This window comes from Eumetopias jubatus, unplaced genomic scaffold (genome assembly GCF_037043125.1).
Source record: "Eumetopias jubatus isolate StellerSeaLion01/CBP00866 unplaced genomic scaffold, mEumJub1_p1.0 scaffold_4, whole genome shotgun sequence".
Classification (NCBI taxonomy): domain Eukaryota; kingdom Metazoa; phylum Chordata; class Mammalia; order Carnivora; family Otariidae; genus Eumetopias; species Eumetopias jubatus.
The window spans coordinates 143,889,468-143,958,383 of NW_028274810.1; the positions used below are offsets into that span (position 1 = coordinate 143,889,468).

Below are 68,916 nucleotides of genomic sequence, written 5' to 3' on the forward strand. Positions count from 1 at the left end.
ATCCCAGAGCCTACCTGATAAACCTCTACCCCAGGGGACACTCAGGGATACCCCTTGTCTTGGTGTAGGGCAGCCTTCCAGTTCAGAGATGGCCCACTGGCAGAGGAAAAACCCTAAGGCCCATCTACCCTGGACTGAAAATTCCAGAGTACAGGTTTTTGTTTTTGTTTGTTTTTTTAAATTTGACAGAGCGCGCACAAGCAGAGGGAGAGGGAGAAGCAGGTTCCCCTGCTGAGCAGAGAGCCAGATGCAGGGCTCCATCCCAGGACCCCTGGATCATGAGATTTTAACCGACTGAGCCACCAAGGCGCCCCCTGGAACACAGGTATTAACATGATTTCATAAAGGAAGAAAATGCAATGTAAGAGTCCACTAACTTGCTCAAGGCCCCGCAACTAAAAGCCACTGGAATAGGAATTCCCCTTGCCATTCTTAGTCTCTACACTATGCCGCCTCCCTAACTTAATGGTCCTAAGTCTTCATTTCCTTTTCCGTAAGACCAGAACCATCAATGGTTCCTAGCTCACAATACCTGGGGAAATTAAGTGGTAGAACGAACACGAGAGCCTAGCACGCAGTAGGCATGCAGGAAATAATGGGTGTTCGGCAAATATTGGTTCTCCTTCCCTAGTTCCAGATCGCCCTTCAGGCATTCAGCTCTCACCGGGCGAGGGCTTGCATTTCAGAACCAACTGAGGGATGATGGAGGGAGGTGGGCAGGGGAGGGGCTAGGTGGGTGATGGGCATGAAGGAGGGCACTTGCTGGGAGGAGCACTGGGCGTTATACGTAAGTGATGAATCACAAAATTCTACACCTGAAACCGATTTTACCATATACGTTAACTAGAATTTAAATAAACACTTTAAAAAAAAAATAAACGACTTTCAGTGTTATCACTGAATCCTAGAGTAAACCACTCAGACCAATGGGGCGGGGAGGGAAATCACTTGTGACCTTAGAAAAGTTCCTCCACTCCGGGCCTGTTCGGTCAGTGGCAGGATGTTGCCCTTGATGTTTACCCGTAAGAGTTAGGAGATTAAGGAACAGGAGGAAGTATGGAGGCAGCCCAGCACCTGCCCAGTGACAGGTGTGTAGGTAACTGCAGCATCCCCTTACCCCAGTGGCCATGGCCAGAGGGGCAGGAATTCTACTTTGATTTCACTAGAATAAGGGAATTAGGAGGATTACTTTACACAGCTAAAGATCAAAGACTGTTGAAAGAACTTGGGCTGGTTAGTCCAGAGAACACAGGGTTTATACAAACCCAGCTAACTGGAGGCCGGCACCTATTTAAAACCGGGGCTTCCTGGGGATCAAGAGAGGCCCAACCCATTTTCATCTGATAAGGTTTCTGGTATATGAAGGGAAAAAATTGTTGAGGTTTCCGCTGTATATTATTGGGAAAGTTTCTAAAGGAAAAATATTTAGTATTAAAAAATACTAAATCGGGGTTATAAATATTATGGCATACCTTCAGTGTTAGATTTAACAAATGTTACCACACAAAACTAAAGCTAATATAATTGCGCTAATCCTAGGACAACTACTAGATTTGTGCATTTCTTGAAAATCTTAATTCGCGGTGCGCTGCATGCGGGCTTTGTCGACAGGTAACGGGACACAAATTTTTTCAACCCTGTCGGGGCACCTACCTGGAGAAAAGGTCAACTTTTTGAGCTTGAGGGCGCATCTGCATGGGATCGATCTCTCGCTCCGTCTCGGTCTCCCCCTCACGCTACAGGCGCGTTGGAATGGGGGCCAGACATTCCACAAGCCGCGGAGTCAGAATGAAGCCCTGGAGTGGACGCTCGGAGAAAGCGGGTTTCTCTTGGGCGGCATTCCCCCCCACACACCCCCGAGCACGTAGCCCCACCCTGAAATGTTGGGGCAGGGTGGGAAGTAGCTCCCTGGTTGGCACGTGGGCAGGACATTTATGTGGCTGGAGCAACCATTTTAAACTTTTGTGGGTTCTGATGAAAATCCGGAGAAAACCTAGGACCTTCTCCCCAGAATTCTCTCTCCCCCCGCACCCACGCACGCATGTACGATTTTCCCGCCATGGAGTTGGGAGAGGTCCACACCCAGGGTGAAACCCCCAGCTGGCGTGTATTCCGTCCCAGGCCCCGCCTGGCCCCGGGGAGCCCGGCTCCCCGCAGGCCCCGGCACCCAGCCGCTCGGCCAGAGCTGGGCGGGGCTGGGGGCGGCGTGCCCAGCTCCCCCCCCCCAACCCCCACCCCCTGCCGCCACCACCCGGGCCACCGCCCCGGGGCTCCGAGACTAGGCCCGCGCTGCTGCTGAGCTGCTGCGCAATTGCTCCGGGAGCCCGGACTCGCGGACGAACGCGCCGCCGCCGCCGCGGCTCGGCTTGCCAAGCGCTGTTCCCGGGCCGCTGCCGGAGCCATGAAGATGCACTTCTGTATCCCGGTGTCCCAGCAGCAGCTGGACCCGCTGGGGGGCCGCTACGTGGTGCGCCGGGGGCCAGGGCCGACTGGGCTGGGGAAGGTTGGCGACCTGGCGGGGCGGGGGCTCACCTGCTCGCTCAGCTAATCCAGACGGTCTGTCTTTGTGTTGCAGCTGTACTCCGTGTACCTGGACGGCTACCTCTTCTGCAGGGTGCGCTACAGCCGACTGCATCGTTGGAACGAACAGGTGAGCAGGTTCGAGGCAGGTGAGTGCGCCCCAAGACAGCGGACTTCTTGAGGACTCCAAGCTCCTAATCGGCAATTTGGTATTGCTTGGCATACCGCTCCTTGTATATAGGTTGCCGCTCCTAACCATCTACAGCTGGGAGATGAGGGGATAGGCTCAGGTCATTCTCCCAGCCTCTTTCCAGCCCTATGATCCTCAGCAGCCCCACCTGGCAGGGTGCTCTCTTTCAGTTTCAGCTGTCCCCCAGGACAACGCCCCCATTCAAAATGAGCATACTCAGTCTAGACCAAGGTGCCTTAGGAATCTTGTACGTAGGTGTTTAATCTCCCAGAGTTTCTTAGGCTGACTTCTTTTAAAAAGATGTGTTTATTTTTGTTTTCAAATTCGTGTATTTATAGGCTTCAAGTACTGGCAGGCTGGAAACCCAGGAAGCAGATGACTTATCAGGACAGGAGGCCATTTCCCACTACAGTTTCTCACTCTGAAGTCCTGGTGGCATTTTCTTTGGGAGGCAGCCTGATTTATTAACCTGCTCTAATGGGTTTTATTGTCCTAATAAGGAAGTGTTGCAGGTCTTCAAAATGGGTTGGAGGAGTAAAAGAAAGTTTGGAAATAAACTTCACCCTCCCTCTACCTCCACGCATAATGTTTTCTTTTTAATTAATTTTTTTTTAGATTATATACCTTGATTTTAAAGAGAATATACCTAAAATTAGAAAGAAAGGGGAGCCTGGTTGGCTCAGTGGGAAGAGCATGTGACTCTTGATCTCAGGGTCCTGAGTTTGAGCCCCAGGCTGGGTACAGAGATTACTTAAATAAATAAAACTCAAAACAAAACCAAGAAACAGACAAACTTGCCCAGGCAACAGCTATTAACATTTTTAGGAGAATCCTTCCAGGCAATCTGGGTTTCTAGTGAATAGATATACCTTCTGTTGAAGGACAGCTCTTAATTTCATTTTTTTTTTATATTGCAAACATTGCAGTGAGCCTTCTTGCTCGCATCAGAGGGCATTGGAAAAGTCCATTTTCAAGGTATGATTATGTTTCTTTGGAGTCAACAAAAAACAGGTGTAAAATGCGCTTGTTATCTTGTAATATGCTTGTAATTTGTGTGGTCCTCTCTGAATTGCTACCACCTGCTGCAGTTGCCCCAGAAGGTTCTCAGGAATGATGGTGGGCTGACTCAGTGAGGAAGGCATGGATTCAGACTTGTGCAAGATGAGAAGCTAATTGTGACCAAAACCTGTCTGGGGATTTGAGAGGACTGCTGAGGTTGGCAGATGGAGATCTTAAGGGAAGAGAAAGTACAGGTGTGTTAGGTATTTGGAGGAGGAAGTTGAGGTACCATCTCCCCCACTAATCCGTCTTCTCTAATGTGAGGTGGAATTGGGGAGGTTGCCATTCACAGCATGAAAAACAGGACACAGCTGTGGGGAGCAGGAGGGTGTGGAATTGGCTGACCACTTCCTGGCTGGTCACCTTACCTCTTCTCTGACCTTCAATTTTTTCATCAAAAATAATAAATAGATGGTTATAGGTGTCCACTTTCCAGGGTACTTGCGAAGAGTAGGGGCTAGTTTCTCCCAGAACCTCGGGCATGGTACATGCTCAGTAAACATTTACTGACTGATTTAAGATTTTATTTGTCAGAGAGAGAGAGAGAGCGTGCACGCACAAGCAGGGGGAGCTGAAGGCAGAGGGGAAGCAGGCTTCTTGCTCAGCAAGGAGCCTGATACGCGGCTCCATCCCAGGACCCCAGGATCATGACTTGAGCTGAAGGCAGATACTTAACCAACTGAGCCACCCAGGTGTCCCCCCCTCTTTTTTAAGATTTATTTATTTGTGGGAGAAAGGTGCACCCATGATGGGAGGGGCAGAGGGAGAGAATCTCAAGCAGACTCCCCACTGAGCGTGGAGCCTAACATGGGGCTCAGTCTCAGGACCCATGAGAACATGACCTGAGCCAAAACCAAGAGTCAATGCTTAACTGACTGAGCCACCCAGACACCCCACTGCAGTGGACTCTTAAATATTGAATTGCCACAGCCTGGTGCCCAATGTGGGGTATAGAGTAGATATTAATTAATACTTCATATTTGTCCCAAATTTTTCAAAATCCAAAAGTGGAGATTTCTTTATCCAGTTTCCAACTATCTTACACCTTGCACTTAGCATTTTTCCTCTTTCAGTCGGAACAACTTCATTTTAAAGAAACTATTTAGGACTTAGGTGGCTATTTGTATTATTAATCTAAAACAACAAGCAGTTACTGTGCATTAAGGTTGGTACCAAGAGCTTTACCTGTAATAGCATGTTTAATTTTTACAGCAGTTCTATGAGCTAGGATTATAATTAGCCTCATTTAACAGATGAGAAAACTGAGGCACAGCTTGCTCCAAATCAAACTGCTGGTAAGTATTGGAGCCAAGATTTGATCTCCAGAAACTGCTCTGACCCATTACATTTTGTGGTTTCTTACTAAAGTCAACAAAATAAATTGTATCAGTAAAACAATTGGGTCCTAAAATAACAAGGTTTTACTCTATTTTGGAATAACATGAAAATTCCCAATTTCAGGTGCTCAATGTGGTGAATTTTGGTACATGTATACAATACTACCGCCATAATCAAGATAAAGAAAAGTTTTGCACTCTAAAATTCCCTTGTCCCCTTTGCCTTTGATCCTCTCCCTCCACTTCTCACCCCAGGCAAACAAGATCTGCTTTCTGCCTGAGTTCCAAGCACAGGATTTTATTCAGACTGCCCAGCAAGCCTCTGTGGGGTCAGCAGTACACTCATCATAATGACTCCCGTTTTGTATATAGTCTGAGTAAGTTTGCCAGATTTAGCAAATAAAAACACACGCTCCCCAGTTAAATGTGAATTTCTGATCAACAAAGAAATTTTTAGATAAGTAGTTCCATGCAGTATTTGGGACATACTTACCCGGGCATCCTTTATTTTGTCTGGCAACCCTGAGTCTGAGAAAGTTTGGGGGATGTCTTTCAGGCACTTCTCAGCTAGATCTTATTCTTCCTCTTCCACTGAAGATCTGAAAATGCCTCAGAATTCTTAATCTGATTTAATACAAAGCACTATAAAAAGGAAAACAATAAAAGGCCCCATCTGTGTGTGCATTTGAGTATATTTCCTAGGAAGTTCTGTATCCTGATAGAATAAAAATGTCATCTTATAGAATTAACTGCTTTATTTACTTAAGAAACATTTACTAAGTTCCTATTAGATGGTATGCACTGTGGTATATTATGTGCAGATGGCACTTCAGCACATGTGATTTTTTTTAAATTTTATTTGAGAGAGAGAGTGTGTGAGAGAGCACAAGCAGGGGGCAGCGGGAGAGGGAGAAGCAGCCTTCCCGCTGAGCAGGGAGTCTGATGCGGCACTTGGTCCCAGGACCCTGAGATCATGACCTGAGCCGAAGGCAGACGCTTAACTGACTGAGCCACCCAGGCATCTCAGCACATATGATTTTTGACTTTAAGTATTGGATTTCTATTTTGTATATTGGATAACTTTGAGATTGAGGAAGGGCACCTGCCCAGGCGAGGTGGCCCCTGCTCTTTCTCTGCCCAGCTGCGTGGAGGCTACTGCATCTAAGACTGCCCCTGGGGAACTAAACCTGGCTGTTTTTCAAGAAGTCGGTTGTGACTTATGCCCTCTGAAGTCATCGCCTGTAGCCCTGTCCCATGGTGAGGTTCCTTCCAGGTCTGGCAGCTTGCCCCTCTGCTGTTGAGGGCTGCTCATCTCTCTGCCATGTGAACTTCCTGACCTGACTTCTCTCTGCGCCTTCGGCTAAATAAAACCAGTTTGATTTATGCTCCACTCTTGCCTACACCACCTTCCTCTAAGGGATTTAAAGAGACCTTCGATGGAAACATTTAACTAGCTCATTTTGACCAAGTGTTAAAGATGAGGCCATACTGTGTAAGCGACACTGGACTCTATGAAAAGGATGCCCGCCCCTTTGCAAACATTTTGCCAGTATCAGATATGGCAATGGGCACAAGCCATAGAATCTTGCAAAGGATCCTTCCACGGTGATGGAAATGCTGTGTGAGCCCATATGTGCTGGTTTCGTCTTCGCCACTGCAGGTGCTAACCCAGCCTAGCTCCTTCCCCTCTTTCCATACCTCAGATTCTGTGTATTAGACTGGCCCATTCATTACCTCTGTCTACCTCACTTCCCTCTCCTGGGAAGACCCCTGCTTTCTGGCCCACTGGTCAGGGACCAGCCCTTTCTCAAGACCCATCTCAAGCCTCACCTCCTCTGGGAAGTCCTCCCTGATTGCATGAGTTGCCTTTCTTGGATTCCTGGGTCACTTCGTGTTTAGACCTTGTCATGTTCCTCCTTTTGTGTATATATTTTCTTTCCCTTGGTTATTTAGTTACAAAAGCCAAATATTTAAATGAAGGAATGAATGAAGCTATAGGCATAGTATACCCAGCATGGAATCCTTCTTTAGTAGATGCTCAATAGAGATTTGGTGGAGGAGAAGGAAGGGAAATGAGGGAGAGAAGGGAAAAGTAATGAAAACCTGCCACTTATTAGCTTATAGGACCTTGGTTAAAGTCACTTCATCTCCCCAAGCTTCAGGTTACTGTGATTATCATGTAATTTGATGTGAAGGTGGCAGGATGACATGTTAATGGTGATGATGATCATCTACCTCACAGGGCTATTTTGAGAAACAAATAGAATAATATAAAAGCTAATATTATTTGGTGCCAGATGCCACAGTCTGGATTGCTTTGAGCTGTGGCCCTTTATCTGGTAAATCTGGGGTTTTGATTCGAAGGGGCCTTAGAGAAGTGGAATGGATAAGCCAACATTAGAAAGGACACTATTTGTGTCTGTAATTCCACTTGTCCTGGGTCGCCACTTTGGGATAAGTATGGGGGGCTGGGAGTGCATAAGGCGGGGAAGGAGATGATATTTTCCATTGGCCAGTAAAGTTCTCTTCATGTTAAAAGGCAGAACTCTATGATGGAGAAATCAGTGCAGGGGATTGTGCTGGGATTAAAAACATGTATTATCTAAACATGGTCTTTTAAAAACAAACAAAAACCCCAAACAAAACATCTCATAATAAACAAAAGAGGTATGTTTTCCTTTGGAGAACTTTGAACAATTTTTGGGAAGTCTTTGGGCTAAACTCTAGTAACAGGTAATTCTTATTATGCTATTGGTTTTTATAGCTAAACTGTGTGCTGAGACCAGTAGCAAAGGTTATATTTTGATGGAGTTGAAGAACTTGGGGAGTCAATGATTGATCTTTGGCAGACCTAACTACTCAGTTTATTATATGTTTATCTTCCCCCTTAAACCAGTATTAGAGAGGGGAGGGGAAATATTCCTTGAGAAGTCAGCTTAGGTTGTAAAACCTACTGGGAGAGTTTGGGCTGTGTTGGGTCATAGAACCTTAAGCCTTGGTGACTTTTCCCCCAGCTCTTGGCCCTACGGTAGGGCCAAGATGCTCTCCTGCCCACGGAAAACCCAGATGGCTCAAGGATGCTGTGATTCAAACCAATTTGGGAGCATCTTCGACATTTATGAACGCATGCCTAGGAAGACAAATGCATTTTAAAGATCGCTTGATCCGTTAATCAAGAAATAGTCACATGCAAAGAAGACAATTTTCTGCTCCTAGTTCATGGAATTAACAGAGATGGGGTACATAAATCCCAGGTTGTTTGAGCAGCCTTGCCTGATTTGATGCTCCAACTGGGGTGTCTTTGGGCAGTGTATAGCATAACAGGAAAATTGCCTTGACTTAAAAAAAAAAAAATTGTTGCGGGACGCCTGGGTGGCTCAGTCAGTTAAGCATCTGCCTTCGGCTCAGGTCATGATCCCAGGGTCCTGGGATGGAGTTCCACGCCCGCTTCTCCCTCTGCCTGCCTCTCTCTCTCTCTCTCTCTCTCTGATAAATAAATAAAATCTTAAAAATATGTATATTAAAAAATTGTTGCCATAATATTTTATACTACCAGATTTAGAGGAGGAAAGGTTGCAAACTTCGATGGCTATAGGGATCAGGCAGGTAATTGAAATGAGAGGCGTGGACCAAGTGAGAGGCAATGGGGACAGGTGGAAACCGCTTAGGCCTCCTCTAACGGGGATGATTACCTGAAGAATGTGAACGCAGTGATTCCAGAACCTCTGATTTTTCAAGAAGCCAGAACATCAGGTTTGTTTTTTTTAATGAGCTTTATTTTTGTGGACCAGTTTTAGATTTACAGAATATTGCAAAGATAGTACAGAGAGTTCCCATATAGCCGCACACCCAGTTTGCCCTGTTGTTTTCCATTAGTAGGGAACATTTGTTACCATTAATGTACCAATATTAATACATTATGATGAACTATAGACCACAATTCAGTTCTGCTTCTTTAGTGTTAAGCTAATGTCCTATTGCTGCCCCAGAATCCCATCTAGGACACCACATTACATTTAGTTGTCGGCTTACTCTCCTCTTGACCGTCAATTTCACAGACGTTCCTTGTTTTTAATGACCTTTTCGAGGTACATGAGTCAGTTATTTTGTGAGATGTCCCTCTGTTAGAATCAGACGTTTTTCACCTGGCCAGGCTGGGGTTAGGGAAGATCACAGAGGTCCCTGTTGTTCTAATCATCTCACAGGAAGAGCACCTAACCATCAACATGACTTACCACTGTTGATGCCTTGATCACCTGGCTGAGGCTGTGTTTGTCAGGTTTCAGCACTGTGCAATTACTCTTCTTCCTCCTTTTCCAAAGTGTACCCTTTGGAAGGCAGTCACTATGTGCAGTCCACGCTTAAAGAGTGGAGATTAATGCTCCATCTCCTCATGGGATGAGTATCTACAGAAATTATTCAGGATTCTTCACGGATTTGTCTCTTCTCTCCTCTGTATTTTTTCAGTAATTGATAGCTGCATAGACTCCTGGATAGTTACTTTATACTTTGGATTATACTTCAATACTGCTTTATTCTGCTATTTTATCTGTTCCAGCTTCTGCCCATGGGAACTCCTTCAAGTTTGCTTCTGTAACTCTTGCACATGTGCCCATTGTTGATTTTTTGTTGTTGTTGTTTTGAGTACTTTCTTGTTTTCTGGTGCCACAAGATGCCCCAGATGCCTCTTCTATATCTCCTGCTTCAGTTCTAAAAAATCAACTATTTTCTTCATGGAGCCCTGGTTGCTTTAGTTGGGGAATGGTTAAGAGAAACCAAGGTCTCAGACTAGGTATGTTCATTGCTACTATCGTGTTGTTGCTTCGAGGCCCTCTCAGCTGACAGAGCAAGGAAATATGTGTATACACATATCTATAACTCTCTTTATATGTAACCATCTGGATCTATGTTAAGCTAAACATGAGTTCATACCAAGATCCCCAACTGTCATCCATCACCACATGGATCATTCCAGCCTACTGCCCTTGCTTATCTGAAAACTCTCACTTCAGGAATGAAAAACCTGACTCCCATCAACTGCCATCCATTTACTTCATGTATCTCACCTACAGGCAGGCATTTACTAACCTTTCTAGATTGTAGACCAATGCTGTCCAATAGAACTTTCTGTGCTGATGGAAATGCTCTATGTTTTCTTTGTCCAGTTCAGTAGCAACTTGCCACAAATACTGTTGAGTATTTGAAATGTGGCTAGTACAACTGAGGAACTGAATTTTAAATTTTATTTCATTTTAATTGATTTAAGTAGTCACAGGTGGCTAGTGGACATCATGTTGAATGGCACAGCTCTTGGCCATTGCGAAGATACTGACTTTCCCTTGAGTGAGATAGGAAGCCATGAAGGATTTTGAGCAGGGCAATGGATTGATCTAGCTTACCTTTTTAGAACGTTACCTTAGATGCTGTATTAAGAATAAACTGAAGGGGGTCAAGGGCAGAAGCAGAAAGACCTGTTGTAAAGCTGTTGCAGTAATGGGGCAAAGAGAGGACAGTAGTTTGGACCAGGGTGATGGCAGTGGGGGTGGAGAGAATTGGTAAGTTTTTTTTTTTAATTTATTTATTTGAAAGAGAGAGGGAGAGACAGAGAACATGAGCAGGGGGAGGAGGCAGAGGGAGAAGGAGAAGCAGACCCCCCACTGAACAGGGACCCCGATGTGGGGCTCGATCCCAGGACCCTGAGATCATGACCTGAGCCAAAGGCAGATGCTTAACCAACTGAGCCACGCAGGTGTCCTGAGAACTGGTAAGATTCTTGATGTATTTTGAAGCTAGGGCCTATGCATTGTTAATATTCACCACATACACACTGTTTGTGACAAAGGCCATGGAATTAAAATTTCTACCTGTTTGTTTCTCTTAAATCTGTTTTCATTTTCTTTAAGCCACTGACTATGAAATAGTAAGAGTTTTACCCTTCTGCAGAGGTACCATGTTAAAACCTGATTTCTGGCTAGTTTCCTTTCTCATATTTTATTTTATTTTATTTTATTTCATTATTTTATTTTATTTTATTTTATTTTATTTTATTTTATTTTTTAGATTTACTTATTTCAGAGAGGGTGGGGAGGGACAGAGAATGAGAGAGAATTTCCAGCAGGCTGAGCGTGGAACCCGACACGGGGCTCCATGTCAGGGCCTCTGACCCTGAGATCATGACCTGAGCCGAAGTCAAGAGTCAGAGGCTTAACCGACTGAGCCACCCAGGTGCCCTTCCTTTCTCTTATTTTAGAGAGAATGATGCCGTGCCTTATCTTCAAGCTGCTACTGTAAGTGTAGGGCTGGAAGGAAGGAAGATGCACTTTCGATTATCTAATTTTAAAACATATTTTTGATACATCCACTATTTAGGTTGCATAAAAATAATTGCCACCTTGGTCTTGGACCAATATGTGGGTGAGTAGGAGGGTGGGAAGGGCCTGATTGGGTTGCTACTGGGATCACATGTCAGCCTTATAGGAATTGTATAAGCCAGCACTGTCCAATAGAAATATAATGTGAGCCACTTATATAATTTAAATTTTTCTGGTCGCCCGATTAAAAAGCATAAAAAGAAACAGGTGAAATTAATTTTAATATACTTTATTTAATCTAGTATATCTAAAATATTACCATTTCAACATATCAATATAAGGAGTTATTAGTGAAATATTTTACTTCTTTTTTCTCTGTACTAAGTTCGGGAGTCTGGAGGGTGTTTTATACTGATGGCATATCTCAAGTCAGACTAACCATATTCCCAGTGCCCATTAGTACTGGCTAGGGGATACCATATCAGATCGCATGCTGTAAGCATCTGTTACGTTCAGACTTGGTGGAGGTGGGGTGGGGAATTAAATTCCTAACTATGCTCATTGTTATCACAGATACTATTGGAGAATGAGTTAAAGAAACATTGTATGGTATGAGTGGTGCACAGTCTTGCAAAAACAAATGAAAAATTAAAAAGTATCCCAAATCCCAAATCTACCAAACTCAGACTGGAGAGGTCAGTCTGTAGTATGTCTAATAGTATCTTCAGAAACCTATCCTGAAATAAACTCCTTCCTAAGAAAATCAAATCATCCCCTTTTCCTCCCTTTGGTCACCACGAAGGGTTAATTTTAAATTAAGTACTATAATGAGACTTGCCCTAAGAGGAGGCTTTGGTGTCTCATCAACCTTGAATTGGAGGTTCTTTGCCTTAACTGCATTTTCTGGATCTTTCAGCTGAGGCGGGTCTTTGGAAATTGCCTGCCACCTTTTCCACCAAAGTATTATCTTGCAATGACCACATCCATGGCTGATGAGAGGAGGGGCCAGTTGGAACAATATTTGCAGAATGGTATGTATTTGGATTTTATTTTTACAGATTTATCGAGATACAGATCATATACTGTAAAATGCACGCATTTAAAGTGTGCAGTTCGGGGCACCTGAGTGGCTCAGTCAGTTAAGCATCTGCCTTTGGCTCAGGTCATGATCCCAGGGTCCTGGGATGGAGCCCCATGTCCAGCTCCCTGCTCGGCGGGGACCCCTCTTCTGCCCCTCCCCCCCATTCTCTCTCTCTTAGATAAATAAATTAAATCTTTTTTAAAAAGTTGTACAATTGAATGGTTTTTAGTATATTTACAGAATTGTGCATTCATCCACCATAATCTAATTTGAGAACATTTTTGTCACCCCAAAAAGAAACCTTATATCTATTATCAATCACCCCTTATTCCTCTCCCCCACATGCCTCTATCACCCCCTAAACTAATTTCTGTCTTAATAGATTTGCTTGTTCTGAACATTTTATATAAATGGAAACATACAAAATATGGCCTTTGTATTTGGTTTTAAAAATACTCTGTTTTCACATTTGCCTTTGGATGCTGTATGTTGGCTTTGATTGTAAAAGTCAAAGACCTATTACCTGAATTGAGACCAAAATAGAGGACTGAGATGAACTGTTTTCCTGAAAGCTCTGAGAAAATATCAGAGTTGCATTTCCATCTCTGTCCAACAACCAGGGAGCCTCAGAGGTCTGCTCTGACCCTGATGAGGCTTGCAGTACCCTGGTCCTTGCCCCTTGCCTGTATCCTGCAAATGCTGTGCACAGCAAAAGTGTGGTTGGCAAAACTAAGCACTCTCAGAAAGGGGGTTTGGGAGAAGTAGCAAAATTGGCATTCAAGTATTTAAAGATTTTGAAAAGGGGAAATAGTATATACACAAAATATTTGAAAAGTAGATCCTGTCCGAAGAGTATAAAATGAAAGGTACATTCCCTTCCAGCCCAGCCCCCACCCCTTTAGGCCTCTAGAAGTAAACACTATGACTTATGTATTCCTTGGAAGCAATTTTTGTGTCTACCGGTGTGTGTGCACATCCCTGTTTGTTAAACACAGATTGGAATGTACTCTATATACTTTTTGATACCTGATTCTTAAAAACTTTATTCTGAAAGAATTTCTGACTTACAAAAAGGTGCAGAAATAATGTAAAGAATTTCCGTGTAGTCTTCAACCAGATTTCCCAAATGCTAACATTTTATATTTGCTTTATCATCCTCTCAATTTCGGGGTGTGCGTGTGTGTGTTATATATAATGTTTTGAGAGGCCTTTGTTGCATACACAAGCCACTTTCCCCTTAAATACTTCTGTGTGTATTCCCTAAGATCAAGGACATTCTCTTCTACAACCACACTATAGTTATCAAAATCAGGCAACTAACACTGATAAAATAATATCTAATCTAGAGACCTTTCTCAAACCACACCAACTATCCCACCAATGCCCTTCACAGCACAAGAAAAAACGTGTTTTTCTTCTGTAAGTTGATTTTTCCCTCTTAAAAATCTGTATTTTATAGACCATTCTAGATCAGGAATTATAGACTTACTTCATTACTCTCATGATGGCACTTGTTTCCTTAAAGAAGATAGTAAATAAAAATTCTAGAAGTCCTCTATTTCCCATTCGTCTTTTGTAATGGAGAATATACCTCTTTTAGACCTGTTAAATAAGCCTTTTCAAACTCAAAATGTAATATCTGTTGAATTTTTCTTCTCTCTTGGTTTGATTTCTCATGTCTTAGGGAAATACTCCTTTAACTGCTGGCCTTTCCACAAATGATCACAGTGCCTAAGGGGTTGCTTTTCCAGGCCTGGCCTTTGTGCACATCATGGGGATATCTCCTGCATCCTCCTCTGGCAAGGCAGAGCAAGGAGACAGTGTGACTTAAGACCGTGGGCTCTAGAGTCAGACCCAGAGTCAAATCCTAGGTTTGCACTTCACTGGCTATATGACCTTGGGCAAAACATTTACCTTCTCTGAGCTTCAGTGTCTATCTGTAAAGTGGAGATAATATTTATTGCAGGGTTTGTCATGAAGATTAAATGAACTAAAATAGACAAAGTGCTTAGCATTGTACCTGGTTCTTAACAGTTGCACAGTAAATACTAATTGAATGAACACTTTTTTCAACAGCTTTCCGCATCTCCAAGAATCCATGCTAACAATTACAATGTTAATTTGCATATCCACCACATAGATTCCAGAAAATAAGACAAGGGTTCCCCATCCCCCCAAATCATCTCCCTTAAAAAAGAGGGAATGCCTTTTATAAAAAGTTTCTCATAACAGGGAGACCTTTTTTTCGTTCCTTTCTTTTGAAAAATGTTGCATTGTTGGGAAAGATACAACTTGAAATGACTTCCGTCAGTGCTAGTTTTGAAGGCTGGTAGAAGTTACAGTGAGGCAGTCAATGGAACTGGCAACAAAAAAAAAAGGGAAGGGAAGAAGGAAAGAGCGAGGTAAGGAAGGAGGGAGGGGAGGAAGGAAAGAGAAACTGAAAGAGAAAAAAGAAAAGAGAAAAAGAAAGGAGAGAGAAAGAAAGAAGGAAGGAAGGAAAAGGCATGGTGGGGGTGGGGGGAGTGAAGGGAAAGAGAAAGACACTTGCTACAGATTTAGTAAGTACATGAGTTTGGCTAGAGTGCGGGGTCCAGGAGAGGCGTTACAGGCAGGAGGGCAAGAAATGAGAAAGCAGGGGGCGCCCGGGTGGCTCAGTCGGTTAGGTGTCTGCCTTCGGCTCAGGTCATGATCCCAGGGTCCAGGATTGAGCCCCACATCCGGCTTCCTGCTCGGCGGGGAGCCTGCTTCTCCCTTTCCCTCAGCTGCTCCCCCTGCTTGTGCTCTTCTCTCTCTCTGGCAAATCAATCAATCAATCAATCAATCAATCCTATTAAAAAAAAGAAGAAGAAAGAAATGAGAAAACAGGCGGGAGAGCACCTCCTGCAGGAGTTTAGACTTCTCAGGGGAAAGCTTCTGCCCTTCTGCTGTGGCCACGGCACCTGAATATTGGTATCTGAGCTTTCAAAATCAAGAGGGCAAATACTCTTATAGGTATAGAAGAATAGAAAACTTTAAATCTCTCTGACAGCCTTACAATCACTTCTCTGGGGATAACCTCTTGAGAGCTCCTATTGTTAAGAGAGGTACTCTCAATCAGGGATTCTTGGTTGATTTCAGATTTTCAAATTAAGAAATGTCTTGCCAAAGTGGGAGTCCAGGTCCAAGTTTTAAGATCTTTTTGCTTTTTCACATTAACTTCATCATCATCCTGGTAGGGGAGCAAGCTGGGTGTTGAGCGATATGGGGATGTGTGAATAAAGTGAGACTCCTGGGACCGACATGGTGGGTTCATGTTGCTGTCAAGGCTGCCTGGAGGAGGCAAGCTTTGTGGGTTTTCATGTATTTGCTAGGTTGTAGCTCCATTGCCCAAGGAGGCAGGGGCACACTGGCAAGGCCTTCAGGGCTCCCTTGAGGACAGAGCAATTTGACAGAGAAGTCAACCCAGCCGCATGCTAACCGGGCTCACCCTCCGTATTTTTCAGTAACCATGGACCCAGACATGTTGAGAAGTGATGTCTTCGTTGACTTTCTAAGACTCGTACAGCTGGTGAGCATGCTCTTCTTTACTAAGATCATTATTTTGCTGCTGAACATGTCTCTTAGTTACCGTGTGTGTGTTTCTGGTCATCAACCCCGCACTGGGTAAAATATATTCATTTGGAGTAATTGGAGGATGGTTCCTATTTCAGTTGTTTTTGTTTGTTTGTTTGTTTGTTTTGGGTTTTTTTGGAGGTTTAGATTCTAGATGGAAAATAAGCATGTCACTTGACCTTTGAACTCACTTTAAGTAAGCAGATACCTTTTAAATCCTGTAGCCTAAGCATTGTACATCTCAAAACTGGCCATGAGAAAGAGAACCTTTCATCATTAACGGCCTTCAACAACAATTTGGGAATCTTCCTTCTGTAGATGGGATCCAGTGTGCCACAGTGAAGACATCGAGACAGCAGTAAGAGCTGGGCAAACTCTTACTTGCATCTTCTCTGCTCTAACTCTGTTGTAAGTGGATCACAGAGAAAATTCAGTCTGAACAGAATGACATAGAGCAACTCCCTTTCCTTTGTTGGTCTACAGAACCACTGGCCACTTGCCTGTAGAGGTTGGAAGTTTGCCGAGTAGGCTTGGTTAGCACACCACTCATTCTCGTTGTACATGGGGCAACACTTTTATGCCTCCAAGTATGATCTTGACTGAATGGAAAGCTTTGTGAAGATTGAAGTCATAAGGATAAGGTGATATTATTGAACTGGATCCCTAGCTAGGGGAGGAATGATACTTTGATGGGATTTGTAAAAACTGGAAGCAAATTTCATTTATTCCATGGGTCAACCATGTTGGTATAGTAACTAGTCCATTCAGCCTGAGAAATGACCCCTCAAGTCTCCCATTGTGTCACTGTTCATATTTTCACATATACTTGATGGCTCAAAAAATATGTACTTTCTTTGAAAAGTTTGTTGTTGAGGTGTTGATGGTCATAAAATTCAAGCAGCACAAAAGGGCATATGATCCCACCACGCCTCTTCAGCGACAACTGTTTCCATTTAATGTGTGTTCTTTCTACATGTTTCTGTGCATTTACATGCATTCGTATGTATGCATATCCTTTCTGTTTTACAAATAAACACATACTCCATGCACTTACTGAAACTTGTTTTTTAAAGTTCTGCATCTTGCCAATCCTTCTACGTCCCTCCACAGAGGTACATTTGGCCTCAGTTCTGTCATCTTTTTTGTGTACATTATGACTTTTGCTTTCAGTGCTTTTTAAAAACCATTCATGGGGCATCAGTGTTTTGGAGCTTTGTTTGAGTGTCTTTTCTCTGATAATCTGAAAGGTTTTTGCCCGGTTTAATTCTGTTAGTATTTTCCCTTACCTTGCTTACTCTGATGAGATTTTCACTTTTGTAATGGCTTTATTTTTCTCTTCCGTGTCTTCTGTCAACTTTGTCAGCTTACTTTTCTACCTTTTTGTTATTGTACCTCTTTTTGAGGCCTTCATCTATTCTTTGAGTGTCGTCTCCTTAGTGGCATGGTGTGGGGAATGTATTTTTTACGCTTAGTTGGTCACGATTGCTCCCCCCTTCCACGAAGGAGTTTTACTGGGGGCTCTTACTCTTTCTTCTCAGGCAATCCCTCAGCTTTGGAAAGGGCTGTGCTTTGTGAGCCAGCTGACAGGTAGTGTTGAGGAGGAGCTAGGGTTGAGTCATTTGAATCTGTCTATTATACTCCTGGATCTTACCTCTTGTTTCTGAGCACTTTCTCTAACATTCTGCCTGGAGGCCTGAGCAGTGTGTTTAGCCTCAAAGCCATAGCCACAGGTGCACACAGCATGATCTAGCATTTTAAACCCTCTTACCGACTAAGTAGTCTCAGGACTGGCTTAGTGGTTAAGAGTGCAAGTGAGATGACCCAGGTTTAAATTTTGGCTGCCCGACTTCTAATTTGTACGGCTTGGGGCAATTTACTTAGACTCTTTGTATCTCAGTTTCCCCAGCTGTAAGGTAGGGAGAATCGCTCCTGCCTCACAGGGTTGTTTTGAGGATTAAGTAAGCCTTTAATATCTCTTAAAGCACTTAAATATCACCTGGCAAACTTAACACTTAGGAAGTACTTGCTACCATTAACACCAGTCCTTTCTTCTCTTCCCAACCATGTTAAGAGATTGCTTTCTGCAAAGATGGTGTGTCTGCACATTTTTTGTGTGTGGCCTCCCCGGCCACTAGGTAGCCTCAAATGGGCCGGCAGTTGTACTCCCAGACATGCTAGTCCCTGGGGATTAACTGCTTGAAGACGGCTTCCGTGTAACTTGAGTTCCCTGGCACGTCGATACCTCTGCTTCTCTCCTCCCTGACCATGTCCAACTTTCACTGCCCTTGGCGGCCTCCTCTGAAAACCCAGTAGTGGTTCAGGCTCGGGACAATTTTCAGCTTCTTCAAGGATGATTTTCCTTCTAGTTGTTTTCTGTCTGTCTCCAAAAGGAGAGCAGGACAGAGGTAACTTTGCTTCCAAAGATGTTTATAAAGGAGGTTGATGATTTTGAAAAAGGAGTTTAAATCAGGAAGGTGGTTCTGTGCTCACTGCATCGCTGTCTTGCTTTATGCTGTCCTTTATCTTTCATACACTGAACAAATACGTAGTGAATGCCCGCCGAGAGCCAACACTGCTCTAGGGGTGGGGGGAGACCCCAGTAAATAGCACCCAGTCCAGCTCACGGAGTTTACTGGCTTGTTGGGGAGATAGAAAAGTCACTGGGCATGGCACTAAATGTAATGAATACTGTGAGACGGGGCCGCGCACTGTGATACAGGAGTGTGTGCTGTAAGACAGGGCTGCGCACCATCGTGATGCAGGAGCACGCGCTGTGAGGACCAAGCACCGTAATGCAGGAGCGCGCACCGTGAGGTGGGACCAAGCACCATGATGCCGGAGTGTGCGCCAGGAGACAGGGCCATGACCCAGAAAAAGGTTAGGGCTGTGTCGAGATTTCTGTCCTCTCAGCCATGGTGCAGCATGTGTGGGCCCTGCCACTCCAGTGGCTTTGTGCCCGCTTCCCCCAGTGTGAAGTACAAATACCGTTCTCTACATGTGACCCATGAGAAGAGGTGCGGGAGACACTGCCATAGGATGAGGGTGTGTCTGGAGGACCTTCTAAAGGAAGTGACAGCTGAGCTTGTATTGGAAGATTTCTGGGGTGGGCAGGAGATCAGATCATACTCTAGCTTTTTCTTCCCGTTAGGGACAACACAACAAACCACATAGTATCTGGCGTTCTGGAAGCCTCAGGATTGATACTAGTAAAAGTGAGGAAGTAGCCACCTAGCACTGAGGGTGAGTCTACTCCAACTTCCAGGAGACCCTCCCCTGGCCACCTTGCAGGGCCAAAGCAATTTCTTGGCGGTAAATAGAGGCAGTCAATGCAGGAGAGCGTCAGCCCACCAAGTCTGCAGCCAGATTGCTAGTGCAGGGCGCACGGGAGCTGGGAGAACTGGAATGAGCAGTGGTGATATATGGATTTGCCAGACTGTGAAAAGAGCCCCAGGAACAGGGATTGGGCAGTTTGCCCAGCTCAGTATTCTACAGACCTGCATATTTTCACCGCTTCTGATAAGTGCTTGGCCTGCACTTGCCAAGTGATTATTGCCATGTAATCCCATGCTCCCAGGCCTGGCTCTCCAGGCTCAGCAGTACAAGAGCATCTTCTCTCTGGGCAAGGACACAGGACATGAGAAACCTGAATGCATGCAAGCTTTCTGGCCCCCTCCTGAGGAAAGCCTTTATCAAGGATGATCATATGCAAGTTGCAAAAACAAGAAGGGTTTCCCTCTACAGGGTGATTTAATCTGGGCGAGGCCTGGTGCTTTATGTGCACTCTCCTTTATCCCCTACAACTTGTTCAAGGAGGTGCCATTAGGATCTCTTTTTCAGGTGAAGTAACTTGTCCAAGGGCATATATCTCGTACATGAAAGAGCTGGGATCTGAACATAAGGAGCCTGGATCAGGAGCCCCTGCTCCATCAATATTTTGATGTATTTCTAGAGTGGTGGTAGCCCACCCAGCCCTGCCCCTAACCACCTCCCTCTGGTTTTGTGTGTCTAGACTCCCTTCACTTACTGCGTTCTATGTTTTTGCCCTGTGATCGCCTTGGAGATAGATGGATTTTTGAAAAGGCAAAATCAAAGTCTTTAAAGACTTTTTTAATGTTTTTGATTCTTAAACTGTAGTATTCTGTGGCCTTGTGTGAACAACATGTTTGAAAAAAAGAGGACTGAGAAGGTATTTGGAGTAGCTTTTGTGCACCTGGTAAGTTAGGGACAACCTACTGACCTGGGAAGTTTAGCTCACTCTGGCTTTGTTTGGGGGATCTGAGAAGTGACTCTTTTCCTCCCTTCCTCTTAAGAATGTTTGTCACATACCTGTGTGATAAAACCTCCATTAAAATCCCCACACTGTGGGGTTCAAAGAACTTTGGAGTTGGTGAACATGCCAAGATGGTGGCAGGGTGGTGTGCCCGGAGAGGGTATGGAAGCTCTGTGCCCCTTTCCACATGCCTTGCCCTAATGCATCTTTTCCATTTGGCTGTTTCTGGGTTGTGTCCATAATAAGTGGGTTATGGTAGGTAAAAAGAGCTTTCCTGAGTTCCGTGAGCCATTCTAGAAAATTACCAATCTTGAGGAGGGTGTCGTGGGAACCCCTGATTTCTAGCTGGTTGTTCAGAAGTGTGGGAGGCCTGGACTTGTGATTGGCATCTGAAACTGGGGAGGGGCCATCTTGTGGGACTGAACCCTTAACCTGTGGGGTCTGTGCTCACTCCAGATAAATAGTGTCGGAAGTGGTGTGAGTGGAGAAAACCCGTGTTTTTCCTTATGGCATCCTGTGAGCAATGATAAGGCCAGTGCTGGTAAATCCTCAAGTGTCTGCTATGTGGAGAGTGCTCTGTAGTGGGGTAAGAATGGAAACCAGGAGGCCATTGCAGGAGTCTAGGGAGAGGAGATGTCAGTTGGGTCTAAGGTCCTGGTGGTGGAGATGAAAAGTGGATGGATTCAAGAGATAATAGTGTAAGATGTAAAATATGCACAACTCAGAACTTGATTGGATATGAATGTTAAAAATATCTTCCTGAATCTTCTCTTGAATCCTTTATTTCTTATCTGTTGGCACTCGTTCTAATCCAAGGGACATAACTTCCTCCTCATTCCTCGTGCTAACAATAACAAAACAATATAACCACCAGTTGGGTGTTTGCAGCGAGTACCGTTTCAAGTTCCACGCGTTGCTTCCTTGAATCTTGTCCACAGCTCTACCATCCTTATTTTAGAGCTGAAGGAATGAGGAATACGGGGGACAAGTAACCTCTCCAGGTTTGCACAAGGTCCCGTGTGGTGAGTGCGGGAGCTGGCCTTGGAACACTTTTCCTCACATGGTTCAGCCCAGCCCCTTGGTACCTCCAAGGGGATTGTTGCAGCTAAGCTCTGAGTTCTACCCCCTCCCCCCCACCCCGCCCTCTCTTCCCACCCATTTTCGCCACACCACCAGACAGATCTTTCTGTAACGCTGTTTCCATCCTTCTGCTTCCTTTTGGCTTTTTAATAAAATCTTCAAGTGTCTGATTCCAGGGCCCTCTATAATCTGACCCACTCTGCCAATCCAACCTGCTTTCTCGCTTTTGCAGAAGAATTTAATAAAGGTATGTATTTATATCATTTTAGCTGTTCATGTAATTTAGCTATCTTACCAGTCTGCAATTTAGTTTGAGTTCAAAGTTACACTGAAGTAATATAAATTAATGCTAGGCTTTTCTTTAGAATCTGACCAAAAAGTAATGGCATTCTTTTCGTTCATTTTGAGTGTTTTTCCCCTGAGGTAAGAGATCTCTGTGATGATAGGCCCCAAAACTTGAAGAACCAACATCTAGGCAAAGATGGGCCTAGAAAGGGACTATTTACAACAATTATTTTGGGGGAACCCATAGAAACCCGTAGTAATTGTACGTACATGGTGGGGAGGGGGTAGTTAAAATTTAAAGTCAAACGTTGCCCTTTGATAATAAAATTTGGAAAAATAAGCCTGTCAGTAATGTGATCGGCCTTTTGAGGTACGTGGACAATGCAACTGAGTTGTTGGAGTCCCTCAGTTCCCTACGAAACCTGATCCGTTGTATCTGTGAATGTGGTGGGGGTGCGGAAAGGGGAGGTGTTGCCTGTTGAGGGGAAAGGTCCCAGTTGGTCAGCTCACCTGAGCCCAACTCTGTGATCTCCACACCATCTTAGGATTGGCCCTTTGGTTCTTCTCTCGCCCAGCCTGATACCAGGAAGGCAGTAACCTGGGCTGGGTGCACATTGTCTAGGCACCCCTGTATTATTAATATTCTAGCTTATACGGTAGACTTAGAACATAGACAGTGATTCGAGTGACTCTTTTCTCAGTTCTGTCCAGGATGATACATACCCACTGGCATTCTAAATGCCTAGGAGAGAAGCGAACTCATTGTGTACAGTAGATGCTTTGGTGCATTAGGGTTTAATCCTGTCGTAGAACATGGGAACAGAAAGGCTGCGACCTGAATCAGCCTCAGAGATGAGGCAGCCCTGTGGACTGACGGCAGCCCTGTGGACTGACAGCATCCCACTTGGGAGGTGCTAAAAACAGCCTTCCCCCAGACGCAGCTACCCTGTGAGACTCAGCTGGGCAGCCACTGGCCATGCTTCCTCCTGGGGTCCCTCTCTCTGTGGTCACTGAGCACCAATTTCATCTTTACACTTTCCCAAACTCTGAAGGCCTTCCCAGTGTCTCTAGCATGTCCTTCACATTTTAGAACATTCCATCCAAGAACTTCACATGCCCCCAGATTTGCAGTCTCCTCTAGTGCACACACATCCCCTTGCAGAATGCATACGTGCAAGCAAAGCAGGACTGAGCTGGGGTGCTGGTCCTCAGCTGGACACTTACTCACAAGACAGTGACATGCTTCCTCATTCCGACCTCATGGTTTGCACACTTCAGATTTTTGCTATAGCAGAATCATAAATTATTGCAGATTATGGACTTTTAGGGATGCCTGGAAATATTCAAAATGAGAATTAAAATTTGAGATGCCCCAGGGTCACATGGATAGGTTGTTGTTGTTTTTTTTTTTTCCCCTAAAATAGATGCCTTATTGTTTATTTGGAAATTATTCAAGCTGCATGTCATTGCTTTGTCTTGGCCTCTCCACACACTTCCTCACCCCACCCTGCCCCTCAAGACAGCATCCCCCAAATCTCTGTAGTCAGCTCTGTGTGTTTCTGGATACCGTATGCCCTGAGGGCCCAGGGAGACGACTGACTGTTCCCGCTCCGGATGCCCCGTGGAAGGGACTGTGGGGCTCACTGGACTTTTCCTTTGCTTGCAGGACACATTTAACATCACCACCAAGACAGCCTCTCTGGATATATTTCTGCCAGATGGAAGGAATATTGCAGTCGAAATTCTAACATCAGATACTGCTGAAAGAGTCCTAGAGGTAAACTCTGTCTAAACTCCAGAACCAAATTTAGGAATCATTCTGTTTGAAGGCAGGAACTAGGATAAGTTACCTTCCAGAAGCTTCCTCCTTATCATTTTACTCTGGATGACACATCTGTTGAGATGCGGGGATTTTCTGGAAGATGGACCAAGGAATCTGAGCTACAGCCAGTCCTTGCTTTTACTCTCCTGGTGGACATCAACTTCCCAGACATCTTTTAGGCCCTTCCTAAGGCTGCTGTCCGTCACCTGGGATTCAGCCAAGGATATGCCCTGGAAATATGCCAAGTGCTTTATTATGGGATGCCTCATAGCTGGGAGCAGGAAAGGGAGTGGAGTCCAGATGAGTCTGAAACAGGCCGTACCCAGGGTAGGCTGGTGACAGGTTCTGTGAGAGTGACAAAGTAACTCTTAAAGGCTAAGAGTTGTCCCTCCTCCCCCACAGGGAAAACCCCTGAAGCCAACATGCCAGCAGGTCGAACTCTGGCTCCAGAGGGCCAGACCTGAATTCTAGCTGGTTCTGTGAAGAGTCTGAGGACAAGACCCAGAGACTATCCTCCCTGTCTTTAGACGGCGGCTGTTACCAGCTCTGTCCCCAGGGCCTTTTCTCCCTCCCCTGGGCATCAAGGGGACACCAGCTTCTCACACCCACACACTGTTCCCAGGTCCTTTTCCTTTGGAGGGTTTTAGTTCTAATCCTCCAGAGAAGTATGTGAGGGAAAATATAAAGTTATAAACAGGTGGATGTCAGAAAGTTTCTAGGGCCTTCCCAAGGACAGAACGTTCTTGTGCTGGGGACATGGTACCTGACACCTTCTGGGCAGGAAACAAGCCCTCCCTGTTGCGTTCCCAGCCCGCGAGCCCACCTTCACCTGAAACCGTGGGGTGGGTGGACAGCCTCTCCCTACATCATGGCTCCTTGTTCTAGCCTGGAGATTCAAGTCGGTCCATGCCCTCCTGGTCTCCAAAGAGCAGTTTTGTCCCCAGACTAGGAAATCTCCCTTCTCTAGGGTCTTGGCTCTGTCCGAGAGTGATCATTTTGGACCTTCCTTCCTATGAAAGTCACTGCACACAACCTTTTCTTGGCTCCTGTACAGCTGTCCTGGTTGAACGGGATCAGCGGCCACCTCACCGCCAAGGCTATCCATTGAGAAGTTACCCTAGGGCCCCCCCTCATTCGCCACCCCCAACCCCCCAAATCCTACTGACCTTGTGTCCCAAGTCTCTCTCCTAATGATTCCCGTCTTCTCATTTCCTCCTCTCCATCCTCACACCCTTAGTTTGAGTCCTCATTTCTCAGCTAGATTTCTATAGCAGCCCCAAAACCAATCCCTGCTTCCAGCATTGCCAATCTTCAATGCTGACCTCCAGAATGACCTTTCTAAAAAGACACTTAATGCCTGAGGGGATTTATACAAAAAAAAAAAAAAACCAAACCTCTCAAATACAAAAACACTGTTCCCTAAATTGCCCTCGTGGGACCTGCACAGTGAGAGACTGACACATCAGTGAGGGAGGGGGACAGTAATAGGAGGGCGGAGGCCGCAAACACGGACACCTCCAGGGCCAGGCCCGTAACGCAGGGGTGCAGATGAGGGACGTGAGATAATTTGGGAGTGGTGGGGCCCGTGGAGAACTGGAGAGCCCCTGCCCTGCCTGACAGCATCATTATTGACCTACTTTTTGCATCCTGGGCTCACTGGCCTGATTAGACATATCTGCAGCTGAAGTTGGCTGCCCGGTGGGAGTCTGGGGTCTCCTCTCTGCTGGGGTTAGGGCAAGAGCTGAATTCAAATAGCAGCACTGCCACGTCACAAGCTCTGTGAGTTTGGGTAAGTTGCTTAACCTTTCAAGACAGTGTCTAAGTAATTACAGAAATAGCTCATGTTCCATCAACAGCGGTGGTTATGGTTATTTCTCATTATGGTATTATTATTGATGTCGAAGAGAGTGTTGAGTCAGTATTGAGTAGAGTAATAAGTCTAGGGTTCCACAATACCATCATCTATTTTACCCGGGTCCCCTTGTAACTAATAGCAAAGTTTAACGAGGTGCATTTGTGATCTCAGAAAAATATACTTTCCCTCTTCTAATCACACCGACTTGTGAGAAATTCAAACCGCTGACACTGACATCATTAACATCAGGTAAGTTTACCCGGAGGTTCTGGCCTCGAAGTGGTGGCGTTTCTATAAAAAGTAAAGTGAGCAGTTGGCCAGGCAGACAGGTGAATTCTCTTCCAGGGGCTGGGAACTTCTCCAGCTTGCATAAAAATGTAATTTAAATTTTGTAATTGAAAATCATTGTTTATATCTCCTCAAGCATACTCGCCCCCACTCTCCACCTCACTGCCATCCTGCTGGGCTCCTTAAAGAACCAACAACAAGCTAAAATCTCGTTTTGGTTTCTAACTCATTTGCACTAATGTGGTTTTATTGGTGGTGGTTGTATTTTGAAGTATCCTTAACATTTGCTAAGAAGAAAATATTACTGTGTCTCTTTTTGTCGATGCTTACTCCTCTCAAAAGAAGGTATGTGTGTTTATGTTTTTATAAATTATAAAAGGCCTCTCCATCCCCCCCGACTCCTTTATCTGCCCTGGCACTTAAGCTTGCTATTTTCACTGAGCAAGTCAGAGAAGAGAGAAATCCAATCTGAATGGACATGGATCACACTCTAGGAAAAGATGTCTTTGCAATCTGTTCCATCCCAGCACACCCTCACCCCTGCGCACACAGGAACACCGGGTTTTGGTTTGGAGGTTTTGCACGGGCATGGGGATGGGTGAGGTAGAAAGAAGGCTAATGGGGACAAGCCTTGAGTGAACGTGTGAAAAGATCCCAGGCTCTTCTTTATTTTCAAAGCTATGCCGAGAACACCCACTCCTATCATCCACCTAATAGGACTGTCTCATGAGGTAATTTACAGATCTCTGACAAAAGTACCCCGTTGAGCCTCGTATTTGCCACCTTGAGCACTTGGAGCCATGGTTAAAGCATCAGCTCACACACACGGCAGGAAAGGTGAAGCCTCGGGTGTCACAGAGGTGATCTAGTGAATTCAGGGTGTGCAAGCAAAGAAATCACTCTGGAGCCCAGGCTTCAAGAGGGAGGGTCTAGGTGGGTGAAGAAGGGGAGAGTCTGTGGTAACATGGACATTCCCGCTAAGGGAAGGTGAGTTACTGTAAGACATGATGAGGTTCCAGCCTCATGACCCACTGGGAAAAATGAAACCATTGGAATGGAAGCCATTTGACGGAAAGGCCAGAGAGGAACATGAAATGAGAGCAGCCTGTGCCTGGGATCTGAGGTTTCACTGAGCAAACGCCATGCAAATTAGACTTGACCATCACAGGAGACATCAGACAGAGGCAGGCCCAGGGGTCAAAGACCGCCGGTAGCTTGAGCACTTTCACCTGCCAGCCAAGGGGCAGGGCACGTCCCTTCTCCCAGTGTTGGATAAGCCAGCCCATAGGAAGGTGATCTGGTGTGGGGGCCCAAGCAGCAGATGTCGCAGAAGGACAGACAGACATGGAGAATGGCTGCTGACCTCCAGTGGGCTGTAAAGACCAAATCCTCTGGGAGACACATCTGCATCCAAGATGGAACAACCAGCCTTGGCAGAGGCCAGTTCATGTCCGTTGTGTTGGGGCTGATTTTTATTTTCTTCACTCTATGTTTTTAATTTCTAAATTTTCTAAAATTAGTATTAAAGTTTTAGATCCAGAAAAGATTCCTTTTAATGTTGGCAGCCCCTTAAAGCCCCCTCTTATCGACGTTTACAGGCAATTTCAAATCCTGCACATCACCGTAAGCTTGGTGGACACTCCTAACTTTTCTTGTCTTTGGTTAAAGGTGGTGTCGCACAGAATGGGACTGTGTCAGGAGCTCCTGGGCTACTTCGGCCTCTTTCTCATTCGGTTTTGCAAAGAGGGCAAACTCTCTGGTAAGGAGAGAAGGAACGCAGGGCAGCCAGGAGCCGGGGAGGGCCGGTGTGGGCGGGTACTCAGCCCACAGGATGCAGAAGATACAGCCAAGGGCGGGGCGGCGTATGGGCCTTACCACTGCTCTCAGCCCCTGGATCAAAAGTGGGGGGGGGGGATGAGAAGTTGTGTCTGTGTTCAGGGTGAGCTGGGGATGAGCAACTCCCCAGAGAGGTGGCATGGGCAGTAGCAAGACGTCAGGTCCTTCCAGCAACTGCACTTGGTCTTGTGCCTGCCCCAGCCCCAGGCCTAATGTCCGTCTCACCTTGACCCTTGCACCCTAGCCGCTGACCACCAGCCGTCGCACAGCCCCCTCAAAAATGGAGTGCTAGACTCCAGGTGTCAGGACATCTCATCACACCATCACTTCTCCTTGTTGAGGAATGTTGGCTATAAAATGTGGATGCTATAAATAAGTTCTCAGATTCTTAAAACACACATAATGAGGTAGTGAAAGAGAACGGTATGATTCACATCACTTTTGCATTTCTCTACAGTGTATGTCTAAGACATTACAAGTTATTTACTTGTGAAATGGTATCGGTTATCTGAAGGCAGTTTACATATGTTCTCAAGAAGCTGCAGAGAGGTGGTCTTGAGTTGGATGTTAAGGGGTTTGTGTGGCGGCTTGGCCACTGAGATCCGCGGTGTGCTGGCGAAGGCACCAGACCTCTCTGGACCTCAGGTTCTTCTTCAGTATCACAGGGTAAAATATCCCCTACTAAAGGTGTTGATATTTTATGAGGATCAAATGCTATTCATCTTTTGAAGGAATTTCAGAAAGTTAAAAACGGTGCACAAATGCAAGGGAATATTATTGTTGTGATTTTATTCTTTCAAATGGTAACGCTTTATTTTCTCATTTCAAAGCCTCGGTATGTGAACTCTATGTGCTGTTTCAACCAGTAAGACTCTTTTTCCCCTTTCTCTAGTCGTGAAAAAATTGGTGGACTTTGAACTCCCTTATGTGAGTCTTCGAAGCGCTGAAGTGGAAAACTGCAAGGTCGGACTCAGGAAGTGGTAAGCATTTATGGTGATGGTAGGTATTTGAGGATGTTCTAGATTCCTGCTGAGAATTTGGTGGTCTCACCCTGTCTGCCCACAACCTAACAGCTAGAGAGGGACCAGGAACTTGGAGACAGTTGAGAGGAGAGCAATAAAGAAGAGAGAGTAGAGAATGAACCAGAATGTTTGTCCTAAACAATAGGATGTTGAGGATGACTTTCACTGGTCTCCAGTAAGTACTTGAGGGATATTGTCATGAAGATGGTGGCCATGGAGGCAAGGCTTGAAAAGCAAGTGCTGTTGGGGTGGGGATCGAAGCAGGAATGATGAGAAACTGCAGGTTGTGGGCTTGCTTTGGAATGGGTTATCAACTGTATTAATTGACGAAATTTGTTGATGATTACAAGCAGGTGCAGTTCATCTGTTGAACTGTGTGGTATTCCCTAAAGGCCGAGAGTGGACTCAGCCAACTTGCAGTGAATTTGAACTCTTAAGTATTCAGCTTACATTCCTGAAGGATTCCAACAATAAATGCATATAAACTAGGGCCAGCCATACTCCTAGGTTGATTGAACACCTTGCAGAAAATACTACCCTTTCCCCCAGAAACAAGAAGCCCTATGGAGAGCTAACAAGCAGAAAATAACAAGAAGCACCCTGGGGCGCCTGGGTGGCTGAGTAGGTTGAACATCTGACTCTTGATTTTGGCTCAGGTCATGGATCTCAGGGTTGTGAGATAGAGCCCCACGTCAGGCTCCATAGTCAGTAGGGAGTCTGCTTGAGATTCTTTCCCTCTGCCCCTCCTCCCATTCTCTCTCTTGCTCTCTCTCAAATAAATAAATCTTTTAAAAAAGTAGGAAGCACCCCACATATATCCCATAACCTGTAGTTCGCAGTGTTTATTACCATGGCTGTATTGGATGGCTTCTTTGGTTCCTTCTCTCCCGGCCCAGCTATTCTGTAATCTGAGCACAGAAGTTTTATAGAAAGGCATTTTGTAATCTAGGAATAGTAGGTATCTTGACCTCGTGATGCCTTGCTTAGAGCTCCAGTCTGTGGTTTTGAATTTCAGAAGGATATTCTGGGCAAGGCTAAAAGTTCATATACTGCTATTCAAAAGTATTCTGAGAAACTCAAAATCTGTGGCATGGAACCCTGAGAAGGGGAAAAGGAAAAAACCCTGAGCAGTTCCATCTAAGTGTTTCTGGAAGCTGCTTAGTATACCAAGTGGCTGAGCATGATTGTTCCTGGGATCAGAGTATGTGAATCTAAATCCCAGCCCTCTCAGGATTTAGCTGAATAACCTCAGCCAAGTTACTCAAGCTCACTAAGCCTCAGTTTCTTTATCTGTAAAATGGGAATAATAATAAGAGTCTACCTCAAACAATTAATATGAGGGTTAAATAAAATAATTCCACATGCTCAGCAAATTTTGGTCTTGTTTGTTACTGTTATACTGAGGATAATAATGATAATAGTAATAACAATAACAACAGAAATCCCTGGGGCTTATACTGTTTTGCTCATGGGCTCTCCAGAGAACTTGACATCACAGAAGACATGAGGATTCTGTCCCTCACCTTGAAGCCTTAATTGGAAATTGGGCTTAGCCTATGTCTTCATTAAAGAGGTATATTCTAGATCATCAGTGCAAGAGAAAATGTCATTCACTTGTCAGCGTCTCGGATCCAGGCAGGTTGCCTTTGCTTAGGGGAACTGTGAAGAAAGGAGGTCCCACTCCAGTTGTTAGAGCTGAGGGTCAAGTCACCCGACGGGGAGAGCCTGGGGTAGGATCCTGAAGGTGACTTGTCCTCTTTTTAGGAAAAGTCTAACTGAGTGGGAGCAGGGAGGCTAGCTTAGCTGCCCTGAGCTGTGGGATTCCCAGCATGTGAAACATCACAATGAAGCCTAGCCAGCATTTGGGGGATTTTTCTCTGTCTGTGAATTCTCTGGTGCATCTCTCCAATTATGATATGTTTCCTTCCAGACCGGAGGGAGCCCACCCTGGCCTCTCAGAGCCCCAGTGTGGGATGGGTCTGGGGACTGTCTAGCTCTGATGTAACAGTTGCTATTCTCTGCCATGGAGAATAGGGTGTATGTGCAGCATGCACATTGGCTAAATAGAATATTACAGAGTGCTTCCGTTGCTTCTCCCCCAGGAAGAAGGTGATCTTCAAGTCACATTTTCATCCTTTCCTAACGTATGCCAATCCCATTGGTCTGTTAACCATTCACTTCTAAGTGCAGTGACTCTACTTACGTCTGCCTTCAGATTGGTTTAGACCAGCTGCAGTGGATCGTTTCCTGACCGTTTCCATCCATTCTCAGCAGCTCCTGTGCTTATACAGGAGCTATGATTTCAGTTTATCCTGGTGATTCTGGATCCGTTAGACAGACATGGAGCCCTGCCATTTGCAAGTCACTTTGCGAAGGTCCAGAGGGGCAACTCCAAATAGGATGCAGCCCCGACATACCTGGTATCAAGATCAACTTGAGGAGAGCAGTGATCAGGACGAATTCAGAGTGCTAAGGAAGCACAGAGGATGGAGTGGAAGCCTTGGGGAGTGGGGACCAGAGGATGCCAGGGGAGGCAGATAAGTCAGGGATGGAGGCTGGGGAGGGCAGTGGTCTTCCAAGCAGAGGAGAGAACACGTGGTTGGAATGTAGAGTGTGAGGGAGGGAGGTGGGTCATAGATGGAGCTCAGAATGAAAGCTAGGTATCCCATGACGGGTACCATGGAAGGGAGCAGGATGAGTGATCTAACTCCTGGGACTATGAGAGTCCAAAGACCACTCAGGAAAGAGCACTCAGGTTCGAATGCAGAACCTGAGACTGAGGGGGCCAAGGCTGAGGCAGATGGCCTGACAAAGAAAGCAGCTCGGGGGAGAGACGGGGGTGGCCTGGGTACAGGGCAGTGATACAGATGTGGGTACGGGGCTGATGAAGACACCAGGTACTGTGGGGTGGGGAGAGGGCATCCACACTTGGGGACTGACAGTGGGGCTGAGTGTGAAAGGGGCTGTGCACCATTTTCTGTCAGCTTTATTGTTTGGCATCTTTACTCTCAGAGTCCACCAGGCAAGAGCTTACAGTGGAAAGAAAGTAGGAGACAGAGAGGTGGAGGGACAAACCGAAAGTTAGGCGAGGAGACGGGTGTTAGAAAGGGGGGGGGCTCAGTTTAAAGTGTAGGGGGCCACCACTTCAGAGAGCACTTTCTCCCAGGTGTGCCCACCAGCCATGTCATATAAATGAACTTAATGCTCCTGAATCACACAGGTACATGGACCCATCCCTGGACTCCGTGCTGATGGACTGCCCAGCAGCGGTAGATTTGATCTATATGCAGGTGAGGGTGACCGAGGACTCTCAAAACATCAGATGTTCTTGACCATTTGAGATTGAAACCATTAGAAAAAATTTGTAATAGCTAAGAATTCTACCTCCATAGCTAGAAGAGGGAAAGTCACAGAGACAGAAAGTACAATAGAAGTCATTAGGGGCTAGGGGGCAGGGAGTTATTGTTTAATGGGTACAGAATTTTTGCTAGGGATGCTAAAAAAAAATAGGTATAAGAGAGTGTAAATAGTTACATGACATTATGAATGTTTTTAGTGCCACTGAATTGTACACTTAAAAATGGTTAAGAAGTGGGGCGCCTGGGTGGCTCAGTCAGTTAAGCGTCTGCCTTCGGCTCAGTTCATGATCCCAGGGTCCTGGGTTGGAGTCTCGAGTTGGGCTCCCTGCTCAGCTGAGAGCCTGCTTCTCCTTCGGCCTCTCCCCCGGCTCACACGTGTGCCCCCCCTCTTTCTCTCTAAAATAAATAAACCTTTTAAAAAATGGTTAAAATGATAAATATTATATGTATTTTACCACAGTAAAAAAAAATTTAAAAGAAGCAGAATTTAGAAAGAAAGTTCTACCTCCATTTTAACAATCTCTGAGTTTTCTAGCCAACACTCCATCATCTGGGCCAATTTCCATGAGCTTAGAAATGATGTCCCTCATAATCTAAAGCTACATGTGGTCCCTAAATCTCATTTTAGCATCATCTTCTTTTTCCCTGAGCTGACAAGCAGCGTACCTGCCCGCAGGGCCCGCTTCAGGGGTGTGTAGCCTGTGAAACAGCACTGGGACCCAAGCTCAGATGGGCCCCACACTTGTTTAAGATGCTGCTGTCGCCATCTTGAAATCCTTAATTTTGGAACAACAGACCCCACATTTTCATTTTGCATTAGGCCCTGCAAATTATGGTGTTGGTGCTGCCTACCCCGGTGCCCTAAGCCCCAGAAAGTACATTTAGAGTTTGGCTCCTTTCCTTTCCCGGACTCGGTGGTGAAGGTTCTACTGAGCAGTGGGACGGTCAGTGGATGCTGCCTCTGTGATACGTCTCCAGTTACCCCCCGACCCCCCTCTGTTCTCCTGCCTCACCAGCCCCCTGTTGCTACATACACGATGTTTCTCCATGGAATTGGAGTTATCACTTACAGAGAAAGGCAAAGACTGGGTACCTGGTGGCTCAGTCAATTAAGCGTCCAGACTCTTGGTTTCTGCTCAGGTCATATCTCAGGGTTATGAGATCGACCCCACATCAGCTCCATGCTCAACAGGGAGTCTGCTGGAGACTCTCTGTCTCTCTGCCCCTCCCCTCGCTCACTCTTGTTCTAAATAAATAAATAAATAAATAAATAAATAAATAAATAAATAAATAAAATCTTTTAAAAAAGGCAAAGACAGTGGCAGAATTCCCTTTTATATTCATAAAGCAAAGGCTCATCTTTGAAGAAATGACCACACTTTCATATTATCTTCTAAAGCAACCAGCAGTTGCTTTATGCACCCAGAGAGAGGGAAACTGCTTGGTGTTTTACTAAGCTGTATGCAAAAGAACTGCCTGGCACAGGCCAAGCAGGGCAGCTGAGGGCAGGAGAAATCACCAAATGCCTCAGAAGAACTAAAAGTAATTACCAGCTGGGGAAGGTGGGCATGGCGGGTTCACGCACCATGCACCAAAGTCATAGGGCACTGTGCCGCCGTTTCACTGGCAGTGTTTTTACTTAGTGTCTCACAAAATCATGGTACCAGAATCCATGTTATCTTCAGTTTGACCAAGTAGAGCATCACTGACATCTGTATTTTCCCCACTAGACTACCAGCCCCATGCAGGGACCTTGGCTTTTCCAACGCTGGGTGCAGCACTTGGACTGAGCAGACACATGGAGCCCAGTGGCCAGAATGTCTATAAGGGGTCACAGCCCTAATGCCCACTCCTTCTTATGTGACTTTTTTTTCCCAGATTTTATTTATTTATTTGGGAGAGAGAGACAGAGATAGTGAGCAGGGAAGAGAGGAAGAAGCAGACTCTCCACTCAGCAGGGAGCCCGATGCAGGGCTCGATCCCAGGACCCCAGGATCATGACCTGAGCTGAAACCAAGAGTCAGACGCTGAACCGACTGAGCCACCCAGACACCTCTCTTCTGTGACTTTTTAAGAGACCAAGGCAATTTAATAAATCATCTTCACAAAGCTCTTCTAAATTCTGAGGAGGCAAATCAAAATATCACTTATTAAATGTATAATGTTCACTGTCGTAGTTTAATGGCTAGAATATAGTTTTGAGTTCATTTCTTATACTTTAATTAAACCCACGTTGCGTGAGTTGGAACATAACTTGCCGTTTTAAATGCTTACTGAGGCTCATTGCTGTTCTACCCCTGCTATTACAGCATGTTATTGGTTGTGCCTGGTCTATTTGATACCACGTCCTTGGGGAGAATGCATCATGAGTCTCTACATGCTCATGTTCTGGTGGGAAACAGAGTCTTTCTGGCCTGGTTTCCAGGATACGTTGTGGTGAGAAGTAGGACCTGCCAGCATCATCATAGGAATTTTATCTGTCTTCATCAAGGAGTTGTAAACCAGAGAGAAATGGACCGTATTTCCTCTGCTTATAGCTGGAAAAAAAAAAAAATGGCTTTACAGAAAGCACACTGAATTCAGTTTCGAAGATGCGTTCTGTCCCTTGCTCTGTGGCAGGCTGTCTCTCCATGTGATCTGGGGCCTGCCACTTCCTCCTGAACCTGGCACTACAACATCCCCCTGTTGAGCGATGAGATTGAATGAACAGTTTCTAAATTCTCTCTCCACCTGAATAGACTGGTATTCAAACTATAGCTCTTTGCTTGGCAAAGTCTTCAAAAGATTGTAGCTGACATTATAATCATCTGTGCCATTATCATCAGCATTCTCACTGTTCACTGAGTCCATGCAGAGTTACCAAGAAGTCAGCCCCAGGGAGTCATGACCACCATTGTGGTCTCTTTTGGTGAAACTCTTCTCAGCTCCCCTCGAAAGAAAATGCCTCCCTCCCTCTCCACTCCTGTGGTATTTTGTTTATACCCTCCATTATGGTGCTTCTCACCCAACCTTGTAAATACCTCTTATATACCTATTTGCCTAACTAGACTCTGAATGGCCCAGGGCAGAGACTGTCCTGGAAGCTTAGGATGTGTGAAGGTATGAGAAGCAATCATCCTTTTAAATAATTAATGCAGAAAGTTCTTTGGAGTTCTTCCGATAAATAACGGTGCCATCATAATTAACTATTAAGGGATACCCTTTTGATTTTTCTAAAGCAGGTGTGCCCCATGACGTCCTAGGAGCCAAGTGGACTCCCACATGTTCCCTTTCTTTTTCTTTTTTAAAATTTGAGTAACAGGGCGCCTGGGTGGCTCAGTTGGTTAAGCGACTGCCTTCGGCTCAGGTCATGATCCTGGAGTCCCAGGATCAAGTCCCACATCGGGCTCCCTGCTCGGCGAGGAGCCTGCTTCTCCCTCTAACCCTCCCCCCTCTCATGTACTCTCTCTTTCTCTCATTCTCGCTCTCTCAAATAAATAAATAAATAAATCTTTAAAAAAAATTCGAGTAACATTAACAGAATGGAAGATTGTATATAAAACTATAAATTTCTGGGTTTTCTCAAAAATATTGAGGCTTGGTCAGTTCTGGGCCTGCATTTCAGCACCACTGGCCAGTATGGTTAACTTTGTACAAATTAGAACAAGGGGTCTCTTCCTCCAGGCTGGCCTAACCCTGTGTCAGGGCCCGTGGCTCGGGGAAGGGAGCATGGGTTGACCGTTAGCTTCCCCAGAGCTCCATGGCCCGGTGCCCTTTGTGCAGAGCCTGGCCTACCTGCACAGGCCCGGCCTTGCTCTGCCGTGCCTCCACCAGCGGAAGCTGAGTGGCTGATGCCTTTCTTTATGTTCCTCACTGCTGTACCCTCTGCAGGGGATACGAGATATGTGTGTTTGAAGCTCATGAAACCCATGGCTTAGGTGATTGCACTTGATTTTAAAAAATTAGTTTCTACATCAGTCTCCAGCAGCCAGTCTTTGGGGCCAGAGAACTGAGCAGAGCCATCTGTCTAAACTTGACTCTCTCATTGTTAGAATGAGGTCCTGTATGTCATGTATTTGATGACTCGTGAGCCCATAATCAGGGTCAAATCTTTTCAAAGGTAGTGAAACAAAAGCAGTCCGTTCCTGCTGATGTAGGGCATTTAAATCTCTGTGTCTGAGAGTCCCAGGTCCCCTAATGCTGAATGACATATCTTCAGTGAGTCTTTACTGTCATGATTGCTGTTCACCTTCTTTCTTTAGCCACGCTTTCTCTTTGATATCCCTGCCCTGTGATAACAGCCCTTACAGGACTCTGCCACCAAGTACAATTCAGGAAAGAAAAAGGTGTTCCGTTCTTCACACCCACATTGATTCCATTCAGGCATGGTGTCTAGGTTCAGTTTTGAGAATAGTTGGTGACCATGAGAAGGTCTTGGGGAGGGTAGGTGCCTACATGCTCAGAATTCAGTGGCTTGGGCAAGGGCTTGGTGCAGTGGCCAAATCAGGATTTTAACCCAACTCTTGCCACTTACTTCCCAGGTTATCTCAAAAGCCATAACCTCTCTGGACCTCAGTTTACCCATTTGTAAGATGGGGGGCTGTTCCTACCCCACAGAATCATTTGGGAACAGTCAGTAAGAAAACCTATCTACAACAGGTTCTCAACAAATACTAATTATTTTTCTTCTCCTCTCTAAACCCATCTCCTTTTCCCCCAATCTAAATAGCTAAATCAAAACTTTATTCAGCTCTTCATTCTCTGTTTGGGGATAAAGCATAACCAATAACACTGAGGGAGGGAACACGTAAGCTTACATTCAGATTAGGGTGTAAATAAGTGCCTGACAATTGGCAAAGAATTGTTGAGTGTTGGCTGTGTGTAAGACCTTGGACAAGATACACTGAGGTGAAGGACTCAAGGTTTTCCTTGAGGGGTTAACAGGCTAACTGAAGACCAATGGAAAACTTCTTTTAAATCATGATAAATAAAAACAGCACAGGCTAATCGTACCAGTTTAAATCCCATCAGTTCTATATGGAACTTCCTGTTGCCCTAAACCCTTGCTAGCCCTGAATATTACATATATTTTAGTCTTTGCCAAGTTGAGAGGCAAAAAAAAAAAAACAAAAAAAAAACAAAAACTGATTACTGGTGAGGTTAAATATAGATTGTAATTTGGAATTCCTTTTTGTTGATTGCTGATACATATTCCTTGTTGACATTTTCCCTATTACTTTACATGAATAATACCAACTTTTTCCCCATTTATGATGCAGTCATTTTCTCTGGTTTGCCATTTACTTCTTAGTTTTGTTCTTGATGGTTTTTATGTACAGAAGTTTTATATTTTCATGTAATTATATATTCCTTTATATTTAAAAATATTATTCCTTACCTCAAGATCAGAATTTTTTTTTCTGAATCTTTTTTTTTTTTTGAAACAGCTAAACCTTTATCTGGATTTATTTGATTGGGTGGCATGGGGAAAGAGCTAACTGTATTTTCTCTCCCAAGTGTGGCCAGTGTCCCCAAACCATTGGACGATCTCTTCCTACACCCACTAATTTAAAAAGTAACCTTTATAACATGCTAACTCCTTATATATGTCCACTTGGGTCTGTTTCTATAGCCTTTCATACATGAGTGTGTTTTTGCCAGATTAATTCATTTCTGCTAAGGTTGCTAATCCTACAACCTTTGTTGTTTTAAGGCAGTTCAGGACTTTGAAAAAGAATGGGCCAAACCCACACAGACACAGAGGCAGAAATTAGAGGCTCTGCAGAAGGAACACAACCAAACCAAGGTAAATCAGATATTGCACCAAGAGAAATCCCTTGGAGGGAAGTTAAAGAAACATATTAGAATTGAGCTGTTTCTTAATTTATAAACCCATCAACCACTAAAAATTGGGTTCTTTTAAAAAATGAAAATACCATCATTAATTTTTCTGATTATATTATTTAAAGATTCTGAAAAATACAATAGATTGTGGTGACCCCTTTGCCCACTTAATATAGATCCTCAGCATTTTTTTTTAATGACCACAGAGTATCCTGTTTTATTTTTTTTATTTTTTATTTATTTTTTTTTTTAAAGATTTTTTTTTATTTATTTCTTTGACAGAGAGAGACACAGTGAGAGAAGGAACACAAGCAGGGAGAGTGGCAGAGGGAGAAGCAGGCTTCCCGCCGAGCAAGGAGCCCAATGTGGGGCTCGATCCCAGGACCCTGGGATCATGACCTGAGCCGAAGGCAGACGCTTAACGACTGAGCCACTCAGGCGCCCCAGAGTATCCTGTTTTATAGTTATCATTTAGCTAACCAATGTCTTATTATTGGAAATCTGGTGGTTTCGTTTTTGCTGCTATAAATCACTTTGGCAGCGAGCACCATGAGGCCCAGGACTGTATCTAATTTACACATACCCTGTAAATTCCCAACACCTGGAACGGTTTCTGGCTGAAGGTCTCTGAATACTGCAGGCAGCATCCTCTGTCTTTGCGTACATATTCTATTATTTCTTAGAATATATTTCTAAAAGTCCATTTTTAAAGTTCCGTAAAGACTGTACCAACTCACATTCCTCCTGTCCCCAAGCCGTGATACAAGCCTGACGAACAAGGCATATTTTAACAGAAGAAATGGACTCTGCTTCATAGTGTTGTCTTCTTTATCCTTTAGACTTTGCTAGTGGTCACCACTTTGCCAATGTTCACTCATTGATTTTAAACAAAATGCAAACAAAATTTAGAGGACTCATTTATACCTACATCGACATAGAAAGTAATTCTTCAAAAGCTCAGATAGTTTGAGAATTTTACTGATGGGCAGGATAAGACAAGGAAAAAGCATCTACTGCCATGATTTAATATTTTCCTTCCTTGGTATTCTGCCTCAGGTTTGTCACGAAAACTTTGGGGGTCAATTTCAGTTATAGTGTTTATTTTGTTGGATGGAATATTTAGATATAATCAGATACATCAGCTGCTTTGGGTACAATTACAGATTCTAAGTGCATTTCTGCTCCCTAAACTTTTTAATTTAATAATTTAGTAAGAATATTGTTTTTACCATGTGCTATACTCCACCAAAATTTGTATTTGTATTTTTGACATAAAACAAATTTTATTTTCTATGATGAATGTTTTACCTGATTTTACCATACTATTTGTAATAGTCATCTTTAAAAAACTTTACTTTGAGTGCATGAATTAGATGGAAAAAAAAAAAAAGAACTGAACCATGATTCAAATTAACTGATATTCTCTTGAAGCATCTAAGGATACTGACATAAAAACCAGCATTATCTAAGTGTTTATAAAGTTCTTCTGCTAATAGATTCAGCACATTAACAACTATTGCTTTACTTTATATCCATGTGCAAAAAAACCTGGAGTTGAAAATGAGTGAAATTGGAGGCGCCTGGGTGGCTCAGTTGGTTAAGTGTCTGCCTTCGGCTCAGGTCATGGTCCCAGGGTCCTAGGATCCAGCCCCACATTGAGCGCCACATAGGGCTCCCTGCTCAGTGGGGAGCCTGCTTCTCCTTCTGCCCCTCCCCAACTCGTGCTCGCATACTCTCTCTCAAATAAATAAATAAAGTCTTTAAAAAAGGAAAAGAAAGAAAATGATGAAATTAATTTAAAGGAGCAATTAGTTGATCTAAATCACAGATAGGCTAACTACAGCCCATGGACCACTCTTTTTGTAAATGAAGTTTTATTGACACACAGCCATTCTTTTACATACTGTCTAAGGCTGCTTTTTGTGCTAGGATGATTAAGGTGGGTAGTTATAATAGAGACAATATGCCCAGAAAACTGAAAATATTTACTATATGGCTGTTTACTGAAAAGTTTGCCAACCCTCAATCTAAATGAAAATATATGAACATACCTTTTGTAGTTAGGTATGTTCTTGTTAGCTTGTTAAACTATCTTTTTCAGGTGTAAGCTTCTTTAAAAAACTAATTTTCTTTAAAAAAAAAAAAACAACCCAACTAATCCTTGCAGATTTCTTTTAGTTTGCATATGGTCAGTAACATCACTACACCCAATTGTTGAATGACAAATGCCCACAAGCATTTTGAACAAGTTAATAATTCATTACTGACTTTCTAGAGAAATGGAGCTTAACTTTTATTTTTATTTATTTATTTATTTTAAAGATTTTATTTATTTATTTGAGAGAGAGAGAGAGAACACAAGAGGGGGGGGGTCAGAGGGAGAAGCAGACTCCCTGCTAAGCAGGGAGCCCGACGTGGGACTCGATTCTGGGACTCCAGGATCATGACCTGAGCTGAAGGCAGTCGCTTAACCAACTGAGCCACCCAGGTGCCCAGAGCTTAACTTTTAAACACATTCCATCTCTTTGAGAGCATTGCAGCCAAGAGTTGATTACAAAATGTTTTTTAAAGTGTTACCAAGCAATAAGATAACGATTTGTAGCATATAATAAATAAGAAACTATTGTAGCAAGAGCTTAAAACTGCTCTGTATGCTGTAAGGCAAGATTACTCAGCCCTTCCCCTACCCCTGCATGCGTAGCGTAACTCAGGACCTGTCATTTCTGCGGTTTCCCATTGACCCAAAGGAGGGCCAGGCGGCTTAACGCATCTCCTAAATTGAACGCGTGAACCACAGCACAATGAGCTGGTACAACAAACGATGTGAGTCTGGAAGGGACAGGAGCCTCAAATACCTCTCCTGCCTTGTAGTAACAGTCAGCTGCCCCTCACTGCTCATGTCTGGGCACATTTCACTTTCTCAGAGAGTGCTTCGTATAGTCCTTGAAAGGACTTGCCTTCCTTCAAGAAAGGGTCTGGAAAGTGCCAGGTTGTCACTGAGTGATCTCTCTGATTTAACCATGTGTTCAAGTAAGAACTCCCTTTTCTTCATGCTTATCTCCCACAGCATCAGGCAGGACCATGGTGAAAGCTGGAAGAACCAGGGAGAGGTCCCCAAACTGATATCAGCTTATTAAAAACCAATGGGTAATAGTAATGCTTTGTTACAAAAATGAAAAGTTCCAGATAGATATTGTCAGGACAGGATGCCTGGACCACAGGTGTGAACTGCAACTGTCCTCTGTTCTTAAGCCAAGTCAGAAGCAGAGGGAAAGGGGGCGCCTGGGTGGCTCAGTCGGTTAAGCATCTGACTCTTGATTCCGGTTCAGGTCATGGTCTCAGGGTTGGGCAGTTGAGCCCCGTGTCCGGCTCTGTGTTGGGTGTGGAGTCTGCTTAAGATTCTTTCTCTCCCTTTCCCTCTGCCCCTCCCCATTGGCTCTCTCTCTCTTAGAAAAAAAAAAGAAAGAAAGAAAAGCAGAGGGAAAAGCTAAATCTTAAAAGTTCCATAAAGGTGTTCCCTTGGCACTATTTGGCTGTCTCTAACTCTACTTAGAAAGCAGACTCACTTTCTCGTTTTATTGCCATTTGCAAAAACTCTTCCTCGGACAATTCATACCATCATCATATAATGCAGACTGTAAAAATTAACTACTTTCTTTCTACATAGACCTGAGCTTAGTTTTTTTTTTAAATAGCCTTTTTTTTTAAGGAGGCTTGACATCAAATGTAGGGATTGAACTCACAACCCTGAGATCAAGAGTCACATTCTCTACTGACAGAGTCAGCTAGGTTCAGCATTTCATTCATTCATTCATTCATTCATTCATTTAATATTTTCTCTCTTTCTTTCTCTCTCTCTCACGCTCTCTCTCTTTTAGAGAGAGAGCGTGAGAGAAAGAGAGATTGCAAGCAGTGGGGAGGAGCAGAGAGAGGGACAAGCGGACTCTGCACTAATCACAGAACCTGATGCTGGGCTTGATCCCAGAACCCTGAGATCATGACCTGGGCCGAAACCAAGAGTTGGCTGTTTAACAGACTGAGCCACCTGGGTGCCCCCAAACGGCATTTTAAGTGTAAACTTTTTGTTTATTTTGCTGTTGTAATTTGCTGAGATAGAATCCTATCTACTCATTCATTTGATTCACTCTGTTCTTCTCCATTCATCATTCAGTCACTGAATATTTTTGTTCCCACTATGTACCAAGCACTGTAACAGGAGCAGAGACACAATGGTGAATGAGGCAGAAATGGTTCAGCCTTGGCAGGACGCACCATGAACTTCCCAGGCCTTATTGTCAGGGAGCATAAAAAGACATTGTCTTTGTTCGTATCATCCAGAAGAAAAAGGTGCTTTCACTCTGGCTCAATTCCATGTGTTCCACTATAATGGCAGTAGCTTCTGACATAAGGTTGTCACTTTTTCAAGCAGTCTCTTGCTTCTTTTGCCTCACCTTCACCCCTGGAGCAGTTTCTGGAGCTGTCCCAAGAGGTGCGGCACTATGGGTACTTGCAGCTGGATCCATGTACCTGTGACTACCCAGAACCAGGCTGTGGGGCCATCCTCTCTGTTGGCAATAATGAGATCAGCTGCTGCATAACCCTGCCTGACAACCAGACCCAGGAAATCATTTTCCAGATGAACAGAGTGAAGTGCTGGCAGGTCACTTTCCTTGTAAGTATCTTGGCACTTTGCCTTACCCATGACTTCAAGTCTCTACCCGTGGTTTAAAAATTCTATTGTCTTTGGATGACAAAGTTGGCAGTAGGGAGATGGGCCTGCCGTTTGCATCACTACCTTGAGTGGACCGGCATCTAAGCCACATGAAGCATCACCTAATGGTAAAACCCGTCTATTGCCTGGTATAAGTGGCGCATCCAGAGCAGTAGAGATACCCATCTTTGCAACAACAGGCTTCTTTACTGCTTGGCGGCTGGTTATAGTAATACAGCACGGAGAAACAATGGCTACTGTTTATGGAGTACTTAACACAGACTCAGGACTGACAAGATTTCTACCCTTGGAAAAGGGGTGCTGACCAATAGAGCTCTTTGTAAGGATCCCCAGCATCATACTTACATTGACATCTCCTCCCAGAGGAAACGCTATGATCAGATGTATTGAGTGCCTACTTTGTATCAGATGCTGTTCTGGGTGCTGCCACGTCTATTATTTAATTAAATTCTTGCAATAACTCAGTGAACTAAGTGGGATTATCCCCTTTACACAGGAAACTGGGGTTAACTCGGAGAGGCCAAACACTATTAGAAAAACCGTGACCCCCCAGTTGCTAAATCCTTGGAATCCACAGGGATTTTTTGGCTGGCACAATACTAGGCCTCTCTGTGGCATTTGGTGTTGTCAACCCTTACTTGCTTCTCAGAATTCCCTCTCCTTCCTCCCCTGTTTTGTGGGCTGCCTCTTCCTCTGAGCACTTCTGAAGTGCTCGTTTCCCCTGGGGTTCCATTTCCATCTTTCCTCTACGTATTCTCTGAAATCAGTTGCCTACCTCCCTGTCGGAAGGTCCTAATGCCTTCTGGGCATCTACACCAGGTGTCTCATGGACATCCCAGACGCAGCCTTTTCCCAAACCAGACTCACCCTGGCCCTCTCCTGCCCAACCTAAAGATCCTCCCCCTCTGTGATCCCCATTTTGGTAAACACGACTTCTACCACCTGCTAAAGGCCAAACCAGCAATCTTGACATTTTCAGCATACGATTTCAGTCTTTTAAACTTACAGGACCTTGTTTTATGGCCCCCAAATCTGGTCTGTCTTGGTAAATGTTCCATGTACACTTGAAAAGAATGTGTATTCTGCCACTATTGGGTGAAGTATTCTGTAAGTTATCAATTAGGTCAAGCGGTTGACAGCGTTCAGATCTCCTGTGTCCTTGTACATTTTCTACTTGTTCTACCAGTTACCGAGAGAAGAGGAATGTTAAAACCTTCAAACCTAATTGTGGATTTGTCTATTTCTTTGAGATTTATCAGTTTTTTCCCTCTTTTCCTGCCTTCTTTTGATTAAGTATTTTATGATTCCATGTATTTACACCATTTTTTTAGTTGTACCTTTTCATTTATTTATGGTTACTTTATTTTTTTTAAAGATTTTTTTAATTTATTCATTTCTTTAGACTTCTTGAACTTATTACATTCCAGTTTTAATTATTATTACTACTTCACAAAAAGTGTAATAACACTGTACTTCGATTTCCCCTTTTGTGATATTTATTGCCATATTTCTACATATATAAGCCTCATGCTGCGTTATAATTATTTTTGCTTTTAAACAGTTGATTCTTTTAAACTTTTAATTTTGATGTAACTGTAGGTTCTCATGCAGTTGTAAGAAATGGTACAGAGATCCTGTGTACTCTTCACCCACATTTCTCAAATTATTAGTTACATTTTGCAGAACTATAGCACAACATCAACACCAGAATATTGGCATTGATACAAGCAGGAGTCCAAACATTTTCATCATCCCAAGAACCCCTCATGTTGGCCTTTTATAGCTCTACGTACTTTCTCTCGCCACACCTCTCTTTAGCCCCAAGGAACCACTAATCTGTTTGTTATTTTTATAATTGTGTCATTTCAGGAGTGCTATGTAAAACTCTTGGAAGTGATGGATATAGTCATTACTTTGATTGTGGTGATGGTTTCATGAATGTATGCTTATGTCCAAACCTCATCAGATTGTGTACATTAAATATGTGCAAGGTTATTTTTTTACGTCAATTACACCTCAATAAAACCGTTAAAAAAAATAAAAACAGAAACAGGTTTTAGAAACCTAAAACAAGGTTATGTACTGATGAGTTGATGAAAATTTTGTAACCAGAGGTTTGCAGGAACCTAACCCTGCATTTCCCCCGGAGCAATGACTCAGTGTTCAGTAATGCAGTGTTTACAGCGACTTTATAGAACAGGACTACTGTGAATAATAAGAATTGACTGAATTTAGGAGGCAAAAATGTAAACAAAAACAAGGAATTGATTACCTTACAAATGTTCTCTAAATGGAATCATATGTAGCCTTAAGGATTGGCTTTTTTTACTCAGCATAATTCTTTAGTAATTCATTCAGATTGTTGTATGTATCAGTAGTTTGGTTCTTTTTATTGCTGAGCAGTATTCCATGGTATGAAATGGACAAGATTTATTTAACCACTCACCCAATGAACGATAACTGTTTGTTTCCAGTTTTTAGCTATTATGAATAAAATTCCTATAAGCATTCATATGTATGTTTTGGAGCACAAATCTCCATTTCTGTGGCATAAATGCTTGGGAGTACGGTTGCTGGGTTATTTGGAAGTTGCATGCTTAGTTTTTTAAGAAATTGCCAAACGGTTTTCAAGAGTGGCTGTGCTAATTTCCATTCCCACCAGTGAGGCATGAGTGATGGTGTTTCTCGGCATCCTCATCAGCATTTGGTGTTGTCACTGTTTTTTAGTTTAGTCATTCATGTAAGTGTGGAATGGCATTTCATTGTGATTTTAATTTGCATTTCCCTCCTGGCTGATGGTGCTGACCATCTTTTCATATGCTTATTTGCCATCTTGTCTATCTTTGGTGAAATGTTTTCTTCCATATCTTTTGCCTATTTTCTAATTGATTGTTTGGGTTTTTTGGTGGTTTTTTTTTTTTTTTTACTGTTGTTTTGAGAGTACTTCTTATATCCTAGTTACTAGTCTTTTGTTGGATATGTGGTTTGCAAATATTTTCTCTCACTCTCTAGTTTTTCATTCTCTCAACAGGGTCTTGTACAGAGCAAAAGTTTTTAATTTTGATGAATTCTAATTCATCAGTTTTTCCTTTTATAGATTGTGCTTTTAGTGTTGAGTCTAAGAACTCTGCCAAACCCTGGTTCCTGAAGATTTTTTCCTTAGAGTTTTTTCCTAAAGGTTTTACAGTTATAGGTCATACATTTAAGTCCATGACTCATTCTGAGTTAGTTTTCATCTAGGGTGTGAAACTCAGAACAACATTCCCTTTTTTGCCTGTGGAAGTCCACTGGCTCAGCACCATTTGTTGCAAAGCCTGTCCTTTAAGTGACTTGCTTTTGCACCTTTGTCAGATATCAGCTGGGCATATTTGTGTGGATTTATTTCTGGATTCCCTAGTCTGTTCCATGATGCATATGTCTATCCCTCCCCCCAGTACTCCATACACAGTCATTCCCTTCCTTTGTAACAGCTTTATCAAGATATAACTCCCATACCATACAATTCACTTATATAAAGTGTACAATTCAGGGGTGTTTAATGCATTCCCAGAGTTTTGCATCCATCACCACAATCAGTTTTAGAATACTTTCATCACCTCAGAAAGAAGTCCCATACCCCTTAGCTCACGTCTGTATCCCCCCGTTCCTACCAGCCCTAAGAAGCCACCAATCTGCTTGTCTTTATAGATTCACCCATTCTGAACATTTCATGATTAATAGAATCATATATGATCTTTGTGACTGGCTTCCTTTACTTGGCATAATGTTTCCAAGGTCCACCCTTAACCATAGCATGTATAAACACTTTATCTTTTTCATGATCAAATACTATTTTGTTGTATGGATATACTATATTGTGTTTATTCATTCATTCATGGACACTTGGGTTGTTTCTCTCTTTTGGTGGTTATGAGTTATGCTGCTATGAACATTTGTGTATAGGTTTTTGTGTGGACATAGGTTTTCATTTCTCTTGGGTATATGATTAGGAGTGGAATTGCTGGTACCGTGATGGTAATTCCATATTTCATTTTGTGAGGAACTTCTAGACTATTTTCCAAATAGTCTGCTCGATGTTATGTACCCACCAGTGGCGTATGAGGGTTCTCCCCATACATGGACAGATCGTTAATCAGCCAAACATCTGAAAAGAGCTCTCTGGAGCTCTTACTCTGTATAAAGTCCTTGTCTGTGATCCTCTGCCCCACAAATTGCATCCAGATTAGGTGCCCATCCTACCTCTTTCCATAGACCTGAGTTTGCTTCCCTTACAATACTTATAATACTTATCATACCAAACTGTGGTAACTTACTTTCATAGCCCCTCATAGACTGACAGCTTCCTGGGGATAGTGACTATATCACTTGTTTTAATATTTTGCCCAGCAGTTAATAGCTGCTTAAATTTCTATCGGAGATCAAATACTATCTTTTCTCTGTAGGGAACTCTGCTGGATATGGATGGACCCCAGCGAACTCTCAACCAGAACTTAGAGCTGAGATTTCAGTTTAGTGAAGAGAGTGGCTGGCAGTGGTTTGTTATTTACACCAAGCAGGTGAGTTCTTGGGACATCACATGAGAACCAGCGCTGAAATGCTCTCTTGCTTGCTGGGGTGAACAAAGCACATTACCCTAACCCAACCAGAGCAGAGTACTAGAATATGCTATACACTCTCCTTTTTTGGCCTATAGTACTGGTTTTTTTTGGTTTATTTTTTGTTTTGTTTTATCCTACTAGTCACCGCAGCCTTCATGTCGATTAGAAATGAATTTAGTTACTAAATAACATCAGACTCAACTAATAGTGGCTTAGACAAAGCGTTGGTGAACTTTCTCTCAAAGGGCCAGATGGAAAATATTTTAGTTTGGGGGTCCATCTGGTCTCTGTTACAACTGCCCAACTCTGTTGTAGCACAAAAGTGGCCACAGACAATATGTGAACAAATGGGTATAGTTGTTTGCCAATAAAAATTTATAAAAACAAGTGAGGGGCTAGATTTATTGACCTCTGACTTAGACAATACAGATTTTTATCTCACTTAACAAGAATACTAGAAGTAGACAATTGACATCCCTTTTATCTGGAAGGCAAAAGCTTTGCCTCAGAAGCCCCAGTAGTTTATGTCTCATTGACCAGAACTGAGTCTCATGACCACTCCTAGCTGCAAGAGAATCTGAGAATCAAGTATTTCGCATAAAAAAAGAACAAAATTCATGATCAGCTTAGAGTAAGCATGAGCTGGGCACTTTGTCATCAGATGAAATCAAGGTTCTATTAGGAGAGGAGAGACTGTTGGACAACAAACTATCCAGGTCTTCCATGGCTTTGTAATTAAAGTTGGAGTAAATTTTTTTTTAAAAAGGGCTTAATTTTCTTTTTTTTTTAAGATTTTATTTATTTATTTGAGAGAGAGAGAATGAGAGATAGAGAGCACGAGAGGGAAGAGGGTCAGAGGGAGAAGCAGACTCCCCGTTGAGCAGGGAGCCCGATGTGGGACTCGATCCCAGGACTCCAGGATCATGACCTGAGCCGAAGGCAGTCCCGTAACCAACTGAGCCACCCAGGCGCCCTAAAAAAGACTTAATTTTCTAAACACCAAATTCAGCTGAAAAATTCTATGAAATAACTTAAGCTATTTCAAAGTAGAATCAAAACTACAGATGTTCTAAAACAAAACCAAAATATCAAAGTAATCTTTGCGTCAGCATTTCGTTGAACTTAAGTCGCTGGCGATCACACTAAGTTCCATGGAGCATTGTGGTTTCAGGTAACCAAAGCTCCCCGAGACACTCTACTTTTGGTATAGTTGTGATCACAAGATAATAGATACCAAGGTCCTCTGAAAAACATGAAAAGCTAAACCAAATTCTAGGGTAAAGAAATGGGCCGTCAGGTTCACCTTGAATATGAAACATTCTTAGGGAAATGGTAGGATGGTTTGCAGTCACTTGGAGAAATGCAGATAGATCTTGGCAGTGAAACCACTTACCCTTGCCCAGAATGCTAAATGCAGTAGTTAAATTTTATTATGGTCTTTTAATCTAGTCTGTACCAAATGAATTTAAGCCGCTATAGAGAGTGCAATAAACATTCTTTTAAAGGATTCTTAGTAAGCTCTTATTTCCTCTGGAGTGTGGGTTTATTGATACGTACCCAAGAGCTACTCCTGCAAAAGGAAGAAATGTGGCTTGTGTGCCTTGCAAATACAAATGAGGGCTTGGACCCCAATATTTTCTAGACCCTTTAAACAATAGCTCACTGCCTTTATAGTGAATAAACCTTACCTGGTTTATAGCCAAGTCTTAACCTGCATATTTGTGCACATCGTATGGAATATGGAATCGGTCCACATCTTATGGGGCATTATTAAACACCCTTCCAAGCTCTGTCACCTCGGATTATGTTGTTTAACTATTTCATATCCTAGTTTTGTGTAGGTTTTATATATGCCCAGATAAAAGGGTTAGTTTTTAGCTAAACCAGGAAATCATGATTTGTTTTTGTTTGTAAATCCCACGTCTTCTCCTCTCTTCCTTATTGGTAGCAGTGCCTTTCTTCTCTTCTACCTCCTTTCTCTCCCATTAAATGAAATAAATTCCAGTCGATCTCTACAGTCCTGCAGGACTCTGAGATGCTACCCCATATGTAGCCATTCTCCCTCTAATTCTGCTTTCTATGTCCTATCCTCCAAGAGCCTCTGCTTTGCCACCATCCCAACCTGGGTTTTCTCTCTCTTTCCTTTTTCCTCCTCTCCATCACTCCCCTCCCTTCAGTGCAGTGACCATCCTTGAGCATAAATTTATACTAAGAGCTATAACCTCAAGCTTTGAGCTTTAGTTGTCTCAAACTGTAGTAGGGCCCAAAGAAAAAAGTGCAAGCCAAGCATTGAGAGCAGGACAAAGGAGAAAGAGGGTTAGTGGGAAAGGAGCAAGTGGGGACATTGCGGGGAAACTTAAATTGGCACGTGGAGTGAAGATCCTGGAAACAGGAAACCCCAGCTTTTGCGTAGCAAGATGTCTAGCGTGGGTCTTGGCACCAACGATGAGCCAACAAAAAGCCACAGGTGATAAGGGGAGCAACCGTCAGTCTTAAAAGTGAGTGATTAAAGATGCCAGAAAAATAAGAAAGTGATGAAAAACAATGTTTGGGGGTTCGGTAAAAGCCATAACGTGTTAATATACCCTTTCAAACAGGTTTATGCCTAGTAATAGGTCTGTGAATAATCATGTATACAATTAAATGTAAGATCGACCATTGTCAGTTGATTTGATTATAATAATAAGCACTTTTTATTATTTGTTGCTTGTAAAACATGAGCTGCTTACAAAGTAATAGGAAGAAATAGGAGGGGACGTTTTAAGAGGGAAAATGATTAGTAAATGTCATGATTCTCTATCTTTTTAAAAATTTACCCTGAGTACATTCATGTAGTTAAGAAAATGTATGGCTACTTGCTAGTTGCATCTTATGCAAATTTATGGAAATTAAAGATGAAATCTAAAGTCTTAAAAGTGTGCTATTGGAGAGCAGAGTTCAAAATCTGCTTTGTGGTGTGAGGAGGGTAGAAAGACAAGATTTCTTCAGTTGAGAGACTTTATTTCTGGATTCTTCAGGCCTTTTTGCTGAGTAGCTGCTTGAAAAAGATGATCTCAGAAAAGATGCTAAAGCTAGCTGCAGAGAATCCAGAAATGGTAAGTGCTCTTATCTGTGTATCTTTTTCACTTTAAGTTCCCACCATCAGCCAACATTAACCTACAGGGATGAATTCTGGCCCTCCGGTGAAGAACCCAACCTCCCAGAGATGAGCTCCTCTGCCTTCTGTAATGAGCTGTCTTTAGAATTCAAGCCATTTTTCCAAGAGAGGTGTCCTTACATTGCTCTGTATCCTTGTATCTCTGCTTTCCCCCAAATGGAAGATGCCAGATTTTCCATAAAAACTACATCATAAAGTCAGGATCCTGAGAGGTCTTTAACACAGCAGCGATGAACTTAAATAAGTTCTACAGTTTTGTCTCTAGAAAGAACTCACAGTTTCTTGAAGCTTCGGCTGTGCCAAATTAAAATGCCATTAGCAGTCGAAAGAAGCCCTAGAGCAAAAGAAGCTCTCAAGGCTATAAATTTTTGTCAGTGTAAAATTAAACTTTGCCTTTCTAGTCTGTGTCTCTTCAATAAAGCCTAGTAACTCACTGAAAGGGTTGGTGGCAGGCTGTAAAAAGAGACACTGAGATTTTAAACTTTTTGACTTGCCTTGTCACCATCATGATGCAAGCATATCCCAAATAAGATAGTACAATTAGAGTTTTAAAGATGATTACAAATACTAATGCTTGGTTGACATGTATAAACATATTTTTTTCTTTTCTTTTCTTTTTTTTTTTTTTGCAGAATGTGATACTGATCTTTAAAAATGCAAAAGAAAACATTTGGAAATGTTCCCTAATGTTTTCATTTAAATTGAGTCCTTTATAAGAGGATGGGAGACATCTTTTGTTGAACGTTGCTCTTTACTAGACTTTACAGCTTTTTTTTCTGAAAAAATAGTTGCATTTTATCCTTATTTCTCTTTCTTCTAGAACTGAAAATATTTTCCTAGGGAAAATAAAATTTACTGCCCCTTCGTATTCAGACAATTCAAAATGTACTATAGAGTAGCGAATCAAAGCAATGAAAGAATCATGGATGCTTGTTTTTAAAGAGTCATAAAATCCAACCTCTTAGGCAGGATGGACCCCCTTAGGCTCCAATTATTATATATATATATATATATATATAAAAAGAAGAAAAAGTAGTTAACTGAAGTAGCCCCATTAAAAGGGAGAAGTACTCTCAAATGTGGCTGAATAAAATGTAAGCTACTTGATGCAGGAAATACTTGTACAATGAATAGCTAAAGAGTTTGCTAAATAATAGAAGGTAGTGACCTATTTAAAGTTCAAAAAAACAACAGCCACACTAACTACATTCTTTAGATTTGCACACAAATTGAAACCTATCCTTTCCCGTGGCTGATAGTGAAATCAGCATATTAGTCAATATTGCATTGCTTAATCCAAATACTCAACAAGTTTTATTTCCACAAGCTCTTTTTTTTTACTTTCTTATTTTGGTTCTTGGAAAGTTAAGACCCTTCCCCTGGAAAATTGGTTCTTTTGGGGCACCTGGGTGGCTCAGTCGGTTAAGTGTCTAATTCTTGATTTCAGCTCAGGTCATGATCTTGGGGTCCTAGGATCGAGCCCCGTGTTGCATCAGGCTCTGCACTCGGCAGTGGGAGGGGCTACATCTGCTTGAGATTCTCTCCCTCTAACCCTCCCCTCGCTCACTCTCGCTTTCTCTCTCTAAAATAAATAATAAAACATTTAAAATTTTTTTTAAAAAGAAAACTGGGTTTTCAAGGGGATGTTGTAGGGATAGTCCACATTTCAACCTGAAATTTCATCTACAAATCCCTGGGTAGAATGAGACCCTGGAAAGTGAAAAGAGCAAACCGATCAGCTCTTTGAATGTATACTGAGTTCTGGGCTTCCTCACAAAGCACAGTTGACCAGAACAAGTCATTTTGTGGAACTTAAAGTAGCCATATAAATGTATGACTGTGACATTCACTCATTTTCTAGGTAAACACATAAAGTCTGAACTGACACGTATCATTTATGAAAGGCTTGTGTAGACTAGGATCCAGAGGTCTCTATTTTGCAAGGCAGAAAAATTCCAAGATTTTGATAATCATGAAGAGTCTGGAGAGGGGGAGAAAAATTAAGGAAACTGTAACCAAATGAACGCCATAAATAAAGCAAAGAGTCCCTAGAAGCAGATTAAATAGTATTTTTTTATCCTAGTAAGAAGAAAGGCTTTGAAAGAAGAAATTTAGTGCTAACTTTAGTTATAGCTAATTAACTTAGCTATAGGCAATGCTTTCAGAGTTGAGACTCGAACCATTTCTGAAGAGATCATTAAAATTTGAAGTCAAATAAAGGCACTAAAAAAATGTAAACACACAACAAAATCATGTTACGTTCTTTTTTTTTTTTAAGATTTATTTATTTGAGAGAGAGAGAGAGAAAGAGAGCATGGGCAGGGGGAGGGGGGAGAGGGAAAGAGAAAGGGAGAAGCAGACTCTCCACTGAGCAGGGAGCCTGACACAGGGCTCGATCCCAGGTCCCTGGGATCATGACCTGAGCCAAAGGCAGACACTTAACCACTGAGCCACCAGGGACCCCTCATGTTATATTCTTAAAGGCAGTATTAACTGCAAACCAGAAGGGGAAAAAAATTGTAACATTCTTTTTAGAGCTATGCTCCTATGCAAAAACCTTTAATAAATAAATTTTGTTATTATTTGCTCCTTTTAACTAGAACAAAATTTTAAGAATTATGTGAAAATGAAGTGTATTTGTTAGTAGTAGGTTTGGCTATATATAATGAAGAACAAAACAAGACAGACGAAGTGTCCTAGGTAAAGTAAAAGTTTGTGTCTTTCTCATTTAAAAGAAACCCAAAGGTAGGCAGTCTAGGGCTGGGATAGTGGCTCCATGATGTCACCAGAGACCTTTCTGCTCTGTCATCTTTAGTGTGTGACGTTTACCTCATGTTGCAGATGGCTGCTGGAGCTCTAGTCATTACATCCACATTCTAGACAGCAAGTATGAATGGAAGTGTGGATGGCTCATCTCTTTTCTTTAAGGAAGGGTCTCTGAAGTCCCACAGAATTTCGGCTTCTGGCTCATTGGCCAAGAGTTAGTCACACCACAGGCCTATACCTACCTGCAAGGGAGTCTGGTAAAAGCAGTCTCTTTACAGGGTATGTTGTCTCTCCAAATAAATTTGGGTGGTATTACTAAGAAAGAAGGGCAAATGGATAATAGAGTAGGCTACCAGCAATCTCTGCTATTGAAAGAAATCTAAAAGACATCAAGAAAAGAAAGCAGATATATTTTATGCAATAGATGTGTTCCTAATGAGTTTCTGAAAGTGTATCATTATTATTATCTTGTATATTGAACCATATCTGAATACATGAGAGGTATCAGGAATAAGATGGTGACTAATTTTCTGAATTGAAAAACAGTTTATATTTTTAATAATCCATACCTAGTTTGTTTTATTAGTTTGTGTATTTTTTTCCTTAGGTTTACTAAAACGTGGTTCTGAATCTCTAAATTGGTTTTCTGGAAAATAGCAAAGAGCCAAATGGCTTTCTGATTCTGGCTTGCCTCCTACCTCTCACCCCCAGTGCCAACTACCATCACCATATGTATTTTCCTCTCCACTCCTCTTTCATTCTGGGCAAGATCAGACAATGTAAAAGGCCACTGGGCTCAGAGATCATGCTTTGAAGTGTGTTTCTGTCACATGTGAGGAGGGGAAACAGCAAGGGCAATATTATCTGATGTCCCAGGAATGTCAGCCTTCGAATATTTGGCGCTGTCTAGAAAACAGAAAAAGTACAGATATGTTACAGCCCACTTGAGAATGGTCTGAGCATAGCAGGTGGACAGAATTTTAGAGAGCCAGGGGGAAATTACCATGTGAATTAAAAGAAACTACCTGTTGATGAAGAAGAGTGTATAGGAATACTGCATTATGAAAAAAGGGTTTGCTCTCTTCTCACCCCCCCAAATTTATTCCCCCTGGTATATAAAATATTTAAAGCCCTTATTCAAGTAAGTCAAGGAAACAGATATCAGAAATTGCTTAACATTCATAGTAGGTTCTGTTTTATTTATTTCAACATAGGGAGGGGAGGAAGATGAAGGAGAATAGGAGAGAAAGATTCTGAACTATTTTCGCCAACTTCTGTATTTCATTACACAAGGCTACTTACAAGCTATAATGTAATATTGTAAGCAATAACAATAATACTATAGCAAAACACATAAGACAACAGAGCATTAATTTCTCATTTACCAAGACTTAATAACTGATTTTTTAAAAAAAGATTTTATTTATTTATTTGAGAGAGAGAACGCATGAGTGGGGAATGGGGCAGAGGGGGAGGGAGAGGGGAAGGGAGAGAATCTCAAGCAGCCTCTGCACTAAGCATGGAGCTGATGTGGGGCTCCATCTCAGGACCCTCAGATCATGACCTGGGCCGAAACCAAGAGTCAGACGCTTAACAGACTGAGCCACCCAGGCATCCCTAATAACCGATTTTTTTTTTAATTATTAAGCTAGGCTTCAAATATATGAACATTTCTATTAATACCAACCTAAAGGAAGTCCTTTGCATCCTTCCAAGCAATCTATTTTATAACAATATTAACTGTAGTTAAAAGACAAGGCTCTTTTGCGGTGTCATGTTATTTATCCCACTTATTTTGAAACGTTCCTCATATTCTCATGAAGAATAAGCAGTAATAAACAATTAATCCACTCCACCTTCTTGCATTTACAAATGCCTCTATTTACAAATGCCTTTATTTACAATGCAGTGGTTGGATCCAGAGTCAAGGAGCTTATTTGTTGGAGAAGAAAGGCAACAGAGTGATACGTTGAGACCCGTGCATAACACTAGTTGCTTAAGAAGAGTGTTCTTTTCCTTGAAGAAGAGTCTAAGAGTTCTTTCTCCTGAGCCCTGCCTAGGTCATGTTTCTTGGCTGTGCCAGACAACTGCTAGCCTTTCCCGGTTCCCTGTCCACTCTCCCCCAACCCTCTCTGTGTGCCGGAGGCTCCTCTCCGTGTGCTGCCATCTTGCTCTCGGGCCTCCCACTGGGGTCACCCATGGGAAAACCCAGCGAGAATGGATGGAGCGTGGAAGAAAAGTGAGATTGTGCGATTTATTTCTCTGATTCTGTCCCTGCTGGCACAGCCTTCTGCAGAAGGCCAAGCTCCTCCCCACCGCTCTCGTTCCTCTCGTTCCAGTACCAGCTGCTATCCGTCCCCCTTCAGGCCCAGGAGCCCGTCATGGCTAGCCTCTGGGGGTTCCTGCTGGAACCCCTTCACTGACTCACTTTCATCCTGGCCGCACCTCCATTAAATAGCTCCTTTTTTAAAACGCTCCTCAGGAGTGTGTCATCTGTTTTCTGCCGGGACCCTGACTGTTATATTAAGCTTACCTTATGTACATGAGGTATATTCAAGTGTCTTGAACTTCCGCTTGATCTTCACTTGATTCATGGTGCCTTTTGATTAATCCAAGCCCTATTTGGCTTTGATTCAGTGTATGCCCTGGGGCTGTGTGGATTATTTCAGGATTTAGGAGTTCATTTCGTGTAAAGTCCTTTTAGAAGCTCTGTTAAATCACAAAATCTATAGGCAACCACCAGTGTTAAACATGAAGCTTCACCTCACCTTTAGGGACCCTATTTCTGCAACATTCCTACTTTTGCAAATGAAGGGGGGGAAGGTGCGGATGGGAGGCAGGTGTACCTGCTGACTGGCAGCCTTTGAGACCATTGAGAGGATTATTGTGGAAGGGGAAATGTGCTAGTTAAATAGATTATTTGTGTGCTCGCTTCCCCAAGCTGTGCTGACTGACATTTTACTAATCTATTTAGCAGATTGAAGTTCCAGAACAAGGCAAAAGTAAAAAAATACCACATTCAACAAAGCCAGGTCTGTGAGTAAAATTATGTAATTGATACATTATAATTTTGATAAATCTGTCCTTTTCCCCCTTTAAGTAACCAAAGTCATTCTACTTTTAAGAATAAGCCAGAATTTTCGTTCTCAGAAGCTCCTCCATGTAGGATTGGGCCAATTGGAGGACCATCACAGAAGTATAGTATTTTTACTGTAATACCCGGTAGGGCCAGGAGACATGCTCTCCTGAATTTTTACATAGAAAATTTCCAAGAAGAACATAAAATTCTTTAGTGATTTTCTTCTACACTCCATGCATTTTTTTTTTTTTAATCCTCTTTCTGGTTTACATTTTCGTTTCATGAATTCTCTGCAGTGTACTCCGTAGAAAACAACCTTTAAGTTTATTAAATACTGTTTGGAGCATTTAGGTTTGTTGGTCAGATAACAATAACAGTAAATATCATTCTAGAAAGCATCAGTAGGCACTTATTGCTAGGCACTGTTGTAAGCACTTTTATGTGGATTACCACATCATTCCCACCAAAGTCCTATAACTCACTGGAGGAAACAGGCACAGAGAGGTTAGGTGACTTGCCCAGGTTGCACAGTAATCAATGGGGAAAAAGCGGACAGTCTGACTCCAGAGCTGTGCCCTTAACTAACTCTTCCTTTCTACGTTCAAATCCTAGTGTATGTAAGTGAAATAAAGATGACCTCCAAGTAGCATTTGAATGGAATTTATTATCGGTCCACTCCTATTACACAGTCTGCTGTGTATATAAAGGTACAAAGTATCTAAGGACAGTACTTAGGAAAATACAAGGGCCTCTCTTGAGAGACTAAGCTCAATAAAAAAAATGTAAAAACAGACTAAATGCAAAGCTTACTCTCTTTCATAATACCAGCATTTCTGGCTGCTTAGATCAGAGACAGGAGATAAGAATTCCACCACGGACTGCTGATGTGTCCTCAGGCGGATCAAAAAACTAAATGTTTAAGGGACTCTTGAGGTGCTTATTAAAATGTAAATTCCTGGGCCCCACTCCAAAAGATTGATTTAGCAGATCAGCATGTATAGCAAGCACCCCAATGGGGAACACTGCACCAAGCTTCAATTTCTTTACCTGTAAAGTGTAGGTAGTCATCACTCCATCACTCAAATTCATCAGCAGCATAGTGATTAGCACAAAGGTTCTCAACGTTGGCTGCATGTTGGAATCACCTGAGGAGCTCTAAAAACAAATCATGGCTGGGCCCCACCCTCAAAGACTCTGACTTAATTGGTCTAGGGGCCTGGCAACAGAATTTTTTAAAAAGCTCCTCAGGTGGTCTAATGTACAGCCAGAATTGGAACTATTATCCTATAACAGTGGTTCTCAAAGTATCATCCCTAGAGCAACGCCATCAGCATACCTGGGGAACCTATTAGAAATTTACATTCTCAGGTCCCAGACCTACTTCATCAGAAACCCGAGGGATGGGGGCTAGTAATCTGTGTTTAGCAAGCCCTCCAGATGAGCCTGATGCATGTCCAATTCTGAGAGCCACTGTTCTGGAACAATAGATAACACATAGCACAACTATGATCAACATTGAAACTAATTCAGATGGCCTCCCAGATGAGCAGCAATGCTAAAATAGGCCAACCTCCCTCATGCTCTAAGCAGGGCCAGCATGTCAGAAGTTGTCCAAGTATATTGAATTCCAACTTACTTAGCAAACCTTTATATAGAGCTTATCCTGAGCCAAGCACTGTTATAATTGCATTCCACATATAACTGATTTAATCCCCATAACAACCTAGCTATTATTATCATCCTTGGTTTATAGCCAAAGGAACTGAAAACACAGAAAGGTTAAGTAACTTGCTCAAGTTCACACAGCAAGTAAATGACAGAGCCCCTATTGGAACTGAAGCAGTCTTTATTTGTTGTTTAACCAATAAAGTTTGTTCCTTTAACCACTTTGCCATGGGGCCTCTCTATCAAGACAAATCCCTCATAGAAAAAAAATTTTTTAACTTATCTGCCCATTGAGGCACATTTATTTCCCCAGGGACAAAGCCATGGCCTTGTCTTTGAGATTTCATAAATACTGAAGGCCAAGTATTCACTTACTGAGGGTTTATAGCAACCATAACCTCTTAAAATGTTTTAAAATATAAAACTTGTTAAAAATTTGTATTTGTGTGGGGTGTGCACTAAAGATTTAGTGTAGAGTTAAAAATGGAAATTTGTATAGCTTTCAGAGATGGGGGGAAAGGATGAGAGGCAGCATCCAAACGTCACCTGGGGACATTCCAGTGCCTGGAAAGGCCCTCTGAACAGGTCTACCTCAGCATACCAGCAGGAGGCGCTCTCAGCCCTAACATAGACACCTACCCCAAAATAAAACTTCTATGGGGGAAAAACCCACTTGAAATAACCATCTTTTAAATAAATGTTGCCTTTTTAATATTTTAACATTCCCGACTTTGTAATTATTATTGTTGTTCTGGAAATTATTTCCTCTCACATACATTTCTGACCTCTCTGTTTATTTCACAACAGAAAGACTCTTCTCGTTTTCTACCAAGAAAAAGCAGGATTGAGATGGCCAAAGTTGACTGTGTTTTGGGGACCATAAAGGAAGAAGACCTTTGATGAGAAACTCTCACGTTTTTAAATGTCCTCTAGGGCTGTCTCAACAGTGAAAGAGCTGGGGGATTGAAAGTGGCCTGCCCAACAGCAGTGGAAGAAATGTGACCCCTTCCCATTTTCTCTTGACATTAAGATGGACCGTATTCACCAAGGGTACTTCAGAACTCTGTGACTCTTAAGATTAAAAAGAAATATGAACCAAAGTTATACAGTTTGCTTTTAATGACTCATAAATGACAAGTGGCAAATCCAAATCAATTAGTATGAAGTTTGTTTTTTTTTTTTTCACTCTAATAGATGTTTACCTGGCTTGATGAAGTCTTCTATATGTGCTAATACTACATGAATGAAAGGCTCAGCCTAAAACACTATAAATGTACTTGGGGTCAAGTTCTGAAGACATGACTCATCACCTGCGGATAACGTGGCTCTAAGAAGTGGAATCATTGAAAAAGAAATCTGGACTTCACTGATCCAGCCACAGCACCAAACAAGGAGGTGATGAAATACTAATTTCTTTCCTTACGTCATTCTGAGCCTACCAATAGGGATGGACTCAAAGTAACAGGCTGCTCCGTTCTCTGTTTCTCCACTGATGTAACTGTATTTTATCTTTAGAATGTGAAATTCAATTCAATAATCACATGCTATTTTGAATATTTTTATTTTGGAAAGCAATGGGGCCCTGCACTCAAAATCAGATACTATAGTAAGTCTCTTAGCTTTAAAACAATGGATATTTTTTTCACTAGATTTTTCCTTAGTTTCAGTTTATCATGATAATAAATGTAATTATATATGGAATTAAGACTGCAATAAGGGAGAGGGACAGAGGAATCTATGTAATGTAATTAAAGTGCAATAGTCTAATGTTTTCTCACTGGATTGTGTAACTAATTATGTAATAAACATGAAATATATTCTAGTGAATATAAAATTTACTGATGAAAATTCTGAGAATGATCTTTCTGAAATATAGAATCTATTAAAACCCTGTAATATTTATAAAGGAATGCCTCCAGCCATAACTTCTAGTGCCATAAAGTTTTATATTTATATTTCAGACAGTACTAGGATGTTTTTGCAAGGGGAGGGGTATAGTAAACATCCCAAATCATCCATGGTGATGGTATTAATGGATTAGGATACATTTTCAAATTAAAATAGAAGTTTATCTACTATTTTGCCAATTTAAGAATAGTCGATCGATTTATTTTTAATTGCAAACACCTGCACTGTGTAAGGGCCTATTGGAGACACTAGGAATGCAAACAGAACTTGTATTTGGGGGTGAGAAGGTGCATATACTAGATCGAACCATACCTGATAGCTGTTTTGTATGTCAAAAATAGTTGAATGTTGTCCATTTCATATGTTTCAACTTGATACCTGAGAGCTAGTAATCCCAGACAACACGTGGTGGGTGTCCAATATGTAGTGTGGACCTGTGTGTCAGAGGAAGTTGGGAGTGGTCAGGAAGGCCCACGGGGAAGAGAGACTCTGAAGAAGGAGTAGAGCCAAGTGTGGGGGAGCGATGGGGGCACGCGTGTGAAAGGGTAAGATAGGCCCTAATGGGACAATGAGTGGGAGTGATGAGCAAACCACTGTGTGATGGCAAAGCTTTAGGTTCGGGAGTAGTTAGGAGATCAAGCTAAGAGAGAAGAGGGATCAGTACCTATGCATACACAAATGGAGTGAATCTATAGACTAAAGCATATGCTGGTAATTTCCAAAGCCATGTCACAACACTTAGAAGTTACTTGAAGGTTTTTTTTTTTTTTTTTAAGATTTTATTTATTTGACAGAGAGAGAGCAAGGGAGAGAGAGCACAAGCAGGGGGAGTGGGAGAGGGAGAAGCAGGCTCCCCACGGAGCAGGGAGCCCGACGCAGGGCTCGATCCCAGGACCCCGAGATCATGACCTGAGCCGAAGGCAGACGCTTAACCGACTGAGCCACCCAGGCGCCCCACAGATGCAGCATTCCTATAAAATGAGCAGAGCAGTTTTTCCCTTATTTGAAGATGGCAAAAACAAAAGGATTGTATTTAACAGTTTTTTTCCCAAGACATAGAGATTATCATCAATATAAGGATACGAGAGGAAAGAAGTGATGGAGCGCATTCCATAGTATATACCATGAAGAAGAAAGGAACTGGGATAGTGGAAGACAAAACTCAAAACTTACCTTGTAAAATGGCACATTCCTTAGCAGTTATGTGGGAGAAGAGAGAATGATTAGCCCCTTTGGAGATTATTGGGCCTACCTTTACGTAGAAGGAGTTGTGGGTTTGAGTTACTTCTGGATCAGAACACTTCATCATTGGGTAAAAAGCCTAAACTCTGACGGCCAGAGTGGCCTTCCCTGCTGCAGGCTCCGAGAGAGGCCAGAAGTGGACCCCCATCTGTCCTGGGGGTGATGACCTCACTCTTGAGTGGTGCTGCTGGGCAGGACATTTCCAGCAGCCTAGCCCCTCAGCACAGGACAAAACATGCGCCAGTGCATAAACTTTGTAAAGGCAGGCAGCTGCTGAAACCCTTCAGGTAACTTCTAAGTGGTGCAACATGGCTTTGGAAATTACCAGCATATGCTGTAGTCTGTAGATTCGCTCCATTTATACCTATAAAACTGGTCCCCAAATCCGCCAGATTTTCTCCCGATGCATCTGCCATCACCAACATCACTTCTCCCCACTTCTACACATATGTATGTGTTTCTTTTGCTGTTCATTCTTCTAAAATTACTGGCATAAGCACCCGGCTCACGGGCCAGCCCACGAGTGTGAAAAGTTCACAAAACAGAAGGAAAAAAGGCAGAGCTGATTCAAATGTGATTAGGCCCACAGGGTCTGAGCCCTTATGGGTCCTCTGGAGGGAATCACATGCAGGCTTTGTCTGAAGGGCTGATGTGCTCCCTAAAGCCAGGTCTTGGTCTAGGTCCATATGTGGTGAGCTTGTGGCTTGCATGCATCCCCATGTGGGTGGACCCTGGGGAGGCAAACGTTTTGCTACATATGTAAGTGAGAAATTAACCTTAAGTTTGCCCTCAAAGTGGCTTTGAGAAGAGCTGAGTGATCCTAATTTGTGGAAAATCAAACAGGTTCCAAGCCTCAGTGGGAAAATAATGGCCAAAGTGATCCTACGATACAAAACAAAAGAAAACTCAGCAACGGAGGCGACTCTCCTTCTCTGGGTACTTTTTAGTTCTCCCCTTGCAGTGTGTGGACCAAGGCTCACCAGGGGGACTGAGGCCAGGGGCCCATGTAGACTCTGCACTGAGGGAGGTGGAGTGCAAGGTACTTCTCTCCTTCATTAGGGTGGTCTCAATTCTGTCCTTGGGAAGTCCAGAAAAATAGTCAGGAAAAAGTTAGACATATTTTGCTGGTTCTTACCACCCCAAAATAAAGCTTGTTGAGTTAACCTAGAAAATATATGGCTGGGGCGCCTGGGTGGCTCAGTAGGTTGGGCAGCTGACTCTTGATTTCAGCTCAGGTCACCATCTCAGGGTCCTGGGATCAAGTCCCTCATTCGGCTCCATGCTTAGTGTGGAGTCTGCTTCAGGATTCTCTTTCCCTCTGCCCCTCCCCCCTCTAAAATAAAGTCTTAAAAAAAAAAAAAAAGGAAGAAAGAAAATGTATACCTAACACCAATACTCCCTTAGAAGATGGCTTTTTAGGGACGCCTGGGTGGCTCAGTCAGTTAAGCGTCTGCCTTCGGCTCAGGTCACGATCCCAGGGTCCCAGGATCGAGTCCCGCATCAGGCTCCTTCCTCAGTGGGGAACATGCTTCTCCCTCCGCCTGCAGCTCCCTCTGCTTGTGCTCTCTCTCTCTCAAATAAATAAATAAAATCTTTAAAAAAAAATTGCTTCTCAGCCTTAACATTGTACTCTCCCCCCCCACTTTATTGATGTATAATTGTACTTTGCTTATACATTACTTTATAATAGCTATTTGTTGTATTCTTAGGAGTCATGTGTTGAACAGTTTTCCAGAGAAGAAAAATTAGATAGAGCTATGGAAAAAGTCCATGATGGGCTTGGGTCTTTGGTCTAGCCCTGTAGCCAGTGTACTTTTCTGTAGGGCACAGTCTTTAGCTCACCAAATGGGCTTTGGTTGTATAACATCTTGGAAGAGGTTAGACACTCAGTTGATTTAAAGGCACTGACCCTGGTGATTTTGCACTGCTCCTGCACTGAATGTGGTTTCTGTCCCGGAAATGTGGGAACACAGAGTTGGCTGTACTTCCTAATGGCTTTTCCATCTGTCCACATGAGCCCTTATTTGACGGGTTCTGCGGTGCAGCCGTTGTCTGGGGTGGAGGCGCCTGGAGCGGCAGGCTGAAGCTGGGAGTGTGAACTGGCTTCTCTGTGCACATGCGTGCTCTTATTCGCACTGAAAACTAGTCCCCACAGAATGTCTGGGGAGGTCCCCCTCTTTGTATCGCATCTAGTGTGCAGAGGAAGAGGGGATGGAAATCTGCATCTGGGTCCCCATCAAGGGAAGTTAGAATTTGATTTTCTGCAAAATGCTAAGTAAAACAAGTGAAATGGCAGTTATGAAACATATATGTGGCAAAGTCAACCACTTGGAGACGGGTTCTATTCAAATCTCAACTGTAGCAATTTTGCTTCACAATAGCTGGTGGAACATGATGCCCAGAGGCACCATGCCAGCAAGTGCACCTATTTATGTGCAAAGGGAAAGCAGTTCCATGCCCCAGGACTTGTTTGGCACCGTGTTAAGGGAGAAAATAGGAAGACTGTATATCAGAGGGTTTTTTTTTTTTCATGTATTGACTGATTACATATCACAGCAGTTAAATCGAAGATTTCTTACAGGCAACTGGGTTTATCTCAAGTACGTTTGTTGGTATTAGTTTCTCTTTTGCAATTAACTGTGGGTCGTTTGTGTCAAGATGTCTTTTTTCCTTGTTTTTTTTTTCTCATATCCTTTTTTCCCTTTCCATTTGTCAAAATTAAAACAGAAGTGACATGTGGGCTAGGGGTGATAATGAAGATGGGCTGAGATCTTAGTGAATTCTCTGTAGAAAAAAAAAATCCTAAAACCTTCCTGCTCGAGTGCAGTAAGGACTTGTTACCTGGGACTTGTTAAAAAAATCCCACTGGATGGGGATGCCTGGGTGGCTCAGTTGGTTAAGCGTCTGCCTTCGGCTCAGGTCATGATCCCGGGGTCCTAGGATCGAGTCCCGCATCGGGCTCCTTGCTGAACGGGGAGCCTGCTTCTCCCTCTGCCTGCCTCTGTCTCTCTCTCTCTGATAAATAAATAAAATCTTAAAAAAAAAAAAAATCCCGCTGGATGATATGACAAAAACAAACACAAAAGGCAACTAACTCCATTTTTAAAAAATTTTTTTATTGTTATGTTAATCACCGTATATTACATCATTAGTTTTTGATGTAGTGTTCCTTGATTCATTGTTTGTGCATAACACCCAGTGCTCCACGCAGAATGTGCCCTCTTTAATACCCATCACCAGGCTAACCCATCCCCCCACCCTCCTCCCCTCTAGAACCCTCAGTTTGTTTTTCAGAGTCCATCGTCTCTTATGGTTCGTCTCCCCCTCCGACTTACTCCCCTTCATTCTTCCCCTCCTGCTATCTTCTTTTTCTTTTTTCTTAACGTATGTTGCATTATTTGTTTCAGAAGTACAGATCTGTGGTTCAACAGTCTTGCACAATTCACAGCGCTCACCGTAGCACATACCCTCCCCAATGTCTATCACCCAACCACCCCATCCCTCCCACCCCCCACCACTCCAACAACACTCAGTTTGTTTCCTGAGATTAAGAATTCCTCATATCAGTGAGGTCATATGATACATGTCTTTCTCTGATTGACTTATTTCACTCAGCATAACACCCTCCAGTTCTATCCACGTCGTTGCAAATGGCAAGATCTCATTCCTTTTGATGGCTGCATAATATTCCATTGTGTATATATACCATATCTTCTTTATCCATTCATCTGTTGATGGACATCTTGGCTCTTTCCACAGTTTGGCTATTGTGGACATTGCTGCTATAAACATTGGGGTGCACGTACCCCTTCGGTTCCCTACATTTGTATCTTTGGGGTAAATACCCAGTAGTGCAATTGCTGGATCGTATGGTAGCTCTATTTTCAACTGTTTGAGGAACCTCCATACTGTTTTCTAGAGTGGTTGCACCAGCTTTCATTCCCACCAACAGTGTAGGAGGGTTCCCCTTTCTCCACATCCCTGCCAACATCTGTCGTTTCCTGACTTGTTAATTTTAGCCATTCTGACTGGTGGGAGGTGGTATCTCATTGAGGTTTTGATTTGGATTTCCCTGATGCCGAGCGATGTTGAGCACTTTTTCATGTGTCTGTTGGCCATTTGGACGTCTTCTTTGGAAAAATGTCTGTTCATGTCTTCTGCCCATTTCTTGATTGGATTATTTGTTCTTTGGGTGTTGAGTTTGATAAGTTCTTTATAGATTTTGGATACTAGCCCTTTATCTGACATGTCATTTGCAAACATTTTCTCCCATTCTGTCGGTTGTCTTTTGGTTTTGTGGACTGTTTCTTTTGCTGTGCAAAAGCTTTTTATCTTGATGAAATCCCAATAGTTCATTTTTGCCCTTGCTTCCCTTGCCTTTGGCGACGTTTCTAGGAAGAAGTTGCTGCGGCTGAGGTCGAAGAGGTTGCTACCTGTGTTCTCCTTTAGGATTTTGATGGACTCCTGTCTCACGTTTAGGTCTTTCAACCATTTGGAGTCTATTTTTGTGTGTGGTGTAAGGAAATGGTCCAGTTTCATTCTTCTGCATGTGGCTGTCCAATTTTCCCAACACCATTTGTTGAAGAGACTGTCTTTTTGTCATTGGACATTCTTTCCTGCTTTGTCAAAGATAAGTTGACCATAGAGTTGAGGGTCCATTTCTGGGCTCTCTATTCTGTTCCATTGATCTATGTGTCTGTTTTTGTGCCAGTACCATGCTGTCTTGATGATGACAGCTTTGTAATAGAGCTGGAAGTCCGGAATTGTGATGCCGCCAGCTTTGCTTTTCTTTTTCAATATTCCTCTGGCTATTCGGGGTCTCTTCTGATTCCATACAAATTTTAGGATTATTTGTTCCATTTCTTTGAAAAAAGGGGATGGTATTTTGATGGGGATTGCATTGGATGTGTAGATTGCTCTAGGTAGCATTGACATCTTCACAATGTTTGTTCTTCCAATCCATGAGCATGGAACGTTTTTCCATTTCTTTGTGTCTTCTTCAATTTCTTTCATGAGTATTTTATAGTTTTCTGAGAACAGATCCTTTGCCTCTTTGGTTAAATTTATTCCTAGGTATCTTATGGTTTTGGGTGCAATTGTAAATGGGATCGACTCCTTGATTTGTCTCTCTTCTGTCTTGTTGTTGGTGTATAGGAATGCCACTGATTTCGGTGCTTTGATTTTATATCCTGCTACTTTACTGAATTCCTGTATGAGTTCTAGCAGTTTTGGGGTGGAGTCTTTTGGGTTTTCCACATAAAGTTTCATACCATCTGCAAAGAGTGAGAGTTTGACTTCCTCTTTGCTGATTTGGATGCCTTTAATTTCTTTTTGTTAGCTCCATTTTTTTTTAATTTTAAGATTTTATTTCTTTATTTGACAGAGAGAGAGACAGCGAGAGAGGAAACACAAGCAGGGGGGAGTGGGAGAGGGAGAAGCAGGCTTCCCGCCGAGCAGGGAGCCCGATGCGGGGCTCGATCCCAGGACCCTGGGATCATGACCTGACCCGAAGGCAGACGCTTAACGACTGAGCCACCCAGGCGCCCCCATTTATTTTTTTAACGTACCTCGTGAGCTTAGAAGATAGACACATAAAATACATTTTTGAGGTTTATAAAAAATAAAAATCATTTGTAAGTCTTTTCTGTTTGCCTTAAAACAAATGCATAGGCTAAGAGCAGTTCGCATTACTTATCCAACCCTCCTCCCTTTTTTTTCCCCTATAAAAATGTCACAAGTTTGCTTTCTTGTTGGTCAGGAGTTTAAGTTCAAAAGATGTATTAGTCCAGTTGTATTGGCGGAAAATAGTTGTTAGAGTATCCGCGAGCTTTCTCCTGACTGGGGCTTCACAGCTTTGGAAAAGGGAAATGAAAGCCCAGGCTCTGTTTTGAGAGGAAGAGAGCAGAACTGAGGCAAGTTCTGATAAAGCTCATTCCCTGGAGTATGTTTCAGGACTGAGAAGGAGAGGAGTTTTGCTTCTGTTTGAATGATCGCCAGGAGTTTATTTGGAGACTAATGTGAGAGTTAAGATCCCTTTAAGCCGAAAATATTGGTTCATTGTGAGCCCCCGGAGCGAGCTAAGTGCCATTCCAGAGTTGCAGCAAACCCTTTAACAACACAGATTGCTGGACCCAGCTGCTCATTTTCTGGACTGAGCAGACATTCCGGAGCCCTCTGGGACCAGCATGAACCCTTCCCTAGCTTCTCCTTTGCCCACATTGGACAAACCCGGAATTAGCATGGTCTCTAAGGAGTGGGACTATTAGAAGGTTAGGAAGGAAATTTAGGGCCAGAAAGGAAAGAAGAAAAGGCCAGGCTAGCCTGGGCTATGAGCTTTTCCATATTATCTCCTGTTGGCTTTCCTTGCCTGCTTCTGAAAAGAAAATTCATAAACCTATTGGCTTCTGAGTTTCTAGTGCTTGTTTTGAAGTATAAAATAAATGATCAGTATGTGGACATCATCATTTCTTATGCACTCTGGAGAGTTTTTATTGACTTTTTTAATGACAAAGAACAGTGCTCTTTGGGAGATGGTTTCTTAGGTTCCCCACATAATCCTTATATGACAAGTAAGATATGACTTTCACATGCCTAAGAGCTCCTATCTCATTACTCAAGGACTGAGATCTGGTGGTCACAGGCATAATTTCTCACCAGTTGCTTTTAAAGGCTTTGCAAAGCAATACATTTGCTTAAACCTTTGCAAAATGTATTCCCTTACTAATGATCAGTTCCTTAACTTTTGGAAGGGAAGCTTAATCAGGACTAAGCACTATATACATTCCCATCACATACATCAGTCTAATATATGTGTGAAAATCCGTGTGGTTCTGTCATATGTGGGTAAGAGCAAAGAAAAACAACAAATGGGTGTTGCAGCGAGGAGCCAAGTTCTTTTCTTCTTTCCAGGGATCTAACTCTTACCTTAGTAACTCCAGAAACTCAAGATCTAAGATGTTTACTTTGCAATTAATAAAGGGAGAGAGATCCCTTTCTGAAGGTTTTGCTTGCATACTTAATTTCTAGTTGTGTTGGTTGCTGGAGGGACAGATTATCCTCCTAGACTCCAAATTTTTTCCTCAGTGTTGCAGATATAATGCCGGGCACACAGGCACACTTCATTTTTTTCTGGTGGTTTAAATGTTTAAACTGTTGGGGAACCAGAATAAATCTAACTCTTGTGTAGATAAACATATACAGTTTATTCATTCTATGGTTAAGTCTTGGGAATCCGCAGGTTTGTTAAAAACACCTGATTCTCCCTAGCCGGGAGTGACAGATGGGACGCCCGTGGGAGCAACACTTTTGGTAGCATGTCTCCCTCTGATGGTCATTTGTTAGTACTACAAAAACCAACCTGAAGAGTCGTAAAGCTCAAAAACAAGTAAAAATTCCTTTGCCTTTTTAGGTATGATGTTTTTTGGTTTTGTGTTGTTGTTGTTGTTGTTGTTGTTTTTTAGAGAGGGAGGGGAAGAGGGAAAGAAAGAATCTTAAGCAGGCTCCACACCCAGGATGGAGCCCCACGCGGGGCTCAGTCTCACAACCCTGAGATCATGATGACCTGAGCCAAAATCGAGAGTCAGACATTTAACCAACCCAAGCACCCCAGTATGGTGTGTTTTTAAAGCACTTTCCCCATTCAAACACGTCTCTTTTCTACAGGGACAATTGGTTACGCTGGGATGGTTGCTAGATCACTCTGAGTCCCTTCTGATTAGTGCTCAATTCTGTTTTTGAGAACCCTTTCTGCATTTTCTAAGACGGGATAGTAATATATAATCAGTTTAGCCCAAACTCCTTTTTTCCCTAACCAGGAAAAAAAACACCTAAAGGAAAATCCTACCCCAAGCAAATGTTTTCTGTCATCCATTCATTCACTCGCTCAGTTGTATCTGACACAGTGTTTCTCAGCCCGGCACCGTGGCTGCATATTGGAATTCCCTGAGCAGCTTTTTAAAATATGGATGCCAGGGCCATACTACAAAACAATTCTTACTTGGTTTTGACTAGGACCTGGGTGTTGGTATTTTTAGGCTCCTG

The 68,916-nt window shown here is 43.0% G+C and overlaps 1 protein-coding gene across 1 annotated transcript; it reads left to right on the forward strand.

The window, feature by feature from the left end:
- Positions 1-2,401: 2,401 nt before the first annotated feature.
- Positions 2,402-58,626, forward strand: SNX31 (sorting nexin 31). The gene is given in 16 exon segments (XM_028108932.1): positions 2,402-2,467; positions 2,576-2,650; positions 12,334-12,448; positions 15,981-16,045; positions 23,391-23,501; positions 27,358-27,448; positions 28,418-28,505; positions 31,768-31,837; positions 37,599-37,691; positions 42,198-42,401; positions 46,904-47,017; positions 50,077-50,154; positions 55,957-55,986; positions 55,988-56,014; positions 57,868-57,870; positions 58,534-58,626. Coding segments are annotated over 16 exon segments (1,323 nt in total).
- The last annotated feature ends 10,290 nt before the right edge of the window (positions 58,627-68,916 follow it).